The 72089-nt window shown below is 42.0% G+C and overlaps 2 protein-coding genes across 4 annotated transcripts in view; both read right to left on the bottom strand.

Moving 5' to 3' along the window:
- Positions 1-8670, bottom strand: part of SNRNP48 (small nuclear ribonucleoprotein U11/U12 subunit 48) — a 20755-nt gene extending 12085 nt beyond the window's left edge. The window contains exons 1-4 of the mRNA XM_003272245.2: positions 8484-8670; positions 5146-5259; positions 4818-4878; positions 3562-3636 (exon numbers count right to left, since the gene is read on the bottom strand). Of these exons, the coding sequence (XP_003272293.1) occupies positions 3562-3636; positions 4818-4878; positions 5146-5259; positions 8484-8639 (406 nt within the window). The 5' untranslated portion in view covers positions 8640-8670. The remainder of the gene's footprint in view (positions 1-3561; positions 3637-4817; positions 4879-5145; positions 5260-8483) is intronic.
- Positions 8671-12375: 3705 nt separating this feature from the next.
- DSP (desmoplakin) lies at positions 12376-57864 on the bottom strand. Of its 3 annotated transcripts, none has more exons than XM_030817271.1 (24): positions 57401-57864; positions 43679-43781; positions 41256-41404; positions 40104-40278; positions 36714-36842; positions 35715-35765; positions 34039-34200; positions 32776-32880; positions 31804-31899; positions 31347-31472; positions 30665-30817; positions 29912-30066; positions 28677-28803; positions 27666-27867; positions 27187-27413; positions 24697-24863; positions 24155-24293; positions 23459-23652; positions 22493-22655; positions 21908-21991; positions 21063-21170; positions 20412-20510; positions 19201-19698; positions 12376-16315 (listed from the first exon to the last, which is right to left on the bottom strand). In XM_030817271.1, the coding sequence occupies exons 1-24, from the start codon at positions 57568-57570 to the stop codon at positions 13079-13081; spliced, it is 6819 nt and encodes a 2272-aa protein (XP_030673131.1). In that variant the 5' UTR covers positions 57571-57864; the 3' UTR covers positions 12376-13078. The 3 variants fall into 3 exon arrangements, with proteins under 3 accessions (XP_030673131.1, XP_030673129.1, XP_030673130.1); XM_030817269.1 differs by having other exon boundaries at positions 17404-19698; positions 57401-57844; XM_030817270.1 differs by having other exon boundaries at positions 18733-19698; positions 57401-57844.
- Positions 57865-72089: the final 14225 nt, after the last annotated feature.

Genomic DNA, 72089 nt, shown 5'->3' with positions numbered 1-72089 from the left:
TCATTCTCCCTTCAAAGTAAATACATCAATAAGATATTTAAAGAAAGTCCTGTCCTGAGGGAAAAGATCTTAAAATGTCTAAGACATAAGTGAGCCACAAAAATAATCTGTTGAGAAATTGCGTAACTCTACAGAGGCTATAAAAAATTTTTTTTTTTTTTTTTGAGACAGAGTCTCACTCTGTCGCCCAGGCTGGAGTGCAGTGGCGCCATCTTGGCTCACTGCAACCTCCACCTCCCAGGTTCAGGTGATTCTCCTTCCTCAGCCTCCTGAGTAGCTGGGATTACAGGCACGCACCATAGCGCCTGGCTAATTTTGGTATTTTTAGTAGAGACAGGGTTTCACCATGTTGGCCAGGCTGGTCTTGAACTCCTGACCTCAGGTGATCTGCCCACCTTGGCCTCCCAAAGTGCTGGGATTACAGGCGGGAGCCACTGCACCCGGCCAAAAAAAAATTTTTAAAGAAGGTTAAAGATCATATAAAGTTACTGTTGGCCAGGCGCGGTGGCTCCCGCCTGTAATCCCAGTACTTTGGGAGGCCATGGTGGGCAGATCACAAGGTCAGGAGATCAAGACCATCCTGGCTAACACGGTGAAACCCTGTCTCTACTAAAAAAATACAAAAAAATTAGCCGGGTGTGGTGGCAGGTGCCTGTAGTCCCAGCTACTCGGGAGGCTGAGGCAGAAGAATGGTGTGAACCCAGGTGGCAGAGCTTGCAGTGAGCCGAGATTGTGCCACTAAACTCCAGCCTGGGCGAGAGAGTGAGACTCCACCTCAAAAAAAAAAAGTTACGGTTAACAATTAAATCTTAATTTAAGATAGTGTAAGAATTCAAAATCAAAGTTCCTCTTACCTATCAAAAGAACTATTCATTCAAAGTAATTCTTTGCTTTTGAAAAGAACTAAGCTCAATGTCCAAATCTCCCTTATTACCATTATAAAAATTAAAAAGCAGAACATTTTCTAAATTATTCATATATATGAAACTCATCCATTTCATTATCTTAATATTACTTTCTGTACATTAATTTTCACTTAGACCATAGAAGCTACCAATTTTTGGAGCTAGGGCTTGTTTAGCATCCATTATCTCTGTCCCTCTCAACAACTCTATGAGAGTTTTGTATTACAGATAAGGAAACAAAAACTCAGTTATCATTATTAATACATGGCCAAGCAGCTACTTTTATTTCTTTAAAACAGGTTTACAAAAAGCAGAATAAACAATGAACAGCACTGATAGTCACAATTAGTATGCAGAGATACGAAGTTTGTGATATTTTTCCACTTAATCATGAAAGACATCATAAATAAATTTGAGCAATATCTAGAATCCTAGTCCACAAATTTTACTAAATGTAGGGTTTCTAACAGAAAATCAAACAACTCAGTTCAGAGTTTGTATCAAAATTCAGAACTTAGTTCTGGATCCACTTTGCTATTATCTAGCAGAGGCGAGTTACTTCACTTTTCTGTGCCTGTTTCCTCACCTATTATGGAGGGGAAAATATCTTTCAACTTATCACAAGTTTGTTGTGAAAGAGAAATGCAATTCATAAAAGAGCTTTTAAAAAAATAACCTTTTAAAAAAAAATACGGAGGACCTTTAGAACAAACACACTAGAACTTTATCATGTCTCTATCAGATAGAGTTTTTCTTATCTGTAAAATGCAGACACTGGATTAGATGATCTCCAAGTTCTCTTTCAGCTCTAAAATAAATTCAGTAAATCTAACCACTTAAGACTCAAATAAAGTCCTTTAAGTATTATTAACCCCTTCAAAAACCAAAAACCTCAACTTTTTTATGGGTACACTACCAGGGGATATGAGTAGAACCAATAGCAGAGGTCAAAAAAGGCTTGACTAGTCATAGCTCAGTAATCTCTCCGAATAAATAAAATGAGAGTCAACTCTCTCCCTCAAAGAAAAAAACCTGGAATTTCGCTGACAGGAACAAAAGTGGGAACTTCAAAACAAAAAATACAAGAAATGTGCTTCTGGCTGTTGTAGAGAACCCATGTAACATAGACAGCTAAGGATAAGATGGTCTTCCTTCTGAAGCCACAGTGCAACTCTGAGAAATCAAGTCCAGATACTGGCTTAGAACAGTATTTGGTAAAGATCCTCAATTTCAATGAGGGAGAAAAACAGCCATGACTACAGCCTGGTAAATATAATTCAGCTAGAATAAAGAATGAGGAAAAAAAGGTAAGCTGTCCAGAGAAAGCTACCTACAGAAGGTTCAAAGAAGACAATGCAGAAATCCTTATAAGAGAAGCTGTTCAGGTTTTGGCTAGATGTCATATCTACATTCATCAGAAATTTAAACTTTTATTAACTCGTTTGTCTATGTGTGTATGTGTGTTTTGTTTTTTTTGTTTTTTTTTTTTTGAGATGGAGTCTCACTCTGTTGCCCCGGCTGGAGTGCAATGGCGCAATCTTGGCTCACTGAAACCTCCGCCTCCTGGGTTCAAGCAATTCTTCCTGCCTCGGTCTCCTGAGTAGCTGGGATTACAGGTGCTTGCCACCATGCCCGGCCAATTTTTGTATTTTTTAGTAAAGACAGGGTTTTGCCATGTTGGCCAGGGTGGTCTTGAACTCCTGACCTCAGATGATCCAACCGCCTTGGCCTCCCAAAGTGCTGGGATGACAGGCGTGAGCCACTGTGTCTGGCCTATGTCTATGCTTTTGATGGATTAAGTTTTCTTTCAATTTCCTAAAAGCTTATGCTTAAAACTTTTAACCTACTCTCTGCTGAGGTTCCCAGGGAGAAACTCTTTAACCCAGCTCTAAAGCTGGGCATGAAAGGATCTATTAACATGAATCCTCTGAAATTATATGTAAAACTTTTGTGTTTGTACTTTTTTTCTGAGAAGGGGATCCCAAGCATTCATCATCTCAAACCAACTCACTTACTGGGTAGCAATCTGAGGGTAGCTGTGGAGACTAATCTCTTTTAGCCTAAGCCTTTTCTTTACACTGCATTTCAACACTCTAAAGAGAGGAAATCTCAGGGTAAAAGAGCCTCACTCAGTGGCATTTATAGATGTTCCTTGACTTACATGGGGTTACATCCCGATAAACCCATCATAAACTGAAAATACCGTTAAGTTGAAAATGCAGCCCAATGTCTGATAAAAGAATCACTAGTACTTAAAGTCTAAAACCTTGTGATTGTGTATTGTTTTTACAACACCACAAAATTGAAAAAATCCTAAATTAAATAAATCATCATTAAGTTGGGACCACCTGTATTTACTAAATAATAATTTTTTTAATTAGCCACAAGACAATCTCACCTATAAATTGCCAGGTAATTCCAAAGGATGAACCCCTAGCTAAGATAGTGTCCTAGTGAGACTCTGGTGTATCTCAACAGGAAATATCTAACAAATGAAGTTGAAACGAAACAAATTAGCCCAATGTTAAATGTAAAACTTTACCTTTCCCAGGTAACAGTTTTCACAGGTTTTTCTTGAAGAAAATTAGTAACATGCTTATGAGAAAAATAATAATAATTTGATTCTTTAATTCACTTAAACTGTAATGCCACTTACTTTGATTGTAACAATCACTGTCTTTCCCAACTGCAGTTCTAGCTTGTTTAATTATCTGGAATTGTGAGTCCTTATCTGTCAAAAAAAAAAAAATCCATAAATACAATATGACTCATCAGTGACCACAATTAAATTATTAACTGGTTTCTGATCCAAGCCCTTTGGGCACGTGGACAAACCTTCCAGAATCTTTTTTTTTTTTTTTTTTTTTTTTTGAGACGGAGTCTCACTCCGTCGCCCAGGCTGGAGTGCAGTGGCGCAATCTCGGCTCACTGCAAGCTCCGCCTCCCGGGTTCACGCCTTTCTCCTGCCTCAGCCTCTCCGAGTAGCTGGGACTACAGGCGCCCGCCACCACGCCCGGCTAATTTTTTGTATTTTTAGTAGAGACGGGGTTTCACCGTGGTCTCGATCTCCTGACCTCGTGATCCGCCCGCCTCGGCCTCCCAAAGTGCTGGGATTACAAGCGTGAGCCACCGCGCCCGGCCCAGAATCTTAAGAAACATCCACATCCCTGTCTATGAAATCTGAACACAGAATCCTTTCAGATTTATCTACAGCCCAGCAAGTAATCAGACTTCAAGCAGTTCATGCCTATAATTAGGCACGCCGCAGTGGCAGTGACAAACTTTACTGACCAATAATAGCTGACATTCTTGAAGCCTGTGCTGTAATGGTCACAACTCTGTGACCCTCTAGCTAAGTGCCTGACTCCAGCTAAGTGCCTGACACTATTCTAAGAATATTATCTATATATATCACTCAATCTTTGCAAAGTGCTATTATAACCATCTCCATTTTATAAAGAAATTTAGGCAACAAACAGGTTAATTACCTCGCTGAAAGTCACATCTTTCATTTTAAAAACAGGAGTTGAATCAGGACATTCTTTTTCCAGAGCCCAAGACTGTAACCTCTATATATGCTATGAATCCCTGGAACACATGTCCATCTTCAGTCTCATCCTTCAATCTGTGTCACATGCTCAAATTTTTGTTGTAACTGAGAAAGAAGGTGTCTGCTGTACTATACAAAGCTTTGTAAGGTTTTCACTGCCTATTAATACAAGCCTGGTCTCTAAACTTCAGATTATGTGAATTAGTTGCCTTGTACATTAATTAATTCTACATTCTCTTAAGGTACTAAACGTTCTTCTTTGTCATAAGCATGCTTATACAATCCATTCTTTTGATAATGCAAAAATGAAAAATCAATATCTACACTAAGATATTTTTAAATTATAATAACTTAATACTTACTCAAAGTAATCGAAGGTATCTTCACATTTTCATAGAAAAACTCAGGATTATACATTTCATCCTGAAAAAAAAAATCTTAGTGTTCTTAAGTATCAGATAATTGACTATTTTAAGACTTGACATAAAAAATAGATTAGTATCACTTAATGATTTCTCACAATAATTTGTGCAATTAGGCAAGTACCATTCTACCCTTCAGGTAGGGGCTATTATTTTATGTCAGTGAACCTCACATTGTAACTTCCAAAAATTGTGAATTAATGCGTAAGATGCATGACACATATATATATTTTATATATATATAAAAAATATGGTAAATATATGGTACCTCTTCTTCTTTGGTATAGCCCATTTTCCTCAATCTACAAGATGCCATGTGCTTTGCTAAAGATGATTTAGGCATGTGATGATTGGAATCGTATGGACATATCACAACTTCATCCTATAAAAATCAAACAGAAACAAAGAAAATAGGTACATAATATTTAAATAAATAATTATTACCATTAAATGTTTACCATTTAATTATGTACCAGTACTGTATAGTGCATCCTCTTCTACAGGCCTCTCTCAACCTCCATGTGGTTGTGCATTAAAGAAAAATAAAACTCCTTCAACCCCTAACTCCCTAAATGCCCCATCCTCTCTCCACTCCTTCAAAGCCTAACTCTTTGAAAGATGTATTTACACTCAGTGTCTAAACAACCTCACCTCACCTATAACGATTCCTCACTTGTTGCCACCATCACCCCACTGAAACCAGTCAATAGGTCACTAATAACCTTGCTACTAAAGCCAAAGAACATGTCGCTGTCTTGTCTTATCTGAACTCTTGGAAGGTCACACTCCAATTGTCCATCGGTGATTCTGACACACCCCTCATGTTCTTTCTACCGCTCTGGCTTCTACTTTGTCTCCTCTAAATATTCTAAATATCTGTCTTCCTTGCTCTATTTGTCCCCCTTTAGATGTTGGTTTTCATGTAAGTATTAATATAACCACTGACCTTTTGCTATTTAATATATGCTTACTGAAAGATCTCAAAGCTACAACTCTCACTATACAGTGAGGACTCCCAAAATTTAGATCTTTATACCTTGTTTCTCTCCAGTACCGTATACTAAAGACACCAAAAGTTCAACACAAACAAAAATAAATTCATTATATTCATTGTCTCCCAACCCTCAAACCTATTCCTCTTGTACTTTTCTATTTCAGTGAAAGGTCCCCCTTGCTCAAGCAAGAAACTACTTCTTCTCCCTCATCACCCATATCCAATCAATCACCTAGTCCTGCCAATTTAACTCCTAAATATTTCTGAAAATCCCTCAACATCCTCCATCCCCACTGCCACTTCCCCAACTCAGGGTATCATCAACTCTCTCCTGGAATACAACACCATCTCCTGACTATGCTCGCTTGCTCTCTCTCACTCTTGCTCTCTCTCTCTGCTTCCAGTCTTGCTGCCCTCCACTTCAGTTTCCATCCTGTGGCTGGTTTGAATTCCAGCTCTGCCACTTACTGGCTGCATGAAACTGGGTGAGGTACTTAATCTCTCTTTGCCTCATTTTCTATTATATAAAATGAAAATAACAGCAGGACCTCTCTCACAAAGTGATTGTGAAGATTTAAAAAAGTATACCAAAGTTTATACACATAAAGGAATTCAAATAGGGCCTGGTACATAGCAAGCATTCAATAAATGTATGCTATTATTTTATTAAAAGGTAAATGTGATTATAATATGCCCTGCCTTAAAATAATTCCATACCTCCCCACTGCCTTCATTAAAAAAAAAAAAAATCTAGACTTTCTAATATGGCTGACAAGGACCTTTAAGATCTGACCTCTACCCACTATCATCATTCTACTCTAACTCTACACCCTGTGCTCTAGCTATCCTTAACTACTTGAGGCTTCCTGATCTGGTCACTCCCTCGTCTCCGAACTTCTACACATGCTGTTGATGCTTCTTCCCCTCACCCCCAAACCCCCTAGCTAATTCGACTCTTATTTATCAGCTTAGAATTCACTTTGTCCAGGAAGCCTTTGTTGACCACCACTTTGTCCACCACAGCCTATAATAAACTGTACTATAGCAATTCCAACCCCACCCATCATAGACCCATGATAATATAATGGTTGAGTTATCCGTATTCCCCCTCACCACCACCAAACAATAAGCTCTGTGAGGACCAGGAACTGTAACTGTTGTTCACTAAATTTCAGTACTAAAACACCGGTGGAAATCCTAACTGCCATTTACTAGCAGTGTATCCTTCAACAAATTATCACCTCTGTGTCCCTTTCCTCGTCTATAAAATGTGGCCAAAAATACCCACCTCATAGGGTTATTTTGAGTATTAAATGAAGTAATGTAAGTGGCACAAACAAAGTGCTATTTAAATGTTAATACAAGGAATCCAATGTTACTGCAATGCTGAGTAAACAACGTATGGAAGGGTCTGGTAAGCCCCACTCAATGGAATTCCCAGCTTCAAATACCCCTCTAAATGAACATTAAAGATTTCTCAATTTCCTCTGTGCTTTTAATACAATAAATAATGAATGGTATATACAGAAATCAAATATATTTTAAATGTCTCTGAGGAATCAGTCATGTAACTTAAACCCAGGAGAAATTATCACAGCATGGTAAACCCAGAAGTAATTTTAAAGATAATGAATTACCCCACATTGGAGCACTTCCCTTCCTCTCATTCCACCAAAAATACCCCACAAAGAAACAAAAATCACGACTGTTCACTCTAAATACACTTGCCTACATTTTTAAAAAAGCAATTCTAATGTCCACGGGAGTTGCCAGTTACCATCTCTTGGTGACAACCTTTAATAATCCTAGAATTGGTGCTGTCCCAGTCAGAAGTGTCCAATTTTAAGGCATAGAAAGGCGAACTGGCAAACTCCCAGCTCTCCTGACACCGAATCTGGTGCAACTGCGGAATCCATATGACAGATGACAATGCAAACCGCCAATCCCTCTGCAGCGCTCTGAGACACATTCACTTACTTTCTAAATAAATACCAAATCTGCCATTCCCTCCTCACTCAACACATCTTCCTGCAGTTTGTTTGTTTTTTGAGACAGGGTCTTGCTTTGTCACCCAGGCTGGAATGCAGTGGAGGGATCTCGGCTCACTGCAGCCTCGACCTCCTGGGCTCAAGCGATCCTCCCACCTCAGCCTCCCAAATAGCTGGGGCCACAGGCTCGCACCACCACACCCGGCTAATTTTTGTACTTTTGGTAGAGAAGAGGTTTCACCATGTTGCCCAGGCTAGTCTCGAACTCCTGGGCTCAAGGGATCCTCCCGCCTTGGCCTCTCAAAGTGCTAGGATTACAGGCGTGCGCCACCGCGCCCAACCCCCCGTTTTCTTTAAACTCGAAGTTTTGCGGGAGGAGGGCCGCACTGGAGGTCGATGTGGAGCCTTCGGGAGTCCCTCGCGCACCCCAGCCCGGGACCCAGGGACATCAGGGTTACTCCAGGGCCCGCGGCGCCCGTCGGGTCCCGGGCGCCCATCGCCGCTCTGCACAAGGACGAGGACTCCTCGCCCTTCCCTCCGCGGCTGCCAAAGCGGATCTCCCTTCTTCCAGAGAAGACTGCGGGCCGACAGTCCCCGAAACGGCCCCGCGGCCGCGCCCCTCACCTCCGCCGCCTCCTCTTCCCCGGGATCCAGACTATCTAGGTCCCAGCCCAGGGACGCCGTCACCTCCTCCAGCGTCCGGCAGCAGCTTTCCACGAACTCGTTCAGCTCCTCCTGCAGCCGCCGCCGCTCCTCCACAGGTGGAGGCTCGCCCTCCATAGCTGCAGCCCACCCGCCAAGAGGAAGCAGCCGAACTGCAGACGGCGCGCGCGGGCCTCTGGGAGCTGTGGGCGGGGTCATAGCCACCACGTGACTTGAACAGCCTATAGGGAAGAGTCCCGGGAAGGGCGGGACTGTTATTTTGAGAGGCGTTTTCCAATCTTTTCTCTGCTCTTGCGTGCATTTGCTCTGGCCTTTCCTGAAAGACATTCCCTTTCCTCGACTTCCTCAGTAAAAACGGCTTATAGCTACAGAAAAGTTTTAAAAATAGTACAGTGAGCTTTCGTTTAGCCGTCCTTCAGCTCATTGTTAACATTTTGCCGGGTTTGATTTCTCTCCGTCTCTTCTCTCCACATTCACAGCCCCACCCAATGATTTTTGCTGAATTCTTTGAAAGTTGCAGATTCTTCACCCCCAAATATGTTAGCATGCATGTTCTAAGAATAAGAACATTTTCCTGTGTTCTCATTTGCATGTTCTAAGAATAAGAACATTTTCCTGTGTTCTAAGAATAAGAACATTTTCCGCAATACATGCTTAAACCCAAGAAAATTAGTAAGTCCATAAAATCATTTATTATACAGTTCATATTCAAATTTCCCCATTGTCCCCAAAATTATTTCTATAGCAGTTTTATTTTTTCAACCCATAAGCTATAATTAGTTATTGTCTCTTTTAATCCAGACCAGCCTCCTTCACCCTCCTTTTTAAATTAAATCATTACATGTTGTGATGAGCCTAGGCCAGTTGTCTTGTAGAATATCCCTCATCCTGGATTTGTCAGATTTTGTTTCCCTCATGATTAGATTCAGTTTGAGCACTTTTGCAAGAATACTACCGAAGAGATGTTGCCAACTCACAGGGACACATAACTCAATTATATTAGTAATGCTAAATTTGATCATTTAGTAAAGGTGGTGGCTACATCTCTTCATTCTAATAGTACATTTTCCTCTTAGGAATTGGTAAGCAATCTGTGGATTATACCTTGAGTCCATGAGAATACCCTGTTCCCCAACTACTTGATAACAGTCCTTCACTGAATCTGTTGTTACATTAGGAGTTACAAATGATTCCGTAATAGTATCATGCCTTTTATGTTTATTAACTGGCATTCTTTCCACACCTCCATTTTAGTGTTTGCTTCACTATGGAAATCAAGGTGTTTTTAAAGTTATTGATTTAAGGTTTTTTTTTAATTCAATCTAATACACTCCTTTAACATCATAATTCTTGTTGATGCTCAAATTGTCCCAAATGTGGCCAGTGGAAGCCACATTAAGCCATCTGTGTCTTTCATGTATCCCTAATAGTCTTTGAATGCTTTCTTGCTTTGATAACACAAGCTTAACTTTGTACATTTCCTACCCAACACCTGGCATTAGCCCTTGTAGTTTCCCCAAATGGTTTTAACTCCCAGAATCTAACCCATTTTATATTACTTTTTTAAACTTTTTCAAGCCCGAGTGTCAAACCTTGGTTTCCTTTTGCACTTTGTTTACCCCTGTGAAGGAACTGTGGGGGAATTTTTTGGTGAACAATTATTTCTAAAGGCAAATAGCACGGTTCTCACTTAAAAAAATGGTCATAAGACTATAAATAGGCAGCACCATAAAATACAGAAGTGGCTAGAAGCTGGTAAGAGAGGAGTATGAAGTCAATGTATTCATACTCTGCCTATGGTATCCTTTTTTTTTTTTTTTTTTTTTTCTGAGACGGAGTCTGGCTCTGTCGCCCAGGCTGGAGTGCAGTAGCACAATCTCAGCTCACTGCAACCTCCATTTCCTGGGTTCAAGCAATTCTTCTGCCACAGCCTCCCGAGTAGCTGGGACTACAGGCACATGCCACCGCACCCTGCTAATTTTTATATTTTTAATAGAGATGGGGGTTTCACCATATTGGCCAGGCTGGTCTTGAACTCCTGACCTTGTGATCCGCCCGCCTCGGCCTCCCAAAGTGCTGGGATTACAGACGTGAGCCACCGCGCCCAGCCTGGCATCCTTACTTTTTATTTGCATTTCCATAGTTAGCTGGTTGGTCTGGAAAAATGTGAGACTATTTCTGATGTGACATGACTCCTGATAAAAAGTTCTAGTGTATATTTCCCTGTTTGTATATGTGAACCAAATTAAAACAGCCCACGTCAAACATATCCTCTCTTCAGGATACAGCCCCATGTCATCTCAGAGCTTCATGACAACATTGGCAGAAGCCTGGAGGGAGTAGAAAAAATTTGTCAATTGACTGTACTCTCTAGTTAGTGTTTCAGCCCGAGGAACTGCTCTACACTGATGCTGCTGACCTGTTTTGATATCACTTTCCTGGAGTGGTCTCCAGACTCCTGTTCTAGGTTAGGCCTCTGTTATGGATTGGATTGGGTCCCTCAAAAATGCCTATGTTTAAGTACTAACCCACAATATGACTGTATAAGGAGACAGGGCCGTAAGAGGTAATTAAGGTTAAATGAGGTCATAAAGGAGGGGGGTACTCTAATCAGATAAGACTGATAGCCACCCATGAGCCAGGTCTCACTAGAAACCAGCCCTGCCTGCATCTTGAGCTTGTACTTTTAGCTTCCAGAACTGTGAGAAAATACACTTCCGTTTAAGCCGCTCACAGTCTGTGGCACCTTGTTATGGCAGGGTAAGGTGACTAATACAGTCTCCCAGCTCTAGCGTAAGGAATTTCCTTCACTTTTCCCAATACAGCATTTACCACATTTTCTTCTTCCTTTTGGATTATGAGGGCTATTTTTGCACCATGTATTTCTAGCACAGACTCCATGGCTTCTGGCACAATGCACGGCACACGAACTCAGTATTTAATGCACAAAATTAATTTCAACTCCTCCAAATTAGGAGAGGGAGTAAGAGGAAGAAGAGGTGAAATAAGGAAGAAGAGTGCTGTGGAGGAAAAATAGCCCATGCAATGAGAATGGAAGTGACTTTCACTCTAAGTACTAAAAGCCCCCAATAATTTATCTAATCTTAATGATTTTTGTTCTGTACAATTAGCATGTTTTCCTATTTTCAATCTGTACTATAAAATTTGTATTTATACTGTTGACATTTGAAAGTTGTCCCACTGATTGCTTTATCTGTTTCTGTCCCCACCCACATTGCCAATGCTTTGTTGTCAGGGGGCTTGTAAATTCTACTCAGTCTTCATAGTACCTAACCCAATACTAGACATGGTAGGTATTCAGTGAAGTCATGTTAATCTAACGACAAATGTGTGAATTTCAGTAGTTTCTCTTTGATCCAAAGGAACAGGCTTATACTTCCTTGTCCTTCAACAGGGAGCCAAGAACTCTTCAGAAATCATTTTCATGGGTTCCAGGACAATTCTTTCCTCTTACGGGACAAAGTGAAACACTATTTTGAGGATACCCAAAAAGCATCTTAGCAACTTCATGTTTTTTCAGTGCTATGATGGTGACTTTTGCCAATGCTACTTGGTACTCAATGTCCAGAATAGACTAGAACAGGGTATTGACCTCCAGGCTGGCCTCTTTACACAGGCCTTCTTTCCAAGGACTCCATCGGGTACATGACGGGCATCTGAGAAGTACTGAAAGGACTAACTTCAAAAGACTACCTTCTAATAAGAATTCAGAATCAAATAGTTTTTTAATGGTATTTCTTCATAGGTATTCAGTAAACAAATATTTTTAGACCTATGATAAAAATATGCTAAATGTTTATACATGCTTATAAACATATTAAAACACAAAAACTTCAAAAGTCTCAAAGTTTATTGCCAGAATAGCAAACTTCATAAAGACACCTTTTTAAAGTACATCGAAAATTACAAGCAAAATAAACAGAAAACTTTGACCAAAGAAAAGCAAAGATTGCTGCTGTCATGCACATACAGTCAAATTAATACCAAACCAAACAAGTACATCAAAGAGTATATGGGTTATACAATCCACACTCTAAAACTAAAGGAGAGTCATTCCAAAATGCTTGGTTTTGGGTTGGGGGCTTGAGACGGGGGCTGGTGCTGGGAGGGTAATTTTCTCCTAATACAGAATATGGAAATATTTAGATGAGAAGCAGAATGACTAAAATATCAGTGATACATTTAATTTTTATCTCCAAGAATAGAAAACTGTATTATAGGCTTCCAAAATTAAAGAATTGATCAGAAATCGAAGCACAGAAGAAACAAATCCTAAGTTCGATTTGTGCTATTGTTACAACTGATTAGCACTTCAGACGCACTGCATCCAAGTGTACTACTTACTTAAGATGAGCTAAGAAGACAAAAAGCCAGAACAGCCTTTACTATTTGATTTCAATCATGGCTATATTTCCTGTAAGCACAGAATGTCCTATCACCCTACTGCAAGCACCGGGATTTTCTTTTTTATTATTTAATAAAGTGGAAATTCATATAAATGAAGTCAAGGTATAGCAACCATTCCCAACTGACTACTAGTGCCCAATAGAACTACTGCTAAATGAGTAGGAATAAGAGTAGGAAGAATTCCCTGTGGCGTCAAAGCTTCCTCTCCGGGACCCACTGCGGGACCCGGAGCGAGATCCTGAGCGAGATCCCGAGCGGGAGCCGGAGCGGGAGCCCGGAGCGGAAGACATGTTGTAAGGGCTGGGTAAGCCCTTGGACGACACGGAGGCGGCTTCCAGAAGGCGCAGCCCAGTGATATCTTCTACCATGGAGCGATTTATGGCATCCTTATAGGATATTTTTAATTTGGTTTTGGGGCAGGTCAGGATTTTGGCATAGGTGCTGGTGTCTTGCAGCCTCTGCGCCGCGCGGCCATCGATGAACCCCTTCCGGATGGCTTCTTCGGTGCTTATCCTCCCATGCACTTCCGGGTCAACGAGACCTCCCGTGAGGTACTGGAACTCCAGGAAGCGCTGGCCAGCCTCATACGGGAGCCATTTTTCTTTCACTGCCTCTGCCGCTGACATCTTCTTCTTTCCCTTCACACCCTCGAAGCCTATGAAGGCTTTCTGAGCAGGCTTCAGCCTGGTGGCCATGTCTTGGTCAATCACACCCTGGGAGACTGCGTCCTGAAGTGACAGCTTCTGGCCCGTGGTTGGGTGGATGATGCCACCTGTGCAGGCCTGAGCCTCCAAAAGCCTCTGACCGGTGATGCTGTCAACGATGCCCCGCTCTATACCTTCTGTAATGGAGATTTTCTCCAGGTTTTCTGTGTCAAAGATGGCTGCAATGGGGCTCGATTCTTCCAGGGTGTCTGAAAAAGAGCTGCTCCTTATGGTTAAATTTCTGACGCTGGATATAGTGGAAATCTTACTTACTGATTCATGTCGGGAGCTGCTAAAAACATCATCGCTGACACCACCGCCCATGCTGCTGCTGGTGCCGACAGCATTTTTCAAGGAGATCATGTCAGCAAATTGAGTGAGGCTGAGGCTGCCGGATCGGTACTGATCAAAGAACTTCCTGTCAACAAGGCCCTTGTCAATAGCATCTTGAATGTCATACTGACTGCCTGTCTTTCTATCTACCAGGACCACCCTAGTGGAGCCATCTGATCCCGTGATGGTTATTTCTTCCCATTCACATTCCTGCTCACACAGTTCTTTGAAGGTTTCATAATCAATTAGGCCCTTCTTGTAGGCCTCCTGAACAGACATTTCTTTATTGGTTTCTGGGTCAACTATGACCACTCTACGCTTCCTGAGGGTATTCTTTTGTGATGTCTGCACCTGTTTCTTCTTTTCTTTCAGAGGCAGAAGACAAAGCCCTGTTTCCTCATCCTTAATGCATCTTTCTTTTAGTTGCAGATAGGTAAGATTTTCTTCAGTGTTGGGGTCAAAAAATCCTTTGGTATCATCGCTTGGATCTGAGAGAATCTCACTGAGTTCCTCATTGAAATAGCCCCTCTTATATGCTATGTCAACTGGTAAACGATGGCTCTCCTTTGGGTCAATGATGCCCCCGGTTGCGATCTGTGCTTCTAATAAGCGAATACCATGGCCCTTTTCGATGAGTTCCTTATTCATGGCTTGGAACAAAGAGATGATGTTTCCTGTTTCAGGATCATTATACCCAGTGACAGCTCGTTCTGCAGACAGGAGCTTCTCTTTGAACTCAATGCCCACCAGACCTCTCTTGTAGGCTTCCTCCACTGGTAACCTCAAGTTGCTAACAGGATCCACTATAAAGCCAGTAGCTGCTTGGGCTTCCAGCAACTCCAGAGCAGTACCAGGTCGGACTAAGCCAATTTTCATGGCCTCATAAATGCCAAGCTTCTGTTTTGTGGTCTCATTGTATATGCCTGCTATGCAGCTTGAACCCTGGAGGAAGTCCTTAATTCTCTCACCAACCTCATCATAAGAAATCTGACCAGATTCCAGTTCATTGACAGTGGACGGTCTCAATATACCAGAATCTACTAGCTCAGTGACGGTCACAGGTTGTCTGATTCCTTGGAAGGACATGCTTCTCTTCTGTACTGAAAGCAAGAGCAGACCAGTATGTGGTTCGATTCTGCACCGTTCCTTCAGCTGCACGTAACTGACCTTCTTTTTGGTGACTGGATCTACAAAGTTTTTCTGACTATCTCGGGGATCATTCAGGGATCGATACAAATCTCTATCAATCAGCCCCCGGGCCAAGGCGACATCTTTTGGCAAAAAGACACTGTTCACAGGGTCTACTACACCCCCTGAAGCAATCTGGGCTTCCAGCAGGCGCATTCCGGTTTCTCTATCAATCAAATTTTTCTTGATGGCTTCTGAAACAGATACTGTCTTGCCTGAAAATGGATCATCAAAACCAGTGATAGCCTTTTCTGCTGTATATATCTGCTGACGGTCATCGAAGTCAATGAGGTCCCGAGCTATGGCACTGTCGACAGTCAGCTTCTCATTCCGATGGGGATCAATTATACCACCTGTAGCTGCCTGGGCCTCCAGAAGCATGACTGTGGATTCTGGGCTGATTAATTTCTTTCTCTTGGCCTCTACCAAAGAGTATTTTTCCTTAGGAGAAGCAGATGCTCCAGCGATAGATCCTGCACCCCGAAGGAATGGCTGGATTTCAGAAGCAACTTCTTCCACTGACTTCTTCCCCTTCAATAGTTTATCCAAGGTTGTTTTGTCGATCAGCTGACACTCATAGAGCTGCATTGCTGTCACCTTCTTCCTCAGCCCATCAAACACCAGCTTGGAGGTGTCAACAGTCCACTCACACTCAGTCTGGGTCTCCCGATGGGACCCATATGGGCGCTGTCTGAGTTTATCGATCTCCCTCTGATATCGGGAGCGTTCTGTTTCTAACTGTGACTGTGTCTCCCTGGTAGAATCCTCCAGCTTACGCCTGCACCTCTCTTCAATTCTCTTGATCTCTGCTTGGAGTCTTTCGATCTCACTCCTAAGACTGTTCTTCTCTCTCTCACTCTTTTCTCTTTCTGATTCTATCTTCCTAATAGCCTCCTCCTTGCGGGAATATTGAGTCTTCCACTGATTCAGGTCATTCTGAATTTGCTGTTTCTCACACTCCAGGCGCTGTTTCACCCTGGTTTCTGCCTCTAGAGTTGCTTTTGCACGATTCAGCTCATCCTCCAGCCTCTGCAGCCTTGCCTTGTCTTGCTCCAGGACTTTGATTTTCACCAGAAGGCTCTCTCTTTCCTGCACCACCTGAGTGCACTGATTCTTTGATTCCTGAATCCTATTAGATGCCTGGAATTGAAAAAGAAAGAAATGGGAAAAAATAATGTTTTGAATCATATCATATTACTATCACGACTTAACTTCCTTTCGTGTATCTATCTTTAAAAAAAAAAAAAAGCCTTGCTTATTTTTTCTTTCTATATTGTCCCTGGATACACTGTGAGCTTGTTATTTTACAAATTTGTGGGAAAAATGCTGTAGATGTACGTTGCCCTTCAATAAATGGCTTCATACTTACTATTTTTTTCTATAGAAGGAACTGTAAGTTGCAGACCTGTCTTACTTGTAACAATAATTATGCTTTGAAAAAACGTGGGGAGTTTTGTTTCAGGTTATCATACCTGCTACACCTACATCTCACCTGTTACAGCTAGATGAACATACTTAATGAAGCAATACAAATATATGAAGGTATATATAATATATATAAAATATATATTATAGATAAATATATATTATGTAATTATATAATTTTATATATAATATATAGATATATATGTACACACACACATACACACCAACCCAGCCACACACAAATATCGCCTGTAGAAGTTAAATGTATTAGAAGTTAAAGAAGTTATTTTTAAGGGTTAGGAGAAGGAAAGTCAAACAAAAGGAAACACACTAGGGCCATGATCAAAAGCGAACACCAAATAATCCATGCAAAAAAATCATCTAAGCAGGCAAAAGAAAGTGTTTTAAAAATTGCATAGGGAAACACTTTAGTATGGCTTCTATTTAAGAAAATTGTCATTACAAATGTATGTCATAGCTCACTAAATAAGAGCTAACTTCTAAGAAGTAGAATGGAACATTCGGAGGAAGTTATACATGTATTAGTGTTCTTAAAAGCAGGGCCAAACACAGGCTACCCAGAGATCAGCATTTGATGCAATTAAAGAATAGCAGGGCACACAGCGCTGAAATTATTTTAAAGCAGTTCTCTGGATTATGACAGGAAGTAGTACAGCGATAAAGAGAAAAATTAGATTTTCTATAAGTATCTATTTAAGCAGCAAGAGCACAGTTCAGATGAGATAATAATGTGATGAATAATTTGAGAAACAGTGAAGCTGTGATCAAATATTTGTGAATACCTCTAAAGCCTGCTTTTGGAATTTCTCAATTTCCTGTCTCAAATTTTCCCTCTCTCTCTGTAAATCATTAATCAGCCCCTGCAGTTCCAGGGTCCGGTTGTTGCTGATCTGCAGCTGGCTCCTTAGTTCCAAGATAGTTGCATTTTTATCACTGTCCGCTTCGCTTCGTCCTCTCCTCAGGTCGTCGTACTCCAGCCTCAGGTTCCGCAGTTCTTCTTCTAACATCAAGTGCTCCTTGGTCAGGTTCTCTGTGAGAGACTGCAGCCTCTCAATTTCTATTTTGCTTTCATTTAAGCTTCTGCTTTTATCTTCTATCGCCTTCTGGAAATGCTCATTCCTCAAGTGAGCTTGTTTGACACTTTCCTGTTCCTGAAGTAACTGCCGCCTCAGGGCCTCGACCTCAGAAGAGAGCCTCCTCAGCTCTTCCTGGGTCCTCTGCTTTTCCCTCAGGTGGCCATCCAGCACGTCCCTCTGCTGCCGGAGGTCATCCTCACTCCTCTTCTTAACAATGGATGCCTGCTCCAGCTGCTGGGTCAGGTTGGTGATTTTGATGGCTTGCTCCTTCAGCGACCTCCTCATGCCTTCCAGCTCTTCCTCCAGCTTCTTCCTCTTGCAGGAGTCTTCTGACGCCGTCCTCTTCAGCCGATTCAGCTCCTCTTCCACCTTCTGCTTCTGCAGCTGCAGCTCTTTCAGAGAGCTCTGGAATCGCGTGATATCCTGGTCCTTCACAGTCCTCTCCTGGGAAACCCTTTCATAGTCGATTCTCAGGCGTGTCAGTTCTTGCTCCTGAACCTTCAGTTTGTTTATTGTCTCTGTCGCACTACTGTTTGCTTTCTGCAGGTCATACTGGACCCTTTGTAATCTCGCGTTTTCATCTTCCAGGCATTTCCGGTCATTTGTTTCTTTGTCGATCAGTTGTTTTAACCTTTCTATCTCCTTGTTTTTATCCTGGATGGTTTTGGCAGCATCATCAAGAGATTGCTTGTATCTTACGCTCTCCTCTGTTCGCATCTGAGTGACTTGTCTCAGCTCAACCTCCAGCTGCTGTTTCCTCTGAGACACCTCAGAGCCAGTGGCCTTTTGCTGTTGGACGTCTTCTTCCACCCTCCTGAGGTTCTCTGTGGTCTGGGTTAGAGTGTTCTTCAGCCTCTTTATTTCTTCAGATAAGCTCCTGTTTTCTCGGGTGAGATTGTCTATCTCAGCCCGGTAGCCACTGGTATCCTCTTCCTTCTGCATGGTGAGCTGGTGGATGGTGGTCTTGGTGATGTTGATCTCGGTCTCAAACTGATTTTTTAAGCTAATGATCTCCTCATCATAATTGTTTCTTACCTTACTCAGTTCATTTTCATATTCCCAGCGGCGCTTGGCCTCCTCCTGAAACTCAGCTTTGAGTCTCTCGATCTCCTTGTTTTTGTCCTGAATGGTCTTGGCAGCCTCCTCCAGGGACTGCTTGTGCCGGGCATTGTCCTCAGAGCGCTGCTGCATGACCTGCTTCAGTTCTATCTCCAGATGCTGCTTCTTCTGCATTATCTCAGAGCCACAGGCCTTTTGCTGAAGGGCATTTTCTTCAGCTCGCCTTCGCTGCTCAGTGGCCTGCAAGATGCTGTCATTGAGCCTGACAATTTCATCCTTCAGATCTCGATTTTCCCTTGAGAGTCTATCAAGCTGGTTTCTAAGATTTTTGGAATCATCCTCTTTTTGCATGGATATCTCCTTGATGGTGGTCTTCGTAATGTTAATCTCTGTTTCATACTTGTTCCTTAAATTACTCATCTCCTCATTATAGTGGTTTCTTACCTTTGCCAGCTCATTTTCATATTCTCTCTTCCGGGCACCTTCTTCCTGCAGAAGAACCCTCAACCTTTCAATCTCGTACTCCTTCTCCTTGATGGCTTTCTCAGACTCTAATTTCTGCCAACCAAGGTTCTCCTTTTCACATTGCCTTGCTTTCTGCAGTTGGTCATAGTCATTCTTCTGTTGGTCAAATCTGTCTTCCACAGATTTTCTTCTTCTCTTTTCATCTTCAATCTCATAAGTCAGTCGGGTGATCTTCTCGTTGAGTTCTTTTATTTGGCCATAGCACTTGTCTAGATTTTGCTTAGCCGACTTCCCATCCAGCTCAGCCTGTCTCTTCAGCTCCTCCAGGCTCGCAAGCTTCGCTTTGAACTGGGAACACTCTGCCTGGTATTTCTGCAGGTTCTGATCCAGGAATTTGTTCTTATTACAGTTTTCCGAGTTGGCATCTCGGGCCAGTCTGAGCTCCTCTTCCAAAACTTCGATCTTGGTATTTTTCAGCTGTGGAATGAAATCAGAAATTATGTCAAAAGAAAAACACCTCACATTCCAAGAAAGAAGCAGTACTTTTCCCCCCCCAGACCAATGTGCATTCTCATTTCTCTTTACACACACGGACACACATGTAAAGAGTGACTAGGCAAAAATTCAAGAAATCTGGATTCTCATCATAATTCTTGCACCAGCTGCTCATATGATCTTAGCAAATGATATATTCTCTTTGAGTCTGAGCTACCTCATCTGTAAAATGAGGGAATTTCTTTCAAGATCAAAAGCTCATGATTTCGTAAATTATGTTCCCTTTATTTCAAGTTTACATTAAAGTAAGTTTACATATAAACTCAATTTAAGTATCATAAATGAGGAATAAAGGGAACAATCACTGAATATAAAAAATTCAAATATACCTAGTCCAACATGTTATCTTTAACACACAGAAATAAAGCAAATTCCTTAACCAAACATTAAATCAAATGACTTTTGTTTGGCAAAGTTGTTGCAATATTACGACTATTACTTAAGTTTATTTAAAGCAGTGTATTGGAGCATGGAAGTAACCCCAGACTTACAAACAAGCAGTATTACACTAAACCTTTAGAGGAAATACAGGTTCACCAGGATGTGTCCAAATCCACGTTGTAATGTGGAAGTAATAATAAGGTTCTATTCTATTTTCTTTTTTGATGCTCCAAGGAAAGATAGTAGTAAATTACCTTCAGATCTTCCAAACTCTTCAGCATCTCACTTAAGAACCTGTAATAGTCTCCAGATCTTGTAAGTAGTTCTATGTACCGAGCATGAACATCTGCAGCCTTGGAGAAAAGGAAGGAAAGAAAGAAAAAGATATTGTATCAAAAAAAAAAAGTCCTATGTAATTTGACCAATTCTGTTTTCTAAAATAGTGAAATTATAGAGTGAATTCTCTTCTTTAGTGTGTTCATTCCAAAATCAGCAAAAGAAAGTACAGCAAAACAAAGGGCCAAAAATGTATCCCATTCTCATCTCTCCAGGCTGTTTCCCCTAAACCATCTGACAGGTACGATAGTTTCTGACATCTTTGAGAAGAAGCTGTCTTTTAGACATTTCTGTATTTTCCACTTTTTAGAAGTCTCTCTCATCAAACCCAGAAATTTAAGCCCGATTTCTACAAAGACTGTAAATAACAGATTCCTGATCATTTCTGAAAATGTATCATACATCAATGACTCACACTGGAGGGCACATAACCTGCTATTAAACCTCTTAAAGTGGTACCCTATAACGGGACGAAATCAGCGATGGTAAGGAAGACAGGCAGGAGACAGGGAAAAGGGAAGAAGCAGAAGGAGGAGCAGGTTTTAAGAGATATGTGATGACATATATACCTCTTGCAGAATCACCCCAGAAGGGGACTGAATCATGGTCCTCTTGATAGGTATGTTCAGCAGAGTTTCCAGTCCTGAGGTGTATGAGGCCAGCTGGAGCTCATAATCCTGCAGCATAATGAAGTTTAAGAAAAGTGTCCTTCATAGACTTAAAAAGCATCACTAGCAGCTACAGTTCCACAGTTTTAAATCATTGGGCTGCATGTCTAATTGCCCACTCCAAAGACAATGTGCCACTAGTGGCCAAGCAGCTAATACTACATTAGCGCAGTGGCTCACGCCCGTAATCCCAGCACTTTGGGAGGCCAAGGTGGGCAGATCCCCTGAGATCGGGAGTTCAAAACCAGCCTGACCAACATGGAGAAACCCTGTCTCTACTAAAAATACAAAATTAGCCGGGCATGGTGGTGCATGCCTGTAATCCCAGCTACTCAGGAAGCTGAGGCGGGAGAACCACTTGAACCCAGGAGGCAGAGGTTGCGGTGAGCCGAGATCACACCACTGCACTCCAGCCTGGGCAACAAGAGCGAAACTCTGTCAAAACAAACAAACAAACAAACAAACAACCATTATTAAACCAAGCAGTACATCTTTGTATGCTAAATGGAGAATGCAGCACCTACCACCAGTCAAAGAATAGAAACCAGCCATTCAAATGGATACTGCCAATGTGGAATGAATTCAAGCTAATAGATTTTTAGTTTTTATGGTTTGTTCTGAAAAGAATATATACAGACCATAATTGCTATCCTCAGGAAGTGTATACTCTTTACAACAAATCAGCAAGTCATGCAGTTAATAATAATCTTGGTGAAACACCAACATTCTTTATGAAACCAACATACCTTAATTGAATTTGCGCAAAGTTCAGCAATTTTTTGTACTTCCTCTGATTTGTCTCGTTTGCCAGATATTTCATTATGCAAGTTCTATACAAAAAGTGAAATATTTACCAATGTTAATGCATACAAATATTTTTAAATAAATGTGATTTCATTCTTTTACCACTGTTATTTGTACCTTTTTTTCAGTTTATTATGACATGTACTTGTCTCATATTCTTATAGTTACAACTTAGGAGATAAGCATTTTTTCCATTCAGAAAAGAGAAGCAAGCTTTTAACTTACTATCTTTAAGAGGTTACTTTCTAGTCAGCCTGTTTTCTGGGCCTATCCCCTCAATTTATAAAGATAATTTACGATAACATGAAGAGAACAATATTATGTTATTTCTATGTTCATAATTTGCATTTCCTTGTAAACATCTCAGTTGCTTTTCCTCTGGGCATTCTTTAAGCCTTCACAAAATGGATTAGTAATATTAAATATTCATCATTTCAAACCTAGGCACTGATGCAAAAACCAGAGGAAAACATGAATTACACCCAATTAATCTCAAAACAGCTACGGAACAAAAAGTTGGCTTATACCTTCTGCTCATTCAAAAACCGCATGACTGTGTTGGAATCTCCAAATTTCATGGATTCTAAGGAATCCTGGCGGCGTTTAGCATCATAGAGCCACTTGCAGAAAGCCTGATAGTTATCACGATAATTCCTCAATTGCTTGATTTGTTTCTCCAGGTCCCATAATCTGGGGGGAAATAGATACAATAAATATCTTAGTAGTTCCTAAAATATGTAACATAGAGTCACCCAGAAATTCACTAGGTATATACCCAAGAAAACTGATCATATTCCCACATAAAAACTTATACATGAATGTTCATAGCAGCACTTTTTATCACAGCCAAAAACTGGAAACAACTCAGGTATCAACTGATGAAAGGATCAACAAAATGTGGTACTGCCAAACGAAGGAATATTATTCAGTCGTAAAAACACATGAAAAAAATGGAAAATGATGTACTGAAACATGCTACAACACAGATGAACTTTGAAAGCACGGTACTAAGTGAAAGAATCCAGTCACAATGGACTACCTATTGTATGAATCCAGTTATATAAAATTTCCAGAATAGGCAAATTCATATTCCAGAGATTTTTTAAACTCTTATTTGCAGAAAGGCATTTTTTTTTCCTAAGATTTAATTTTCATAAACTTTTGGAGAATGTTAACTCAAGGCAGCTACTCCTTCCAAGAGTCATAACAAGAGTTTATAGGACACAAAAGAGCTGGCTAAAGGGCTTCTGCCATTTCTTTAAGACCCTGGATGGTACCTGGCCTGCACGGGGTTGGCTATTGTGATGCATTCTCCTTCCATTTCTAACAAAGCTGCATACAGGCAGTCCGTGAAAAGAGCATCTGTTATGCTTAACTTACATTTTTAAAAAACAAAACCTCTGTTTTCTACAGTGGCTCCCTTCAAGTGACATTATCTTGTGAACAACCAAAAGGGGAGAAGATGGGGAAGGAGCAGGAGGAGGCTAGCATACCTAAAGTCGATCTGTTTATCTATCCTTTGCCAGCGGTCTGTCAGCTGTGTGACTTTTTCACCGAACTTGCCCAAGTCCAGATCATAAAGCGGATACTGCTGTGAAGTCTGAGAGTGGATCTGCTGGGCTTTCTGTAGTTCTGTCTTCATAGTGGCCAACAATGACTTCTTCAAGTTCAAGTCATTTTTTATTTTCTGCAAGATGAAAAAAAAAAGATTGCAAATTAATCCCTTCTCCCATTGTATGCTACACTACAAGTCACCAAATCAGGGGGCAAAGTTTATAAAACACTTTAGAATATTCGTAATTTAAAGTGCTAACAGTCAATCCAGGGAAATATATTTACTGAATTGCATTTCCCAGTATTTGTTCCAATAATCTAGTTCCTTGTGCTATCCTGTTATAATAATAAAGTATATGAACATATTAAAGTTTCTAAGAAGTCCCACAGTAAAGAAACCAGTTTAACTCAGCATTCCCCAAACTAATCCCATCACGAATTACTTTCTTATATAGTTGCTGCTAACACACTCTGGAAAACAGAGTTACAGAGATGACAACTGATGTCAACCTGTGTGGCCACTGAAACCCAATAATCCTCAAAACTCATGAAAACCTAGTGAGGCTTTATAATTGGGAGCTCAGTTCTGAATTAGTTCCTGTAGATTGGGCCACTGTTACAAGCTTTCAAGTTACCTTCAGTCCACAGCGGTAAGCTTCCACTTTATCCAGGTCCAGGCAGACAGTTTCCTCCTCAGTGAGCCTGGCTTCATAAACCTTCAACATGTCTTCTGTTTGGAGAATAGCCTGGAGCAGTGCCCTTACTGTGCATAAGCTGGAAAGAGCAAAAGAAGCAGATAAAATTGCCAGTGACATAATTAGTCTGTGAAGATTTGCCTCTCACAGCTAGTAATGAAAGAGAACAATGTCAAAGCAGATAAAAATTTATTTTGTCTATTTTTTATCTATTGTGATTCAGACCAACATTTTGTATTCACTGAAGAATTCTCAAGTTCTGGCCCTTAGAGCATAACTCAGTTCTAAGATAACATTACAGTTCAGAATAGTGGAATTAACAAGCGAGGCTAGCGGAATTAACATGCTCTCCAAACCACAGAAGGATGTAAGTAAATCTCTAGTAACAGAGAAACTGTAAGGCAAGCATCTGAAGCAAATGAAGTCTGACCAAAAGAACCTTGAGAAAAGGAAAATATGAGGTTAGTGTTAGCTGAGTTTACCTATTTAAGTAGCCATCTGTAACACCATTGATATTTTCCAGTTTCTGAAATAGTCCAAACACTTCATTCTGTAAATAGCAGTACTTTTCAGACCCTCTGAAGCTGGCAAGCATATCTTTAAGCTGGTTGAGAACCTCGGCAATCGCTTGCGAATCATTCTGCACACTCTGCCAAAAATGAAGGAAAGCTCTTTTGATTTAGCTGATTCTTTTTACTACCGTATATATTTAAGGTATACAATATGCTGTTTTAATACACATAGACACAGTGAAATAATTACATCAGGAAAGTAAATTAACATATCAGTCAACTTCCATGGTTATCTTTTTTTTTTTTTTTTTTTTTGGAGACGGAGTTTCGCTGTTGTTGCCCAGGCTGGAGTGCAATGGCGCGATCTCGGCTCACCGCAACCTCCGCCTCCCAGGTTCAAGCAATTCTCCTACCTCAGCCTCCCGAGTAGCTGGGATTACAGGCATGCGCCACCACGCCCGGCTAATTTTGTATTTTTAGTAGAGACGGGGTTTCTCCATGTTGAGGCTGGTCTCGAACTCCTGACCTCAGGTGATCCGCCCACCTCGGCCTCCCAAAGTGCTGGCATTACAGGCGTGAGCCACCGCGCCCAGCCCTTATCTTTTTTTGTATGTGTGGTAAGAGCACCTAAAATCTACTCTCAGCAAAATTTCAATATACACTATAAGATTACTACCTGTAGTCTTCCGCTGAATTTAGATCTCTAGATTTATTCATCCCACACAAATGCAAGTTTGTATCCTTTACATCTGCCCATTTCCTCCTCCCTCCCCACCCCTGGTAACCACCATCCTACTCTCTGTTTCCATGCATTCAACTTTTTTCTTAGAATTTACACATAAGTGAAATCAAGCAGTATTTGTGTCTGGTGTATTTCACTTAGCATAATGTCCTCCACGTTCATCCATGCTTTCGCAAATGGCAAGATCTCTTTTTTTTTTTGAGACAGATTTCTCGCTCTGTCACCCAGGCTGGAGTGCAATGGTGTGATCTTGGTTCACTGCAACCTCCACCTCCTGGGTTCAAGCGATTCTCCTGCCTCAGCCTCCTGAGTAGCTGAGATTACAGGCACATGCCACCACACCCGGCTAATTTTTGTATTTTTAGTAGAGATGGGGTTTCACCATGTTGGTCATGCTGGTCTTGAACTCCTGACCTTGTGATCCACCCACCTCGGCCTCCCAAAGTGCTGGGATTACAGGCGTGAGCCACTGCACCTGGCCCCAGGATCTCTTTCTTTTTTAAAGGTAAATAGTACTCCACTGTGTGTGTGTATAGTCATGTGTCTAATAATGATGCTTTGGTCAATGATGAACTGCATACACAATGGTGGTCCCTTAAGATATACACACACACACATATATACATACATATAAACACACACACACACACGCATACACACACACACATTTTTTTTTAAAGAGAAGGGTCTTGCTGTCTTGCCCAGACTGGAGTACAGTGGTACAATCATAGCTCCCTGCAGCCTCCAACTCCTGAGCTCAAGCAAGTAGCTGGGATTACAGGCATGTGCCACTGCATCCAGCCCCCATAAGATTATAATAATATATTTTTATTGTATCTTTTCGACGTTTAGATATATTTAGATACACAAATACCATTGTGTCACAATTGCCTACAGTATTTAGTACAGTAACATGCCGTACAGGTTTGTAGCCTAGGTGTATAGTAGGCTATACCATCTAGGTTTGTGTAAGTATGCTCTATGACGCTTGCATGACAAAATCGCCTAACCATGCATTTCTTAGAATGTACCCCTGTCATTAAGCAACACAACTACATTCCACAGTTTTGGCATACTGATCACACAGAGGTTAGGACTCTGCATTGTAGCTGTGTCAATCTTATGATCATTTTTGCCCTTAGAAAGTCCACTAAAAGTAAAGGATTCAAGAAAGAGCGAGGAGTTGACCTTCTATGTCTTTCTTGAGTATGGCCTCATTAACACTGTAAATGTGATCCTCTTAGAATATCTGTATTTTGGCCTTCCAATGCAGTGTGCCCAGGCTTGGTTGAGCAGAAAACATCACTGAGTTAGAAGCTGACACACCTGGGCCATAGTCACACTCTGTCTATGGCTTTGAGATCGTATCTCACCAACCAAATCTCTTCATGTCAGTGTCGTGTCTACAAATAAAGATCATTCCCCCTGTCTAATCCATATCATAGGCTGTTCTCTAGAAGAAGCCAAATTAATGCTTGTGAAAACTTTTGAGATGGACTGTAGCCTGATTCAACAACACACAAATGAACAGTTTAACCCCCAGCCTGATAACCGTCTACAAATTTGGAAACATAAGACATAAGGAAATCCTGCCAGAAGCCTGTTTTCTTGAAAATTAATATTTTTGCTTACAAACATTTAAACCAGGATTTTTTTTATTCATTTGCAGGTAATAAAAATATACAGGGAAATCAGGCAAAATACTAGCAGATACCTACCTTAAGCTCATTAATTTTCACTGTGATGTGGTGTGAAGACCCCTGGTCTGCTAGAGGGAGGTTTTTGAGAGTCATCCTGCCCTCGCAGTGTTCTATCTGCCTGCGAATCTTCTGCAGCTCCATCAGCATCCATGTTTCTTGCTTGTCATTTTCTCTGTTGGTTTCAATTACTTTATTATGGTTGACATCTTGGCAGGTTCCATGATGAGTGATTTCAGTTGTGGTCACTGTAAAAAGAAGTTAGGGCCACAAAAATCAGAGAATACCTAGGTATCAAGGTGCTAGGCCTCAAAAAACATCCATACTATCTAAAAGTATACCTTCTTCCTTTGAATTTCAGATTCAATTCTGAAAATTTAGTGCATGAAGAACACTGGCTATATAGCATTCAGAGAAATGGTTCTGAAACCAGTTTCATGCAAACTCCTTTCTTTTTAAAATGGATGGTTGATATAAAGAGAAAGATGTTCCAAGCTGACCTGTCTGGTGCTGGGGATAGCCAGGGAGCTGAATGACCAGGGTCTGGTAATGCTTCTGGGCATCGGTGAACTGAGACTGTATTTTCCGCTTGTCATCATCTCCAAACATCTCTGAGCCTTGGCTATTTCTGATGAACTCTTGGTAATGTAACTCAAGGTCGGCTATCGTCTTCGTGTAATCTTCCTGCCGCATTGTTTTCAGCTGAAAGGAAACAGGCAGAAGTGATTTGGGATTTATGACTGCCCCACAATGCAATCAAGAAGAGTTGGCCAAAAAATGCCACCCACTAGATGGGACTCAAAGCAACACTCATCACAGGCTCATTAAGATATAAAAGGTCTTTTAGGGTTTAGACATTGTTCCCAAGAACCCCAGGAATGGGTTGCTAATTTTTTTTTTTTTTTTTGCCTACAGAATATTTTTCTTCAAATGAAATATTATTCAGAAGCCCTAAATGTAAAGCAGAGCCCAGCAAAGCTGCTCCAACTAAAAAGAGAAAAAGGGCTCGGGGGACCCAAAAAGGTACTTTCTGTGCCCCTCTCCTCACTTCCATCCCTGTCACTGCTAAAGGATCTCCCTCCCCTGCTAGGATTCTTCAGACCACGATCTGATTTAGAGTAACTAACACTTTGGGTGCTCTTCCAAGAATTCTATCCCACCTTTTACTTCTGTGATACCCAGTTAATCCTTTATGACCTAACTTTCCATTACATCAAAGGAGCATAGGGTCCAGAATCTTACAGGAGTGCGTGGCTTTTCCACAGGCACCTCTGGCTTGCTTGTCAGGCCACCTGAATTAGTATTGCTTCTTTCTCTCATAATCAGCCATATGCTAATCCTTCCCATTCTCTATTGGACAGACCAGAACCTCTAAGGAGGGCTGAGCTGACTGGCTTGACGAGACACAAAAGCACCGCTACACAGCAAGAAGGTTGAACTGTTGGACACAGGCACTGCGGGGGGCAGCACGGCCCTCCCTCCAGGCAGCCTAAGTGGCCCTGAGGACATACCTTGGCGATCGTCATGGCCCTGATCTTCTCTATGTCAATCATGCAGTAGTGCCAGGACACCAGGCTCTTCATGTTGATGTAAAGCTGGTTCCACAGAGCTAAGATGGCTTCGTAGTACTGCTCAATCCTAAGAGGCACAAAGGGAAAACATGCTAGAGGCAGGCTCTCACACTTCATCCCAAATGGGAAACCTGGACACGCTCACACCACTGCACAAACACCTACAACAGTCACTGATAAAGTAACAGGTAGAGGTATAACTTTGAAAACAGTCCATGGATTTGGATTCATTTACTCCCCAAAAGTACATTCTGAATTATCTACATTATTGGCTGACAAATATGCTACAACTTTTTGTTGTTGTCTTGTTTTTCGGCAACTTTGTAATTGACAGAGGTCTAAGGCAGGATGGCAAGGTGCATTGGATGCCAGTGACCCAAAGCTTGGTCATGAGCATACGGCAGCTTACTACACTACTCTCTCTATTCTGTGTGTGGTTGAAGATTTCCATACTAAATGGTTTAAAGGAATCTGCCATGGACAATCTGTTAAATGAATGTTCTTCCTACAATGAGTGAATATTGGTATTAAAGGCATTTTATGTTTGTGGCTACATGTAAAACGACTAATTTTCTAAGAAAAGGAGAACCTTAAAATGATGCCTTTGAAGTGCATGACTAGTATTATTCACTCTGACCCCCCTACAGTCGGACATTCCTTTTTTTTTTTTTTTTTTTTTTTGAGATGGAGTTTTGCACTTGTTGCCCAGGCTGCAGTGCAATGGCACGATCTCAGCTCACTGCAACCTCCCCCTCCTGGGTTCAAGCAATTCTTCTGCCTCAACCTCCTGAGTAGTTGGGCTTACAGGCATGTGCCACCACACCTGGCTAATTTCATATTTTTAGTAGAGATAGGGTTTCTCCATGTTGGTCAGGCTGGTCTCAAACTCCTGACCTCAGGTGATCCACCTACCTCGGTCTCCCCAAGTGCTGGGATTACAGGCGTTAAGCCACCACACCCGGCCGGATATTCCCTTTTATCCTTCAATAACGACTGTCTATTCAACATAAAATTGTAAGACAAAGTGAAGGTGACCTTCACAAGGTTCCTTTTTTTAAAGGTGGTTATTATGGCAAGGCATCATGTGTCTAAGCTTCAGGTATAAGCACCTGCCCTCTTCCTCTGCCCTCGCATTCATGCGTGCATGCGTGGCTTTGGGAACGTGGATGACTTACTTGCAAGAGAGGTCCACGGCCAGTGGGTTCGGAGGAGGGATGATCAGCCCCACGGAGGGAACGAGCATGTCAACACCTCCCGGGCCCGTCACGTACCACTTGCTGCGCTCATTGTTGTCCTTCAGGATACACTCATCCCCCTTATGCACGATTTTCTGTAAGGCAAGCAGCCCCAGGGTTTGGCCTTATTCACGAGTATGTGTTTTTATTTTTTTTTTCTCAAAGATAGAAACAGAGATGAATACATGCAAATTATTAAAGCTTTTACCTTACTTTTTTCCCCTCAAATGAAGCTGATCATCATACAACCCAACGATACTGATGCTTTAAATAATACATGTGAGCCTAAAAGGTATACATGAAGTGAGCTACATTTTATTTATTTATTTGGTCTCACTGTGTCACCCATAGTGAGTGACATTCACTTTATATGCAACATAAAAGCATCATTTCTCATTTCTTTTATCAGAAATTTAAAGATGAGAGTGATCACAGACAAGTTTTACATACTAGAAGTATTAAGCCTTACGAATTTTTCAAAGTTCTAAAAATAACTATTGTCCTTATTATTGACAACTACCATATGAATCAGAACAGAGCTGCTGCTTTTGTTCCATAGCTGCTGCTTTCATAGATCAAAGGCATTGACTATGGTGATTATTGAACTCTAGATTAAATGTTGCTTTCTTGATGGACAAAAATTTGTGTGTAAAGACAGGGAAAATTTTTGTATCACTCTAAATGAGTACACACCTGGTCTTGTTTGTAGTCACAGAGAGCTCTGAGAATAATGGGTTTATTGCTTCTGTAGTCTGGGTTACGAGGCTTCAGCTGTACAATCTTCTTAGACTTGTTTACCAAGTTCTGCACCTGACGCTTGTATTCAAGGATTTTCTCTCGTTCTTTCTGCAATTGTGAATAAAATCATACTTTAACATAGATATCCTGTGAGTTTTACAGGAGATTTTCAAACTGCATTTATGTAGCTACATGACACAATGAGTATCACTGCAGTTGCATTAACTGTAAAAAATCACAAATTCGTCAGCAGGAAACATGAGAACCTTTCATGATAACACTCTCCAGAAGCTACACAGGCAGGAATTAAGTGGGCAGGGAAGAACATCCTTGTGTGAAAGGGCTATGTTGATAAAATTTGAAGTATGCGTTCCCAAAGGAATTGTATGTGAAGTAATGTTCTCTCTGTTCTTATTTTCAACAAATTGCCCAGACTGAAGCAAAAGTAACTGTCAAGAGTAGCTGGGCATGTAAAGAAGTTAGTTTTCAGAAAAGCCACTGGAAGCTGAAGAAAATGCTTGCTTGGCTGTGGGCATGCATTGTACAATAATACTAGTCAGAGCCAGCTGCATCCAAGGCGTGTGTTTTATCTCCCTGACCAGGCACAGCTGCTGAGGTTCTGGGTCTGAGACGATACCTCCAGCTCCTTGATCTGTTCCAGCAGGTGCTGCAGGGGCATGTTCTTGTCGCAGGGGTACTTCTTCCTGATGGAATCCTGAAGCCCCTTCAGGTATGCTTCAGTCGACTGCGCCTCTTCAAAAAACTGTGAAGGATGAGAGTGATCAGTGAATGAACAGCAACTCAATAAGCAATTTCATCTAGTAGTTCTGTTTCAAGGACTGTCATCCCTAAGCCTCTCTTTGACAGGTGGCTAAAGGAAAAAATTCGAGCAGAAAGTATTTAGGTATGTGACAGCGGGAAACTATTTGTGGGACTGATGGCAAGGTTACAAATCTATGCTCCTCTGCACTCAAAATCAATGAAGAGGATTTATGCAACATTTTGAAGATTATTTTCAGTGCTTTATAAAACACACTCAAAAGATTAGGTATTAAGACCTAAATAACAACGAAATTATCACTAAATATAAAAACCTGAAAGTAGGCAGCATTTTCTTTCAGATGAACATCAATGCACTTGGTGATCTGAAGAATCCAACTCCACTGCGTCTGCAGAGTGTCCATATAGGCCTGAAACAAGAAAATGTCAGCTGTCTTAGCCTAGCTCAGTTGTACAGATGCATGAACACCAAGAGATATGTGAACCTGCATGAAAGCTAGTAAGCAGTTTTTATCTCATTCTAAGTCAAGCAGATATTTTTCTAAAAGTTGGAAGGAGAATTTCTCACCATATATCTCTTGGTATGGTCAAAACTAAACTAAATTTTAAAATCAGCTTTCACAAATAGACACCATGAGGAGTCTTAGTCAAAATATGTATCGCCCAAATAGCAGAGATACGGACCAATCAGAACCATAGCTGGGGCTAGCACTGGAGTGGCGTCCCTTTGCCACACCAAGCCTTGTTCCTGGAGGATTGCTGAATCATGGGGAGGTTCGAGGCATCCAAGCAAAGGGCTTAGGGGGCTCAAGACAGGGATTCTTACCAACTGATATGGAAGTTTCTGTGTTTTTTAACAAGCAGTGTGGCCATACCAGTGGTACCAGCTAATGTCAGCCTTGAGGGTGGCCCAAAGATGGCAGTCTAGGGCAGCGGTCAGCAAACTATAGCTCAAGGGCCACATCTGGCCCACTTGTATTTGTAAATAAAGTTTTATTGGAATACAGCCACACTCATTCATTTACACAGTGTCTATGCCTCCTTCTGCACTATAATAGCAGAGTTAAGTAATTGTAACAGAGACCAAACGGCCTGAAAGTCTAAAATACTGATTGTCTGGTCCTTTCCTGAAAGAGTTTGCCAACCCCTGGCATAGGGTATTGATCCCAAAATAGAAAATAAAGTTGGCATGGCTTTAAGTTGTATAAGAATTACTCATTTGGTTAGTCTTACTTTATGAAAAGTTTTTTTTTTTCTAACAAAAATATAAACCTCATGAAACCTACCTCAATTTTGTCTGAAGCTGGATGCTGATTGAGGACAAGTTGGTCACTTTCTTGTTTCAGCTTATTGAGCTCTTTTTCTTTAACTTCTAGTTGACTCATGCGTATCTGTGAATGAAGAAATAAGAAATCCTTTGCATCAAGTCATCATCAAATGTCCATCACCCCCACAGTACTTTTTTAAAGTGAAATACAAAACTGCATTTTGGAAATGAACAATGCCAAAGAATCATGCTGTTTTCCTCAAGAATCACAGCATTTTTAAGGCTGAAAAGGATGTTTGCTACAGGAGAGGATGTGGCGGAGGCTTACTCAAGATGACACAGGAGGAAAGAAGAGCTACAATCATCCTGAAGTTTTCTAATCCCAGGCTTCCACCCACCCTCCTGCAGTGCCACCACACACCCTGGGTTATCTGAACGTACCAGTTCTTACCCTCTTTAAACAAACTACGGTCTTCTGGGATATTAAACAAGGTATTGCCCCTCTTTTTCTTTTTAAGTTCAGGGATACATGTGCAGGTTTGTTACATAGGTAAACTTGTATCATAGGGATTTGTTGTACAGGTTATTTCATCACCTACGGATTAAGCCTAGTACCCATTAGTTATCTTGCCTGATCCTCTCCCTCCTTCCACCTCAACCCTCTGCCCTCCAAAAGGCCCCAGTGTGTGTTGTTGCCCTCGACGTATCCATGTGTTCTCATCATTTAGTTCCCACTCTTAAGTGAGAACATATAGTATTTGGTTTTCTGTTCCTGCATAAGTTTGCTAAGGATAATGGCCTCCACACGGAGAAATTTTCAGGAAGGAAGGATTTTTCATGACCATTTCAAAGGAGGCTGAATTGCAAGTGGCTGATTAAATTATTATTATTATTATTATTTTTTGAGACGGAGTCTCGCTCTTTCACCCAGGCTGGAGTGCAGTGGCGCAATCTCGGCTCACTGCAGGCTCCGCCCCCCGGGGTTCGCGCCATTCTCCTGCCTCAGCCTCTGGCGTAGCTGGGACTACAGGCGCCCGCCACCTCGCCCAGCTAATTTTTTGTATTTTTAGTAGAGACGGGGTTTCACCGTGTTAGCCAGGATGGTCTCGATCTCCTGACCTCGTGATCTGCCCGCCTCGGCCTCCCAAAGTGCTGGGATTACAGGCGTGAGCCACCGCGCCTGGCGATTAAATTATTAATAGACCATTCATTCCCTGAGCCCCCAGCTCTTCAAGGCAACAGGCTCAAGACAAGCGTGTACAGCCGCGTGGGGTGAGCTTACGGAGAAGGCCTCCTGTTTCTGGGCGATGTTGGTGTTCCTGTCGCTCCAGTCGTACAGCAGCTCCTCCTCCTCGCAGTCATTGATCCACATGATCTCCCGGGACGTGGCCTGGATGATGTTCTGCAGCTGTCGCAGGTGATCCATCCTCTCAAAGGATGCTTTCTGCACAGGAAGTTCAAAGGCAGCATTAAAATAACAATATGCAGTGACTGGTCTTCTCTGCAGGTTTAAAGATTAACCCCGTGGTCCCTTAAAAAAAAAAAAAAATCACACGGATAGGAAAAATGTTAACCTTGTGCATTCACTGACCACCTGGTATGGGAAAAGACCCATCCAAATTTGCAATGAACGAGAAGGCAGTAACTTTTTCTTCTTTTTTTGAGACAGAGTGTTGCTTTGTCTCCTAGGCTGGAGTACAGTGGCACGAGCGATCTCGGTTCACTGCCCCCTCCAGGGTTTGAACGATTCTCCTGCCTCAGCTTCCCGAGTAGCTGGGATTACAGACATGCACCACCACGTCCAGCTAATTTTTGTATTTTTAGTAGAGATGGGGTTTCACCAGTTGGCCAGGCTGGTCTCGAACCCCCAACCTCAGATGATCCACCCGCCTCGGCCTCCCAAAGTGCTGGAATTATGGGCGTGAGCCACCGCGCCTGGCCTTAAATTTTTTTTATTCTTCGAAATAAGGTATTTTTTTTGGTATTTTTTACTGATATAGTTGTACATATTTGGGGGTACACATGATATCTGGACACATGTATACAATGTATAATGATCAAATCAGGATAACTGGGATATCCATCACCTCGAACATTTATCTTTTCTCTGTGTTGGGAACATTACAAATATTTTCTTCCAGCTATTTTGAAATATACAATAAATTATCATTAACTATAATATCCATATTGTACTATCAAATATTAGAACTTATTCCATCTAACTGTATTTTTGTACCCATCAATAATTAGTTTTGGACTATAAGGGGGAAAATGGACTCTTAGAGAAATCAAGCTTTTCCTGCCTTCTCCCCAAAAATTCAAAGTGCCATAAGTCACACCCCAGCCCAATAGGAAAATCACTGTGTCACCACGAGTGACATTATTTAAAAAGTATCACTGTCAATAAGGAAACATTAAAAAGATACGATGACACAAATAGGCAGAAGAATGGAAATCTCTCCTCTTATGAATCAAGTAACTGACATGAGAAAAATAACTTTTATTTTTGCTTACACTTCATAAAAAAGACAATTCACAAGTGGCAACGTTTTCTTGCTTCAACTGCAAGTATTTAACAAGTGCCATTTATGTGACACAACTTGAAAACAGAACAGCAGTAGGCACTGACTTCTGAAAACAACTTTTAGGCTGGGCGCAGTGGCTCACACCTGTAATCCCAGCACTTTGGAAGGCCGAGGCGGGCAGATCACTTGAGGGCAGGAGTCTGAGACCACCCTGGCTAACATGGTGAACATGGTGAAACCCTGTCTCTACTTAACAGAAAAAAAGAAAAGAAAACAACTTTTAAAATTCACTTCTAAAGGAAACTCGGCAGCAGCAACAACATCAGCATCGATGAGCAGGCGCCTCCCCGCCAGGATGTGCTTGGTATTTCTCAAACTGAATTGAATTGGAAACAACAGAAAGTCTATGCACTTGAGAAATAAATCAGCTTACCAGCAGGTTTTCATACTCCTCCTCCAACTGGTAGATCGCAGATTTCTCACGCTAGAAGACAACAAAAAGCAGGTAGATACAAATCCCCTTGTGGATTGTATAGAAAAGAGTGGCCCTTCTAAGCCTCCTTTTCATCAGATACCGGCCTCAGATCCCTCCATAGAAAGAAAGAAGTACTAGCTCTATGAAATATTTCACCCATGGGGACTTTTTCCTAGGCGGTTGGAAAGCAAACCCTTGCTGGCCTGGCAGCACCATCTCCACAAAGGAAAGCCCAGATCAGGGTCACTTAAAGACTCACTTGTTAGAAAATTGTCTTAAAGTTTAAAGACATCGTTTAGGGTTCCCTAGGTCTTAGAGAAATGAAGGAGAAAGTTGGTCAGGTGCTCAGGTGGACAAAAGTAAGCCCTCAAAAAGCCAGAAGAAGAAATGAGGATGAGAAGTTTTGGTCTCAGGTAAAAAAAAAAGTTTAGTGACTTACAAGGGTAGAGACCTGGGGGAAACTAAGCACTTAAGATCAGTTACGATTTTATGCTGTAATTCTCAACCCAGTTTCAAGTCTGACTTTTTTCAGCACGGGAGTGGGTGTCGGGATGAGATAGGGCTTTGCTCAGGAGAAATAATGTTTTAATTACCACCTAAGAAAGGATTCACCAATGACACAAACCACTGTATATGATTGTTGCATTCCTCTATTCAAAAAGATGTTCTACTTACTGCAGAAACAAACTGCCACCCCTAAAGAGACTTATTCACAAACTGCAAATGAGTGTTTGCACACCCTCAGTCTCTGGTTTAACTCCTCCTCAAGTGTTAACATAATCTCTAATAGGGCTACTGATTCCACTTCCCCATTTAAGAAGTGGGATTTCTAAAAATTTCCAGTCTTTTGGGAAAGAAATAATAGCAATGTTTCAGAAGAAACTCTCTGGGATCGAGTAATTACACGATCCTTCGGTAGATATTTTGAAGACTCTAAAACGAAACACAGAAAAGTACCAGGTCGGCTTTAATTTTGTCCAGCTGCCAGCGATAGTCGCCGATGGAGTTGTGGATGCTCCGGTGGCTGTTGATGTGCTGCTCCACTGAGGCGAGGTCTACTCCCCAGGCCACCATGTCCATCTCCGCCTGCGACAGAAACACAGAGAGGCACCCTTTGTTTTTGCACCTTTGCACCTGTTTCACTTATGTATAGCATCACGGCTTTACTTCAGATAGAACCAAAGATGTAAATATGGAGTATTTTTGAAGCCAGAATATTTTTTAAAGATTCCCAAATGGCTAATGCAGGATTGCCAAATACTTCTCTCAACTTGCTTGACCCCAGCTTAAGATGGGCAGAGGAGGAAATTTAGAAATGGGAACCTGAAAACCAAGATCATGTCTTCTGAAAAAAAAAAAAAAAAAAAAAAAAAAAAAAAACTACCCGTGCACAGGCAGGCAAGCATGTGCACAGAACATATGTGTGCATATATATGTATGATATGTTATAAAATAATCATTCTTAAATGTGCATCAAAAATCATTAAATAAATGCAATCATACACTGTTCCCCAAACTAAATAGTCGACCTAAAAGCATCTTTCATTGTTTCTTTATATTGTCTTGATGGATGTAATTATTGGCTTTTTGAAATCCAGGAAATACCCTTCTCTTTTAGGATGCAAAACTCCCTATGGCCCATTTCAAAGGGAAGTCACTATATCTACTCAAGGATTTATTTCCATAAGTGTTGGCAATATTAGGATTGTGGACCTGTTATCTTTTTTAAAAAATTAAATCTGACTAAATTTATTATTTGAGCCTCAAATTTAAGAATGTTTCACAATAAGAATCACACACATTGTTCCACCAGTTTCACACTGGGGCAAGTCCATTATCTCACCCTTCTTTTGCATGAGTACATGTAAATTTCCAAATCACCTGTGTCATCTCTTGGACATGCCAAGGGCAAACATTCCAATCTGGGATTGCAGCAAGAACATAAAACACATTGTTCTAAGCCACATCCATGTTCTAATACACTTGGCAAGGCTTCAGAAAGGGGAGCCATTTCAGAGTCAGACAACAGAAGGTTACCTGGGACTTTGACCCTTCTCTCCCACAGCTGTCTCGGCTTTAAACCAGAGACAGCCAGGTGCATGCAGTGGGACATTAGCAATGTGACCAGGCTCCAGCTCACGCCTCTCATTACCAGCCGGGTGTATAGTATCTGACCTGTCCATCAGCAAACACAAATCGGAAAGCAAAACAAAAACCTGGCTCAGGAATGCCTGCCTCCTGATTGGCTGCTGGGGCAACAGTTCCCTTATCAGCTGGGCCCTGCAGCTCAGTCTCCTGGGAACGAGGTAAAGCATGCAGGGGAACAAGGGATAAGAGGAAAGGAGCCACAGCAAATCCCAGAGCGAACCCGCAGTAAGCAATCAAACAGCTTTTAGTTTGTTTGCGACCATGAGGGCTGCCTGCCTAATCTGGAAAGCATCGCTTATCAATTGCTTCTGTTAGAAAACGACATAAAACTGGCCGGGCACAGTGGCTCACACCTCTAAACCCAATACTTTGGGAGGCCAAGGCGAGCGGATCACAAGGTCAGGAGTTCGAGATCAGCCTGACCAATATGGTGAAACCCCCATCTCTACTAAAAATACAAAAAATTAGCCGGGCATGGTGGCACACGCCTGTAGTCCCAGATACTCGGGAGGCTGAAGCAGGAGAATTGCTTGAACCCAGGAGACTGAGGTTGCAGTGAGCCGAGATCATGCCACTGCACTCCAGCCTGGGCAACAGAGTGAGACTCCCTCTCAAAAAAAAAAAAAAAAAAAAAAAAAAAAAGCTGAATTCATGTGGTAATACTTTTCCAAAATTTAAAAACATTGAGCATTTACTACATTCTTAAGCTACACCCAACATAAATACAAAACAATGACAAATTACAGGTTGTCTTTTTTAATAACTGTCATACTAAGAAAACGTTAGGAGATATGACGTTTCATAACTAATTTAATTGGAAGGCTGTTTTGCCCATCATTGTGGATCCTTAAGATGTAGTTAAGCCCCATCAGCTCCGCCATGTTTTCCTTTGACTGCTCCACTCCAGAGGAGCTGGCCACCCTCCCCTCTATTCCCGACTAAGCAAGAATGTATTATAGCTGATCTAGACAGAAATTTGGCATTTGAGTGTATGCATCTTGTTTTCTTCAATAACATTCATTTTCAGGACTAGGGACCATAATCTTTGTACCCTTGGGTGCCAATACATATAAAATCCTCAAGAAATGTGCTCAAAGATTAGAAGAAAATTTGAAAAACGTACAAATAGATTTGTATTTATTTAGGTTTCTGATATTTTAACTGACTTTTGTTCTTTCTAAGCCTTACCTTCTATAATAGCTTATATTCTTTATAATAAATGGGAGAAAAAGGTAACTGAATGAATGAATGAATGAATGTTTAGTCACTGAAGTCCTCACTCCTTAGGAAAGAATACACAAAAATTTTAAAGGAGTTGAGAAATTTTAGAACCACTGCTGAATTAGTCTAACAACTAATCAAACCAAGCTTTCTTACAACCACATCTACATTGCATAACAATCTCTCCACAACTTATCACTCTAACACATCCATGTTCTCAAGGGAAGGGTTGGGAGTCGGTTTTCATTATAAAATTCCCATCGACATGATTGTGGCGTATTTCTACCACCACCTGTTCATTATAGGACATAATGACTACATGAAACAACACAACAATCATTAGTCTTGAAAAATACTTTGCAGAAACTCCAGTTCTAGGGAAAGGATCGGCATATCCTTCCAACATTATGTTACTTCACTCCCACACTGGTGACGTGACAGTTGCACAGTGAGATAACTGAGACTTCAAAAGTCTAAGGTAAGCAACCAGTGAGCCCAAACCAGAATGGCTAGTTTCACTGTTTCCAGCTCCTCCAACCTGTGAACATTTTAAATGAACCACCACAATGGGCTTTTTTTCAAGTACCTATGAGTAAAACGGATGAGGTCAGTTGCCACTCACATAGAACAATGAAGTTATTTAGCACATAAACTCCCACAACAGATTTTTCCGGTGGTCAATATAAGAACTGGATGTTCAAAGTCTACTAACTAAATTACACATGTTAAATATGACCTGTGTGATAAAGGATGACTATAAAGCAATAAGGCTGATTCCCCAAGCCACACTGAAATCTCATTCATTCCAAAATAGAAGACCACTTTTTAAATTGGATAGGAGGAAAGTCCTGCAAACAGCAAGCTGCTGCCGCCACCTGAGGTCTAGAAGACTCTTTGTCACACAAACACATGGTTCTGACCCCATCGTGCTGGAACGTCTGGCCTGCACAGGTTTGGGCCGTTCAAGAGGCTGCTTACCCTTTGCTGCCTCATCCACCCCAAACATTCACTGGTGACATGCTTGGTGAACTCATCCCAGCCAGAGCCACTCTGACAAGTGTAGCCTCCACCACCCTTGGAGCTGGCCCTGCGGACTCGAGGGACACTGATGGCTTTATAAAGGGCTCGCATTTGCTCTTGGAGCTGAAGAAGCCTGAAAAGAAAAAAACCTTTAAACCACTGCAGGAAAACAGCCTATGAAAACCCATTGTGGACAAATTTCCCCTTTTCTGAGTCTTTTGTGTCAATAGAGAGGCTATAAATGTTTTATGGTATTTGAAGATTTTTTTTTCTTTACCCAAGGACTTAAGTCTTAATCACATACAAAAAATTAAATCTTAGGAAGAGGTTCAAAGCGCGAAACAGCATAGAAAGGGTCACTGCCTTTGCCTGACCTGGGAGCAACTTTCATTTTCTCATGCATTTTGTCCTGGGAGTTTTCCTAGTACCCTGGGCCCCAAGTAGTAGTAGAACAAATTCAGATTACATTTTTCTGCCTTATAGTCTTTGTTTCCAACTCTAAGGGTCTCATTTTTGTATTTATTAAACTAAGCCTGACTTGATATTAGACTCTTAAGTGACTCACACCTGTAATCCCACACTTTGGAAAGCGCAAGACGGAGGATTGCTTGAGCCTAGGAGTTTGAGATCAGCCTAAGCAACATGGCAAAACCCTGTCTCCAAAAAAATTTTTTTTTACTTTGCCAGGTGTGGCACATGCCTATAGCCCAGCTACTTGATAGGCTGAAATGGGAGGATTGCTTGAGCCCAGGAGGTTGAGGCTGCGGCGAGCCACATTTGTGCCACTGCATTCCAGCCTGGGTGACAGAGCGAGACCCCGTCTCAAAAAAAAAAAAAAAAGGAGACCCTGTCTCCAAAAAAAAAAAAGTCAAATGCCATGCCAAAGGCCTTTCTGTCCTCTAAAGGGAGGTACAGTTAACATCCATAATGAAATGGTCACTTTGTATTAGAGATACATAATAAAGCTGCAAAATACCAAGTAAGCAAGCCTTTCCTTGGGAACATTTGTGCTGCCTTCAAAGGAAGACCTGGGTCATGGAATTGAGTGTAACTGGGTATGTGGTGTTCTTTTTCACGGGGACTGCCTGATCCATGCTCTGTGGACAATACCTTTTCTGGTAGGCATCGCAGGGCTGGCCCATCTGCCGCATCTCTCTGATCAAGCTGTCGAGGATTTCCATCTGGTCATTGGCCTGGGCAAAACACTCATCCAATTCTCGACTCCGAGTCAGCTGTATTCCATCTCCATACTTCAATTCCTGAAAGAAAGCATTCACATGAAGGAAAACACATACTACCAGGAAGAAAACCTTCATGTGCATTAATGGAAGCGAGAGCTTCCACTGTAAACATGACAAAAACTTTAAGTTTCCCCAGTGAAAATTATCTTATTGAGATAAGAAGGTAAACAGAGGGTGATTCATGAACCAAAGTTTGCGGACTGTCTTTTAAATTTGCACTTGGCTTTTAAAGTCACATTTGCAGAATGCTAACCTTCCCCTTGCTTCAATATGTTAAATGCTGATCTTTCATATTTACACACAACTCTTATCTAATGGGAATTTCACTGTGATAAGGACACTGTACCGTTATGCCAGACGGGGCCTCTTACCCACAGAGTTTTTCCTATACCTTATGAGAACATAACGTTTTAGTTCTTTTTTTTTTTTTTTTTTTTTTTTCTGAGTCACAGCCTTGCTCTGTTGCCCAGGCTGGAGTGCAGTGGCACGATCTCAGCTCACTGCAACCTCTGCCTCCTGGGTTCAAGCGATTCTCCTGCCTCAGGCTCCCGAGTAGCTGGGACTGTAGGCATGTGCCACCACGCCAGGCTAATGTTTGTATTTTTCATAGAGACAGGGTTTCACCATGTTGGCCAGGCTGGTCTTGAACTCCTGACCTCAAGTGATACACCCGCCTCAGCCTCCCAAAGTGCTGGGATTACAGGCATGAGCCACCACACCTGGCCAACATTTTGGTTCTGAAAAAGAAGGCTTCTGCCTGGTTAACTGTATTGGGCCAATCAATGTCCTGGTTTTGATGATGCACTATAATCATATAAGATGTCACTTCTGGGCAAAGCTGGGTGCTGGGTAGAGACCCCTCTGTACTATTTTTGCAACTTCTTGTGAGTCTATAACTACTTCAAAATTTAAAAAGGGTTTTGTATTTAGTAAAACAAAAACAGAAAGCTTCCTCCTCTGCTTCAGTGCCACCTACTGATCTATCTCTGGAATTTTATATTTGCTGCTTTTACTTGGCTTTAGTCAAATGAACCTCATTTCTCTAAACAGAAATGTTAGCAAATATGACACCATTTCCCTAACCTGTTTTTATTGCACGTTGATGCATATAAGTAAAAATAAACTGAGAACATGAAGCCATGCAAATTTTCAGAGCGACATGTAAAACGTATCCATAGTCACTACAAATGACTGGTGTGTGCGTATGTTCACTATTAAGTCACTGGTGTCTGCTATTTTGTTTTGTGTAAAGGAATCGGGCCACTGTGAGGAACATTTCAAGGAGTATGTTTCAAATCAGACACTCGAAACAACTAGAACTGGCGCCAAGCTAGTTTGCTGAGCGCCTAATATATCTGAACATGGACTAAAGTGATTTTTTTTTAATTGGATGAAGAAACTCGGAACTAGAACCCACACAATATCTAAATTAAGAAATTAGAACATGAAAATATTATCTAAGCAGAGCCTGTAAATTCATTTGGTTAAAATCTGTTTCAAATATAGGCTATTTAAAAGGGGTACTTTGTGAAGAGGCAGATTCCAGATGTAACCTTGATACCAATGTCAGCATTAGGGAGACTTTGCTGAAAAAATTCAGTAACTCAGGAAAGGGATAGAAAAGATGGTTACGGCCCCACCATTCTCTATTCTGTTTTTAGCAAACCCAGAGCAAACGTGAATGCTAGTGTTTTAAAATGAAGACTTCACACAGCAAATACCATGAACTCCATGACTTCTAATCCGGATTCGATGAGATCCTAGGATGTCTCAGTTATCTTAAGAAACATCGCAAGGTTCTCACAAATGTTACCATTTCTCCTCAATTTTCCATTGCCTATTTTTCCCCATTTTTCTGTTTCTCAGATAGAATTGTTATCTCAATATAGTCATTTTCCCTGAAAAAAAATCATACTAAATTGATGGTGCACATGAAGATCCATCCCAACCCAGGAACAGAAACATGCCAGGTTGCGTTTCTCAGAAGGGAAAGTATCAAAAAGTCATGTAAATCATAAATTGCTTTATTTCCAAAAAGGTGGCAATCTGTAGTGTAAACATTTGTTGGGAGGGGGACAGGGAACCGTTTGAAAGCTGGTTCCCATTGTTAAACCAACATTACAAATAGGTTAAGAAGACACACATTTCTCCGTAGTCTGTTCTGAAAAAGAGCATCTCTAAATACTACGTGAGAGAGGTCAGTGAATAGGCCCCGGCCAGCAGAAGCTAACCAGAGCACAGCTGGGCGTGGCCAAGGCTTTGGGAGAAGCGATGGGAACAGAGAAAGCTTACAGGCTGCACGATGAGCTCTGCTCGCATCAAGCAGTCGGAGCAGTTCTGCAGCAGCTCCTGGATGGTGTTTTGGTTCTGGTGCCTGGACATCGTGCCGGTTTGACTAAGGAGGCAAACACAGAGAAACCAGACATCAAATAACTTATTTCAATTCTGAAATAATTTCAAACTTGCAAAAGTTGCAAAAACGGGACAAAACCACTCTTGTGAGACCCTTTACCTGGAATCCCAATTGTTAATATTTTGTTGTGTTTCCTTTATCCCCCTTCTCCCCTCTCCATAGATGTGTGTGTATTTATCTATGTGTATATATTATTTTTTTCTGAATCATTTGAGAATAACCATGCCCTTCCACCCCCAAATATTTCAGCATATATTTATCTATGTATACATATTATTTTTTTCTGAATCATTTGAGAATAAACACGGCTTTTTAACCCCCAAATATCTCAGCATATCATTCCTAAGAATAAAAACATTCACTTACATATAACCACAATACAATGATCAAAATCAGAAAATTTACAATTGACACAAACGATTTTCTAATTTATAGAACTTGTTCAGATTTCACCAGCCCAATAATGTCCTTCACAGCAAGTTTTCCCCTCCCAGGTCCAGGATCCAATCCAGAAATATATCTCTCTGAGTTATAAAAACACACTTCTGGCAATGACAATGACACAGAGCTATTTCAGCTTCACTCCTGCTTCATCCCACAGCAGTCCCTAATGACAGTCGCCAACACCACAAGTCCCTCTGCAGGAAGACCTCACGGTGTCAGACACAGAGCATGAAGATTTCACTGGCAAGTCTGGCTGAAGGAAAGGTAGGAGAGGAGAAAAAAGCTTACTCTACAAAAGTATTGGCCGGACACAGTGGTTCATGCCTGTAATCCCAGTGCTTTGGGAAGCCAAGGCAGGAGGACTGATTAAGTCCAGGAGCTGGAGACCAGCCTGAGCAACATAGCAAGACCCTGTCTTACAAAAAAAAACAGATTGTTTTTAAATTAGCCAAACATGGTGATGCGTGCCTGTAGCTCTAGCTACTCAGGCAGCTGAGCTGAGAGGATCACTTGAGCCCACGAGTTGGAGGCTGCAATGAGCTATGATCACACCACTGCACTCTTGCCTAGGTGACAGAGTGAGACCCTGTCTGTAAAACATACATATATATTTTCTGTAATTCCTGTAAAAGACAACGTTTTTTTAAAAATCATGGTGTGAAGAAAGTGACGGAAAATTTAAATACATTATCTTTATTGCAAAACAAACCCATTCTCCTTCCAAGATGTTCCTAGAATACCTATTTTTCTCTACAATGAAGCTCATTCAATGCACATTTCAAATGAGGCACTTTTCTGGAAGACGCCTAGCAGAAACCTTAAAACAACGGTGGTGTTGGCGGAAAATGTTGCAGATGGTCCGTACCTTAAAGAAAGAGATGACAGAGTTTCATTTGCTCTTCAAGCAAGGTATAACCAAAGTCTGGCTTTTAAATTTACCAAGATACATTATGCCACAGCATAGCCTACTGTAGTCTGGTTTCAGAGAGATTTAAAGCAGACCAAGTGATTATTTAACGTCTGTGAAAAGTCCTCACAGATGTGCTACAAGAGTTGGCTCTTCCTACCTTCAGCCAGGGCCAGCTTGAGCCTGCTTTTATCTGATACCTGTCTAACCAACTGGATATTTGTGTGTGTGTGTTTTAAAGAAAGAATTTCACTGTTTAAAAAAAAAATGTTTGACAAACAATGGTTGCATTATGCATAGATGGGATAAGATCACAGTAATGTGGGAATTCTCCCGTGGCACCTGGCTGCACTGTCTCACCATAGGAAAGCACTTTCTTGTTTGGCCACCCATTTGGGGTTCCTCCCTGCAGGCAAGGCTCCCCAACAAGCCAGGACTAGATGAATGTGGGTGAGGAGCCCAGACCTCCCTGGGAACTACTCCCAGAAGAAGACACAGGCTCCTCCAGGCAGGCTCAGGGGAGGTGGTGCCAGAGCCATCCAGCTCTCAAAACCAGGACTGCCCCCACCCACCACCAATGCAACCAGTCTCTGTCTTCCACTCCGAATTATACAGGAAATGAGGTCCGTTTCTCATACTGCTGAGATATAAGCAAGATCATATTTGTTGTCCTAACTTGTGCAGAATTCCAACTGACTTAGAACACCTTCCAAAACGTACCTGTTATAAAACAGAATAAAGAAATTCAAGAGACAAAGGAAAACATTAAGAAACCCAGCAACCTCACTTAGAACCCTAGGATGAATTAAAAAATTAGGAAGGTCCTGTGTAATTATTTTTATTTTCTTTATTGAAGGGATATAGGAATACCTTTATTCTGAAACATTAAGAAATTCTGTTCAGCAGTTTGGCTCCAGTCAAAGAATGCCAGTCCCAAGCAGATAAATGAAAAGAGTTGTCTCTTAGCACAATGGAAAGACAGTTTCCTAAATGATTTAATAATGTGTGCCGCTGTAAAAATGATCACAAACTGAGCTATAAGATAAGGATGGGGCACGCCTGTAATCCCAGCACTTTGGGAGGCCAAGGCAAAAGGGTTGCTTGAGCTCAGGAGTTCAAGACTAGCCTGGGCAACACAGCATAAAACCCAGCTGTTAAAAAAAAATAAAATGACGGAGGCATGGGAAACTGGGTGAGGGTATACACAAACTTTGTACTATTTTGTAACTTTTCTGCAAATCTAAAACTATTCTAGAATTAAAATGTATTAAAAACAGAGACAGGGAGGACAAACACAATTGTGAATGAACGCACCAAAGTGTACATACACATTTTTTAAAGTGAATTTATGAGACCAAATTCATTTGACCACAAAATATAAAACTTGCCAATTTCTTTTTACCCAAGAACTAGACTGGTTAGTTATACCACAGTTAGAAACGAATTACATCCAGGATAAAGGAGGTAAGGCAACCACACATTGCCTTAAAACGTTGGTGGGTTTGCTCTATTTTTTAATTCCCTCCCCCTAGTTTCAGAAGACATTCCTATTTCTCTAGAGATCAGTTGACATCCTATAAAGAGAAGACATCTTACCTGCCTCTCCTTGCCTACCCATATTTGAACTTAAAAAAAAAACAAAACAGCTAACTTCATATGCTGCTAATAATACCAAATAAATTCTTCGTGCTTTTCTAAAGGATTTCCATATGTTCTTCTTCTTTTTTTTTTTTTTCCGAGATGGAGTCTTGCTCTGTCGCCCAGGCTGGAGTGCAGTGGCACGATCTCGGCTCACTGCAACCTCTGCTTCCCAGGTTCAAGTGATTCTCCTGCCTCAGCCTCCCAAGTAGCTGGGATTACAGGCATGCGCCATCACGTCCAGCTATTTTTTTTTGTATTTTTAGTAGAGATAGGGTTTCACCATGTTGGTCAGGCTGGTCTCAAACTCCTGACCTCAAATGATCTGCCCACCTCGGCCTCCCAAAGTGTTAGGATTACAGGCGTGAGCCACCGCGCCCTGTCTCATATGTTCCTGATATCCACTAAAACACTTATATGCTTTGCATGGCATGTTAGTAAATAAATTAACAACTGTATAGGAATGGGGAATGCACAGAAATCTAATCCTTTAAAGGGCTGAAAAAATAAAAAGCTTAAGTGTTGGAACAATGAAATAAAGAATCTTTTATATCATTATTTGTCTATTGGGAAGTGTGATCTGATTAACCAAATTTCATCACACACACAACTTTTCAAGACCATGTCTGATCCTTAAAACAGGGTCTACTTCTATCTTTCATCTGTAAGAATCCAACTTCAGTCTTAGGTGTGGCCAAGAATTCCCTTTGGAAACAGACTAAGGCGAGAAAAGGAACTAGGTATATACCTTGTGAATGGCTCAGTCCATCAAAACAAGACAGAGGGACACTCAGGCCAACTAAGGTATAGGGAACCCACCTTGGCAGGTCAGTTTGCTTGTCTCAGCCCAATGAAGAATCCACACAGAACTCGCTGTACTTAATCAGGGAGGAAGTTCAGCAGAAAGGATTCTGACCCATCGGGTCAGTCTGATGTCAAGACATACACCAGCTGTATGTGTAGCACTGGATTCTTCAGCACGACAGCCAGGAAAGCTTGCTTCAGGAAACATGCTTTTTTCTTTTTCTTCTTTTTTTTTGAGAAGGAGTCTCACTCTGTCGCCCAGGCTGGAGTGCAGTGGCACAATCTCAGCTCATTCCAATCTCCACCTCCTGGGTTCAAGTGATTCTTCTGCCTCAGCCTCCCAAGTAGCTGGGATTACAGGCACACCGCCACCACGCAAAGCTAATTTTTGTATTTTTAGTAGAGACAGGGGTTCACCAAATTTTGGCCAGCCTGGTCTCAAACTCCTGACCTCAAGTGATCCACCCACCTTGGCCTCCCAAAGTGCTGGGATTACAGATGTGAGCCACCACTCCCGGCCAGGAAACACGCATTTTTTTAAAAGCTGTAATTCAAACCTTTCTAAGTCAGATTATATATATGTATATATATATTTTATTCACCACATAATTTTAGATTTTTTTTTTTAATCTCAGAAATTTCTATTTCCATCTGTTGGGCTAAATGGTATGTAAGATTCACCTCATTCATTCTGTAACTCAATTTTAGGAAACCACCAAACTCATTCTTCCTTACTGAAAATAATATAAATGTCTATGTTAAGTTCATGGTAAATAAATTTATTAATGGTAATTGAATTAAATTTAATTCATATAGTACAGTTTGGGAAAACGCAAAATTCTATAATGTATAAAGAAATAATTTTAAAATGATGTACTTACTAACAAGTTTATACAAATTTTTTTAAATCCCTAGCCTCAAAGAAATTTTTAATACTGCTACATATGGGTGTTAGGGGTTGAGAGATTTTCAAATCATGTTAGGAATTAAATTAACAAGCCATGAAGTTCAATTTTTAAATCCCATTTCAGTGGCAGAGAAGATGGCAGATGTGATGTGCTTTTTAAAAAAAAAAAAGAAAAAGAAAAAGAAAACAACTCATTTGGGTCAAATTTATCAAAAGAATATTGACTTCTAAACCAAAATTAATAGGTGCCCTTGAAAAAAATAACTCATCCTTAAAAGTTTTTAACTCTTCTGAGAGATAAATGAGTCATACTACAAAGAACCTACCTGCACATACTTTTTTTTAAGTTCATCCTAAAACTTGTTTAAACAAGTAAGAGTTCCAAATATTTGCACAGAGAGCCCTTCATCGGTGGTTAAAAAAAAAAAAAAACAAGTTCTGGATTCTAATCCAAAGATAGACCACATGAATTTGTGAACAATATTACCAAGATTTCAAGGTTTTATTTTACTGCCTTCAAAAAAACATTTTTCTTTAAAAATAGGACTCCAAAACTAGCTGTCCTAAGGCATTAGCTTTACATGTGTTGCCAAAAATATTCTTTTTAAAAATACAAGACAAGGTTGGGCGCCGTGGCTCATGTCTGTATTTGTAATCCCAGCTGGGAGGCAGAGGCCGCCAGATTGCTCGAACCCAGGAGTTTAAGATCAGCCTGGGTAACGTGGTGAAACCCCGTCTCTACAGAAAAAAAATACAAAACTTAGCTGGGTGTGATGGCACATGCCTGTAAGTCCCAGCTACTTGGGAGGCTGAGACGGGAGGTTGAGATGAGATGGTTGAACCTGGGAGGCAGAGGTGCAGTGAGCCGAGATTGCACCACTGCACTCCAGCCTGGGCAAAAGAACAAGACTTTGTCTTAAAAAAATAAAAATATTCAGAAAGATAAAGGAAAAAAAGTTCACACTTTCAGAAAGATAAAGAAAAAAACAAAAAAATACAAGACAAATATTTCAAAGAGGGACATTATAGGCAAAAAAAAAGTTTTTAAATGAAGAGTTACTCTTTGTTTTATAAAAATACTTTTATAATAACCTATACTGCTCATTAGACACTTGGACCATGGCCCCTAACTTTGCATTTCTTTCGGTTCATATATTTTCTCTCCAACTGGACTCCTTTCCTTCCTTCCTCTTTCCATCTCTCCCTTCCTCCCTCTCCTCTTCTTTTGTTCATTCAGTCAACACAGGCTCTTGTACATATGCCAGAAAGACTCATATGTCTCTCTGTTTTCAGGTTCACAGAATAATTGCCTAGAAAAAACTCAGGAAATGTGTATTAGGAATTATGATAGTTATGTAATGCATTAATATTGACCGTAAGGCCTATTTGCTTAGCTCTTTATAGTTTTCAAAGCATTTTTCACACATACTATTTTGTTTGAGTTTCTTGAAAGGATCTTGCATAAAAAGAAAAATATATTTTTAATACTTCATTTAAGGATGATACTTTACCTCTAAGATTCACTAGCCGGGTGCGGTGGCTCACGCCTGTAATCCCAACACTTCAGGAGGCTGAGGCGGGAGGATCACCTGAGGTCGGGAATTCGAGACCAGCCTGACCAACGCGGAGAAACCCTGTCTCTACTAAAAATACAAAATTAGCCAGGCGTGGCGGCGCATGCCTGTAATCCCAGCTACTCAGGACGCTGAAGCAGGAGAATCGCTTGAACCTGGGAGGTGGAGGTTGCAGTGAGCCGAGATCCTGCCACTGCCCTCCAGCCTAGGCAACAAGAACGAAACTCCGTCTCAAAAAAAAAAAAAAGAGAAAAAAATTCATTAAACACCCTCTATATACATCAGCTGAAATGCCGTGTTAGCCATCCTTCAAAAGTTCAAAACTTCAAAAGTTACAGCCTTCTGCAAGGAGCTTTCCATATCACACCTCTGCATCCTCTCCTCTCTTGCATTAGTTTAAACACACCTGGCTACCTGCTCCTGGAGAGCAAAGTCCCATGTCTTAGTCATCTTGGACTCCTACAAACACTTAACCTAACAACATAAATAAGGTTCTGCACACAGAAGATACTTAATGCGTGTTTGTTTGGCTTAGTAAAGTGGAAGAAAAACAAAGGCAAACAAAAGACTGATCTGAGGATATTATGGCTCATCTCATTACTCTGATTTCAAAAGCTCAACCAGAGAGCACAGCTGTCCCCTCCCCATTCCCACTCCAGCAGTGAGCAAACATGATGGATTTTTTTTCTCTACAGATTTTAGAAAAACAGCCTCCTTTGATCCTGCGTTTTGTCTTCGCCCAGGAGCTACAGAAACACTACTCTAATAAAAGTTCTGCTTCTTTTCCATGCAGTTTTCTCGATTTTCACACTGTGTGTTTGGCAGATTGTGTTTGCGGGATAGTGGAAAACTGATCACATATCATTAACTTCAGAAGGACTTTGAAGTAGGGCACAGTTGGAGTCCACGCCCAGCTCAGCCACTTCCAGTTATACAGCCTGTGACCTTGAGCAACTTAAAGTGACATCCACTGGCAGTGCCTGAAGCTTCTGCCTCTATGACAGGTAGAACACCCCCTCCTGGGGCTGAGGTGAGGCTCAGAGGGGCACTGCAGAGGCAGAGACCTCACTTAGTGATAGCTCTTACTTGTGGAGGCTGCTGCTGTTGTTACGGTTCTGAAATTTTTCTTTTTTTTTTTTCATGGAGTCTCACTCTGTTGCCCAGGCTGGAGTGCAGTGGCATGATCTCAGCTTGCTGCAACCTCTGCCTCCCGGGTTCAAGCGATTCTTCTGCCTCAGCCTCCTGAGCAGTTGGGACTACAGGCACCCGCCACCATGCCCAGCTAATTTTTGTATTTTTAGTAGAGACGGGGTTTCACCATATTGGCTAGGCTGGTCTGGAACTCCTGACCTCGTGATCCGCCCACCTTGGCCTCACAAAGTGCTGGATTACAGGCATAAGCCACCATGCCCGGCTGAAATTTCATTTTTGTGTTTTGTCTTTGCCCTAGTCCATAACTTTAAGGATGTCCTGCAGCAAAATGGAGTTGGGGTGATAAGAAAAAAAAGAGAAAGAGAAGGAAGAAATGGATTGGGTATTAAGTGTGAGGCATTTCAGGAGTTCCTAAGGTTCCCTACAAGACTCAAAAATAACTGAGACAATTCATAGAGAGTGATACACTTTAACAGCATGAAAGAAACTTATTGAGGGTAAGAAAATTCAAAGGCCAGGTGCACTGGCTCTTGCCTGTAATTCTAGCACTTTGGAAGGCCAAGGTGGGAGGATCACTTGAGCCCAAGAGTTCAAGACCAGCCTGGGCAAGATAGCGAGACCTTGTCTCTACAAGAAAAATTTTTTTTAATTAGTTGGGTATGGTGGCACACGCCTGTGGTCCCAGCTACTCCAGAGGCTGAGGTGGGAGAGTCACTTAAGCCTGAGTGGTCAAGACTGCAGTGAGCTATGATCATGCCACTGCACTCCAGCCTGAGCCACAGAGCAAGACCCCATCTCAAAACAAACAAACAAACAAACAAACAAAATGTAATTCCAAGCAGAACCTTAGATCTGTTTGCTGCAGCTTCTCACTAAACTGTCTTCATTTTCATGAAATGTAGATTTCACATTCATGAGCTCTTCCAGCCCAAGGTGTCTGTGGTGAGGCATAAATTATTGGACTGCACTAGTATTTTACAAGATGTCACCTCAAATGAGCAGCTCATGTCTGAGTCTTAGGATCTGTGGGGCCATGACTTCAAAATCAGAACCACACCTGAACGTTTTCAAGCGGCAGGGCCACTAGGACCAGCCCAGCGGGAGGGAGATGGAGAAAATCAAGGGGTGGGGCACTGCTCCCAGCTGCAGCAACAAGGCCTCCGGACTGAAACCACTCCTTCTAGAACCTCCTGGTCTGGAAAGACTGGTTAGCTGAGAGTCAAGACACACTCTCCAAGTCTCACACCCAAGCCCTCCTTGCTCCACCCTAAGAAGTCAGCACTGAGGCATGAGGGGCATCAGCAGTTTCTCCCTTTCCAAGACATTTCCATTACCTGAACAATGAAATTATGCCCATATTTAGAGAAAAAAATGACTGTTGAAAGCCGTACTGTCCCATTAAATAGATCTGACTAACAATTAGTTGGCTTAATGCAGAATCAAATTGAGTTTCTTTTTTCCTAAGCAGATAGAAACTCTACAAGAGTATTAATGAAAGAATACAATGATTATGAAATATTTCACAGGAATGCAGACTGAGGAATTCAACAGACTAAAAATAAGTAATAACTCAGAGAGAAAAGGGTTTACAAGTAGAAAAGGTGAATTCTCACACTACAGGTTTAATCTTCTCTTGGGTCATTGTGGTATACTGGATTCAAATCTAGCTTAACCACTTAACTAGCTGTGTGACCTTAGGCAAGCCATTTAAATATTTTAACCTCAGATTCCCATCTGTAAACTGGGAAGTTTGTTATGAGGCTTGAGATAACAAACATCCTATACAAGGCACATCGCAGGTGTTTGCCGGGTAATGGTAACTATTATTAACCACAGACCTGATATTTTTATAAAATATACAAGTTAAATTTAATAACCATGTAAATGTTACCTGCCATATATTAAGCTAAACTAAATCTTGCTTTGCAATCGTTTCCCAGAAAAGTGTTTAGACTATCTACGCCATGAGTCACTTGAGCTCTGGGCCTGTTTTCTCAGACTCTCCCCTGCCTCTCACATCCAATTCTTAGCTGAAGCTGTCACTCCACCTTGGCAATACCTACTTTCCCATCCACCGCCCTCACCCTGGTTCAGACTTTCATTCCCTCCCTCCTTCACTGGTGCAATGGCTTCCTTAAGCCAACGCCTAAACAGGCCAGAAGCTCAGTTACGATCGTCTCACTTCCCCGCTCCTCCAGTGGAGGAGACTTTCAATGGCTTCAGTGAAAACCTGCACCGGCTTCCCTCTGCCTATCCAAATCCCTCTCTAGGGCATTCAAGGTCTCCAACGCCTTGGTCAAAAAAGGATGCTTCCTCCTTTCATCTTACTGCCTCTCTGCTCAGAGGGAATGCTCAAAAAGGAGATCACTCGATAGGCTTCGCAGACTTTTCTCATGCTCTTCTCACCCCCTGGAAGGCTCTCTGCCCACCCATCTTGACACAGCTGAAATACTCCAAAGTCTAGTTCGACACCACTTCCTTTATAAAGTCTTCCCAGTGCCCCCACGACAGATATTCTCTCACCTCCTTGTGACGTCTCTGAAGTCACGTACACCCCTCCCGCGCATTCCGCTTTTGCGTGCTAGTCTTCGTGTACTTATCTTCCTTGGAAGGGCCTACACTCCTTTCAAGGCTATAGATTTCTGCCTGGATCTCCCCTGACACTTAACACAGAATGCAGCCGATGCTCGGTAAATACTTGCTGAATGAAGGAATTAATGGAATTTGACATACTTTCATGGTGTAATTACAGGCCTGTCCCTTCTAAAAGTCAGGCTGTGAAGGCACAGGGAAAACCAAGGTGAGGATCCTTGGGTCCTCAGGCCAACCCAGCCATAAGTGGATTCTGGGATCTTGGGCACGTCCTCAGCTTCCTATCTCTGAAGTATGCATGTGGGGTTTCTGCCTATAGGCTAAACTGATCCTTAGGGATCCCCCCTGCTCTAAAATTCAGGCAAACGGACCTGTTTGTCTCATGGTAAGAAATAAGCTTCTCTTAAAACCTAATTTAAGACTAACTTTAAAATGTATATGAAATAATGATCACATGTATCTCAGTTTTGAAATCACAAGATCTGAAGAAAAATAAGCATTAATATTATAAACACATATTTCTGAAGCTTAATGACTATTTTCTGCTTTTAATCCTCCTACAAATTCACCCTTTGATGGGTGAAAGATCTAACTGTGGGACTTTGTTACTTTGGTAACAAATTTCACTACAGATTTGTAATTTGTTTTAATGACAGGAATAAGACTAGAGTAATTTTGCTGTAATTGAAAACAGTATTAATATAACATCCTATCCAAGAAGAATCCAAAATTTACATTTCAAGACATGTACATGTCTATTATTTCATTATCAAGGTTGTAACATTTACCAAACGTTAACAAAATTAAGTAGTTGCAGATTCTATTGAATCTAAAATAAAGACACAAAGAACAGGCAGGTGGTAGGGGAAAAGGAGGGGATTACGATACAATGAGATCTAGTACTGTCCTAAAAATAGTGTCCTAAAAATGGTAAGTGCTGTTCGTGGAAAGGACACAGAGAGAGATGTTTTAAAGTCATTTTCAAAGGAAAACTAAGAGTTGGGCCCTCCACACATTCAAATTACTTTATTTAGGGAAGGGCTAAATACAAAACACTCAGCTCAAAAATCACCAGTCTATTAATAATTCAGCCATAAAGTAGCAGTTTTTGAAATAAATGAGTTTAAAGTCAACCAATAGTTTTTATACTAGTTTTTGTGCTAAAAAAAAAAAAAGAAGAAGAAGAAAGAAAAGAAAACCACAAAAACGTTTATTTAGAAAACCTTTGGGTCAGAAAAATACTTATGAAATTCTTAATCATCATTCACTTAGCAGAGAGCATGGCTCCCTTGGGCACAGAGGGCACCCTGCTTCTACAAAGTGCATGCCACAGCCAAACATCTCCCTCCACACAAAACCAGAATGCCACCAGAAAAACTGCTACATGCCCTGTCTTCAGTCAGTCGCTATTATTTGAAAACGCAGAAGTCAGCATTTGTGGGTTATTTTGTAGTCAGTAGCACCACTGCAGGCTGGGACAGGCTAGGGAGGAACCTCCATTGCCAGGGACCCCGGAAAGAATGACCGCCTCGCGACTCAAGCCCTGAGCTTGACGCCCTGCTGCCGGGCAGAGCAACATTAGTGAGGAGAAAACACATCCTTCCTCAAAGTCAGGTAATTTTTCACTTGGGTCTCTTTCCCCTTCCCAGAGAGATGTGAGACTTGACAAGTTTATAAGTAGGCTTTAAGTTGGAAAAACAGAACACAAGAAATGATACTACACAATGAAAAAACATGGAGCCTGCCCAAAATTAAATGTTTCAGTGGGGAATCCTAATAAAACATGTATCTTGATGCAGTTCATTAACCAATTAATTTATTAAAGTTTTACTTCTCTACAAAAGGTATAAGAAGCCAAGGGAGTGAAATATTCGATTAATAGTACTGACTATTGTCTATTTAGAAGATAAGAAATCCAGGCTAGCAAAAGCATAGTTATAAATAATAATCAAAATAAATACTTGGTTCATGAAAACGCCAAAAAGAGCTACTAAAGAGTCCTTCACATTCTATTCTGACTTGGATTTAAACTGTGTGTAACCCACACATTTAAAGGATGTGCATCTCAAATCCTGGAGGACTGCGACAGAAAATTTAAATTTCAGATTTAAATGGCTGGCAAAATTTTAAAACAAATGTAATGAAAACCCAAGTTTTCATTCCTCCTGTTGCTTGGCACATTTTCCCTGGAAATCCCCAGACACATTTTGTTCAGGAAACAAAGAACTCCAAGATTGAGACAATTCTTTGCTGACTCAAAAAAAAAAAAAAAAAAGCGAAAATAGATTTTCAAGATGCTCCAGAAATAAATAAATGAATCTAAGCAGGAAACAGGTTGCAACTCGAGTAGTCCCTGCCTTCAAAACTGCTTGCAAAACAAAACTCCCTGGAGCTCCTTCAGGTTGCTCCTCCCAGGCCTAGGGCCACAACGCCTGGTAAATAACGTCCCGGCGCTCAGGGCCTCTTTCCCAAAAGCCCGACGTGGGAAGAACTAGCAAGGAGCGGGGAGGTGGGGCGGGCTGCAAAACGCGCACGGCTCACGTTGGCATCTAGAGTCCAGCTCCCGAGACCCGGTCAAAGCAGGGACAGGGTCTCTCCCCACCCACCCAAATGACGCCCTCGGTCTGTTTCCGCGAGGATCCGGAGAAGCTGACCCTCTCACCGGGGGGGTCTTCCCGGGGCACCTAGGCCAGGGCGGGCCCCCAGCGTCGTCCTCCCCCACCCCCCCACTCCCCTGCCCACACATTCTGGATCAAAGCAGACACGCGGCCGGCGCTCTGCGATCCAAGGCACACAGGGGTCTTTCATCCGGTGTTTTTAAAAAGGAGGAAACAAAAGGCTCAGAGGCAGGGCCCCAGGTGCGCTCGCCCGCTGGGGCTGCAGCGCGGACGACCGAGGGGAACAGGCACGTCCCGGCCGAACTTCGAGCCCGGGGCCGGGCAGCCACCCCGGCGGGGAAGTTTCGTTTGCCGGACAGGGGAAGCCGAAGCGCCTCCTCGGGACAGGACCCCGCGCCGCCGGGACGCGCAGCCTTGATACAAACGTCCTCAGGTGGCCGAGGAGTCCAGGAGTCGCTGCAGTCGTGGTCTCGGGGTTACTGGGGATCGGGGGTGAGCCGGTAGAGACTGCGAAGCCCCGAGCACCACTCGGCCACCAGACAGGACCGGGGCCCCGCTCCTTTCCTCTTTTACTTTGATTACGGTTGGAGAGGTTGGGTTTTGTGGTCGCAGCCCCACCTCGCCTGACCTCCCATTCGCGGGCTGGGACAAAGGCGACTGCAGCCGTGTCCAGCAGGAAGGGGACAGCCCCGCGTTGGCCCGACGCCCCCTCTGACCACCCGCCCAGGCTCGCGGGAGGGGAGAAAGGTAGGACCGAGTCCCTGCTCGCAGGACAGGGGCCAACCTGTCCCCACACGCGTCAGGACACCCGGGTCCTGCTCCCAGCGCGGCCGGGAAGTTCTTTCGGGACCTGAGGCAAAAAACCTTTCTACCTTCGGGACTCGAGTCTCCCAGTCGCCCAGAGGAGGACGGTCCCTCCCTGTCCCGCGAGCCCCGCAGCCTGCGCTCTCCCGGCAGGTACCTACCAGTAGCCGTCCGAGTTCTGGTCGGTGATCACGCCGCGCCGCGAGTAGTACATCCTGCTGGTGCCCCCGCCGCCGCTGGTCACCTCGTAGCGCAGATCTGGGCCAGACTCGGCGCGGGTCATGCGGCCCAGAGTGTTGATCCGCGGGTGGGAGCCTCCGTTGCAGCTCATGTCGGCGGGCAATCGGGAGAGCGGCTCAGCGCCGAGGCATAAGCGAGGCGGGCCGGCGCGGAGAAAGCGGAGGGGGCCAAGGATTGGCGGACGGCCGGGGAACCGGGCGGGAGTGCGGAGGGCTCGCGAGGTCGCTGCTCGCCACCTGGGCCCTCCCGAGGCCGCGGCGAGCGCGGAGACGGCGACGGGCCGGGGGCAGGAGCGGGAGGAAGAGCTGCGGCTCGAAGGGCGGCAAGGGCGCAGAGGAGCTGCGTCGGAGCTGGGTGTTGGTGTTGGTCGGCGGCGGAGCGAGTCTCCTCCCCGCTGGCACCGGGCGCCGAGGCCACACCTGGCCGGTTTCTTCCCAGGGCGGGGTGCGGCCGCCGCGCCTTCCCCGCCCCCCCGCGGGTGTCACCGACGCGCTCCGGCCGCCCCTCCCCACCTGCGCCCGCCGCCCGCCGCCCGCGGCTCCGCCCTGCGCCACCGAGGCCTGAGTAACACCGGGCGGGGCGGGGTCCCCGAGACCCGAGCGCCCTGGGCGAAGCCACCGCGGGGAGGACGTGCGCTCGCGGGGGCCGCTGCGCTCTGCGCTGGGGCCTCTCGGGCTGGGAATGCGTGGCCCGGCTTTTGAGGATTTCCTCGGTCCCCGGGCGGAAATAGCTGGCATGGAGGGGCCTCTCGATTGGAGAGTTACTGGTCAAATATTTACTTCTGTTGATCACTGGAAACGCTACCTACCACGCATTGACTAGAACCACAGTGAGGAGGGAACGCTTTAGATGATAGAGTTTTGTTTGGGGACTTGTTTTGTTTTGTTTTATTCCAGGAATTCAGGAAATTGCCTCAGAAGTCCGATTTCTGATGTGTAAAACCTTTTTTTTACAGAAAACCACGACTTCCTGGAAAAGTCTTCACCGTAAATATTAATCTCTTTGGCATAAAGAGGAAAACACTACAGCTAATTTTTCATGGGATAACATAAAAATATAAGTTGCAATTTCATTTTTTCCCTTTCGATGGTCTTTTTAAACGAGGAGTAAAGATTTCAACGCCAAGTCCAGTTTCCAAATTTTGTACCAGAACCTTGCGGATGCTTGTCTCTCGCGCCCTTCTCCGCAGACCCAACCCTCTCCGGAACTCAGAGCTGTTCACCCAAGTCAGCGGAGGAGGCCTCCTGGGACTTGAGCCTGAGGGTGACAAAGAACCCTAGGCAGAGATCATCTACTTGGTAGGGATGAGTGACGCGGAGCTTGAACATTCCAGCTACTTGCTCCAGGGCCACTCCCAGTTCAGAGGCTGAGTGTTAACTACACCTTAGGCTCCAGGAACAGAACCGGGTTTGGATACAGACCCAGTCACACCATCCATGAAAAGCCGTTTCTATAATATGGAAAATTGTTAAATGACGCTTTAGTAAAAGCCATTTAAAGATGTAATAAATTTTTCATCTTTCCAAACAATGCCGCTAATTACCTTCTGATACAGTGCGTTTCCAAAATGTTTATGAACTGAAAACAAAAATAAAAAACTACATTTTTATGTTGTAAAGAGAGTGAGGGGGACTTTCTAAAATTTGTCATATTATAGCACTTCTCATGACAACTTGACCCTTTAGGCCTACTTTTTGACAAAATGTCTCGTTCTTTTTCTTTTTACAGCTGAACGTCTTAAATTCAAGCAGTAAACACATATAATGAGATAAAAGTTTATCACTGTTAGCACAACCAATAATTTGCATCGTAGTCTCAATTTCCTCGAATCTTTAGTAAAACCAAAGTGGTCAAGTGTTTAAATGATTATACAGATTGAGTACCCCTTATCCAAAATGCTTGGGACCAGAAATATTTTGGATTCTGGATTTTCTTGGATTTTGCAATATTTGCTTAGACGTAACGAGAGATCTTTGGGGATGGAATTCAAGCCTAAACATGAAATTGATTTATGTTTTCTATATGCCTTGTACACATAGCCTGAAGGTAATTTTATACAATATTTTGGATAATTTTGTGCATGAAACAAAGTTTTGACTGCATTTTGACTGCAAGTCATCACATGAGGTCAGGTGTGGAATTCGCCACTTGTGGTCATCATGTCAGTGCTCAGAAGGTTTGGATTTGGGAGCATTTTGGATTTCAGATTTTCAGATTAGGGATGCTCAACCTGTACAAACACTGATGTATAGACAAGACAGTGGTTTTTCTCAAACAGAATCAATGGCTGGAAGTCAGCCTCTGCACAAACAGCCCATAATATCCATTGGTGGAGGAGAGAAAGACATGCATGTAGGGAAGATGTCAGTGCATAATGTACAAAATTTCATTTAGGATGTTTTCCCTCTATGCATCTCATTTGTTCAGCAAATAATTATAACCTAGGATATGGAAATACTCTGCAACATACAAAGATAAATAGGGTCCAGTCGCTGCCCTTAAATATAGTAAAACTTTGATTTAAGAAATTCAGGGGTCTGTGCAGTGGCTCACGCCTGTAATCCCAGCACTTTGGGAGGCCGAGGCGGGTGGATCACTTGAGGTCAGGAGTTCAAGACCAGCCTGGCCAACATGTTGAAACCCCATCTCTACTAAAAATACAAAAATTAGCTGGGTGTGGTACAGGCGCCTGTAATTCTAGCTGTTTGGGAGGCAAAGGCACGAGTATTGCTTGAATCCAGGAGGTGGAGATTATATTGAGCAGAGATCGTGTCATTGCACTCCAGCCCGGGCAACGGAGCAAGACTCTGTCTCAAAAAAAAAAAGAAAAAAAAAATCAGGGATTATTCTTCTCTAATGTGTAATAAAAAGGCCACACAATTGCATGGTAGAATTATCCTTTAAAAAAAAAAAACCCACATATCTATTAACCCCCCCCGAGTGGTAACAAAAGCTCTTCTTAGCCAAGGGTCCCCTTAGGGTCATAGGAACCAGGCTCCACACAGACCCAAACACCACCCAGACTCACAAAACTGTTCAATCTGCAGGCAAAACAGGAGGAGGCGAAGAGCCATCAATCACACATCTGGCTGCGTTGCTTCCTCGCCCATCTTACTGCTTCCTGGGCTTCTCTAGGCATCCCCAAGAACACCAATGGCTTCCAGCTACCAAACATGCCTGCTCTAGGAAGACAGTGGCTTTCATTTATCTTTCTCCAAGGGTGATAAAGAAAGATAAGAGGATAAAACAAACAGATTGACATACCCGACAGATGGAACCCGCCCCACCTCAACACACACACACATACACACATACACATCAGTTGTCTAGGTTGGCTCATCACGCAATGAAGAGCGAGGATAACTTGCCCATAGTTATAATCTTAGTGCTACAATTTACTTAGGCAAGAGCTCAACTTCTTCGTGTATATAATGGAAATAACACTTGCTCTGCCAACCTTCCAAATCCACAGTGAGGGTCAAATGAGATAAAATACGTGAACATTCTTGAACACTGTGAAACATATAAAGCTTAAGGTACCGCCTGTTAAGCCAAAAGTTCTTTGCTGGATGTGAAATTTTAACCATTAATGTTCCTGTCTTTATACTACATGTAAATCAGTAAACCTCCCTCTTGGAGACATTTAAGATGCATTCATTTAGAAAGCAGTTATTGAACATCTACGATGTTACACAACAGATTCAATGCTAGACACATGAAGATGAATAAGGCATGACTCTTTTTCTGCAGGATATCAAAGTCTGCAGTAGTAAAACATAATTACAATACAACATTACGCTATAATGAAGGTATATTTATAGAATTTTGGAAGCACAGCAAAGAGGTTTAAAAGTAGCTTGTTTTCCTACAACTTGGTTTAAAAAATCAGAATCCAAAGTCTGGCAGAGTCTTCACTGGCTGACCTAAGGTCAGCTATTTTTTCCCTGCCACTCATAGATAGCTCCCCTTGTGCTGATAGAAACAGATCACTGACAGGCAACTTTCTCTCTCGCTGACCTTAGAAATGACCTTGCAGTTAGGAAAGAGGAATCAGTCATATTCAGAGCAGATTTTTAAAAGAAAACAGACACTTTGATTTCAGTGAGATTAAGAAGAATCATTTACTTGCTCAAAATCCCATGGGAACTCTCTATATCTTTGTGTTGGTAAATGATATCTCTTCGTCACGAGAAGATTTATAGCCCGTGAGTTAAAATAACTGTTCTGCCTAATAGAGGAGTAGTTTTGGGGTTTTTGTTTTGTTTTGTTTTGTTTTGTTTTGTTTTGTTTTGTTTTGTTTGAGACAGAGTCTCACTCTGTTGCCCAGGCTGGAGTGCAGTGGCACGATCTTGCCTCACTACAACCTCTGCCTTCTGAGCTCAAGTGATCCTCCTGCCTCAGCCTCCCCAGTAGCTGAGACTATAGGTGCACACCACCACACTGGACTAGTTTTTGTATTTTTTGTAGATATAGGATTTCACCTTGTTGCCCAAGCTGGTCTGGAACTCCTGGGCTCGAGCAATCCACCCACCTTGGCCTCCCAAAGTGCTGGGATTACAGGCATGAGCCACAGTGTCCGGCCAAGGAGTAGTATCTTAATAAATCAAAATTACAGGCAGAAGCTAGGATTGGAACCATAATGTGAAGGAAAAGAAAATGCCTATTAAAATGGCAGACAATTAAAATCTTAATAATAAAATGGATATGTATATTTTACTCTTTCTTTTCTCTTCCATTTGTCTGAATAAATTAGAATCCTCCAGAAATAATGAATCTAGGATATGAATTATCACAAAAATAAGATTGATCTCTCCTAGTTAAAATTGTTGAAATGATTTAAAGCTTTCATTGAAGAAAGCTGTTTGACAAAACCCATTTCAAAAATAGGAAAATGTTTGTAAAATATACATTAACCCCAAACTATCGTTGGTTTATTTGGTTTAAGTGTCCTTCAGGAACAGGGGAGATTTTCTGTTTGCAGTGATTTTTCATTTTTGCTGGGGGAGGGTACTTAACTTCGTGGAGATTAAATAGCTCAGAGGAACTTTTCATTTTTTTCTCACTGAAGTGATGAATTTTTATTGTTGTTGTTGTTGTTGCCATTTGGTTTGGGTTTTGCACAGGTGGTATCTTATAAATTGTGCTATCCATTGTGCTTTAAGAATATGTTTTTTCGGCCGGGCACAGTGGCTTATGCCTGTAAGCTCGGCACTTGGGGAAGCGGAGGCAGGAGGATAACTTGAGCCCAGGAGTTTGAGACCAGCCTGGGCAATATAGTTAGACCCCCTTCCTACAAAAATAGAAAATACAAAAATTAGCCTGGCATGGTAGTATACACCAGCTACTCGGGAGACCAGGGTGGGAAGATCGCTTGAGCCTAGGAGGTCGAGGCTGCGGTGAGCCAAGATTGAGCGATTGCACTCCAGCCTGGGTGACAGAGTGAAACCCCATCTCCAAAAAGAAAAAAAATAGAGTATGTTTTTGACTGCCTTTCATTGGATAGCATGGATATTGGGGATTCATCCATACTTTCCTGCCTGATCCTGTTTTCATGTAGCACCCAGATTTGCAAGATGCAAGGCTGGAGGTTAAAGTTCCCAGTGAGGGCAAGTACCGCTATGGACCACACAGGAGCCACCCACACCCATGGCCAAGTGACATCTAAAGCTAAACAATAACTCCCACTTACTTTAATGGGTAAGCCACACAGTCAATAAATATAATACAACAGCCAAGTAAGTTTACCTTTTGAAAATACTTCGGAAGTAATTTTCTAGGCTTATCATGATTGTGAGGGACTGTCAATCTATAGAACATGCTAGGATTGGAACACTTACTCAAACTTATATATATATAAAGGCAAGATGCAGATTATTGCTAGTAAACCCAGTTATCAGCAAACACCACATGGAGATATAATATGCTAATGGTTACGTGAAGAAACTTTTGAATAGCTAATCATCCTTTACTGAAGGCACTCAATATTTATATTCCGTAGAGAATTTCAGAAACAAAAGCTTGCTTAAAACATTTTTGCATCAGTTATTTAAAAACTTGTAAAGCCTCAGAACTCTTTCTCCAAATGAAACCCCCTGAGGACAGCCACTAGTGGAAACAGATCATGGTGGTGCCAGACTGGTTATAGGACACTTCCCACCCACTGCACCTGGACCACAGGTGCTCTGGCCAGGAAAGCACGTTCCCAACATAAGCACTATATAAACCAGAACCCACCTTTTAATAAGCAGAAAATAGTGAGTCCTGGAGAAGTTAAGAAACATCCGTGAGTTACTTGATACCTAAAATAGCGGAATTCCATCTGTTTCTAGTCTCATGCCCTTTCCATTATGTCAAAATTCCTGTCCCATCAGTCATGAAAGAACACATTTCTGAACAATGATTTGGTATCAACTTGAAACCAAGAAACTATCCCATCAATTGTTATTTTCTTTCTTTTTTTCTGGAGACAGGGTCTTGCTCTGTTGCCCAGGCTGGAGTTCAGTGGGGCAATCAGGATTCACCACACCCTAACTGTCTAGGCTCAAGTGATTCCCCCACCTAACCTCCTGAGTAGGTGGGACCACAGACATGTGCCACCACACCCAGCTAATTTTTTTATTATTGGTAGAGGTGAGGTCTCACTATGTTGCCCAAGTGGGTCTTGAACTCCTGGCCTCAAGTGATCCGCCTGCCTCAGCCTCCCAAAGTGCTGAGTTTACAAGCATGAGCCACTACACCCGACCTCAATTGTTATTTCCCTCCACTAGAGTAATAAGCCTGCTTTGCAGAAGTCACACCAAAATGTATTACACTTATTATTGAATTAATGAATTTATTTATTTATTATCTTTTTTTATAGATCTCACTATGTTGCCTACGCTGGCTTCAAACTCCTGGGCTCAAGTGATCTTCCCAAATCCAGCTACTCTTTTCTTTTTAAGTTGTATTTCTAAAGCTGTGGTGATTCTCTTGGTGTCCTCAAATCACAGTACATGTATTTGTTTTGTTTTGTTTTGTTTTGTTTTGTTTGACTGTAGCTTCCATTGTTTAGAAAAAATGAAACTGGAGATTCATATACTAAACAACATGAAATCAAAATGGACACTAAGCCATACTGACTTTGGATGATTGTAATGCCAGTGAAATATAACCTGATTTCCAAAGTGACCACCATTCAAAATCTTAGACATCAGCAACAACAAATTTCATAAACCATTTGCATCTTATCATCATGAACTAGTTATCGCACATACATTGTTTCCCTGCTACAGATAGAGGTGGAGGTATACGGGAGACTAAAGAATAAGAAAAACATCCAGATTTCTGTCTTCACTGATCTTAACATTTAAAGCAGGAGACAAAATATCAAACAACCCACTGGTCATAATAGCAACACACAGAAAATGAACATCTAGGCCAGGTGCGGTGGCTCACGCCTATAATCCCAACACTGGGAGGCCAAGGCAGGCAGATCACTTGAGAACAGGAGTTTGACAGCAACCTAGACAACAGAGCGAGACTTCATCTCTACAAAAAATACAAAAATTAGCTAGCATGGTGGGGCACACCTGTGGTCCCAGCTACTCAGGAGGATCACCTGAGCCTGGGAGGCAGCGGCTGCAGTGAGCTGAGCTCACCACTGCACTCCATCCTTGGCATCAGAGCAAGACCCTGTCTCAAAGAAAAGAAAAGAAAAAAGAAAGAAAGAAAGAAAGTGATCATTTAAATAGAGCAGGAGCTGGGGGAAGATCATCTTTAGTTTCAAGTTTCAACTGACTCGCCTCAGCTAGGGTCCCAAAAAGTTTGGGGTTTTTTGGTTTGTTTTTGTTTTTGTGGTTGTTTTGTTTTTTTGTTTGTTTTTGTTTTTTGTCAGAAGCTTGGTAAGATCACAGATCACAGAGAAGAAACCCTATTCAAACTCCTCATCTTGTCCTACACTGGCTAAGAAAAGTGAGGCCATGAGAAAGAACCTGCATTACTTGCCAAGGCCCAAGTCTGTACAGGGCAAAGCCCAGATTGGAGCTGAGAGCTCACTCAGCAAATCAGTTAAGAGGCTTGCTTAGAAGGATGTACCCGAAGTTAGGATTTTTTTTCCTCCTGCTTATAAAAGTCTATGTATTTGCTGTAAAATACTCAGAAAAGGCAGAAGGAAATGGAGAGAAGCAAAGAAAAGCAAAGAAAATTATCAACCAGACAAGGTGATCATTCTAGATATTTTTGGAAGGTTCCTTCCAGTTTTTTCCCCTAATGAACTTTTTAACCAACCAATGTCAGGTTATATACAAGTTTGTATTCAGCTTCTTTTTTTTTTTTTTTTTTTTGAGACAGAGTCCCACTCTGTCACCCTGGCTGGAGTACAGTGGTATGATCTTGGCTCACTGCAACTTCTGCCTCCCAGGTTCAAGCAATTCTTCTGCCTCAGCCTCCCTAGTGGCTGGGACTACAGGCTCCCGCCACCACGCCCGGCTAATTTTTGTATTTTTAGTAGAGACAGGGTTTCACTATGTTGGCCCGGCTGGTCTCGAACTCCTGACCTCAGGTGATCCACCTGCCTCAGCCTCCCAAAGTGCTGGGATTACAGGTGTGAGCCACCACGCCCGGCCTCAGCTTCTTAATTGATCATAATATCATGAGCATTTTCCAACCTCGTGTAAATGTCTTGTTAGCATTGCCTTTAAAGGTGCATAATATTTTCTGGTGGCATTTGATTTTTTAAAAAGGCTCTGAAAGTGACAAGGTACAGATCCTAGAGCTTTTTTGAGACAGGGTTTTGCCATGTTGTCCAGACTGGTCTCAAACTCCTGAGCTCAGGTTACCACCTAAGTGCTGGAACTACAGGCATGAGCCACCACACCCAGCCAGTCCTGGAGCTTTCCATGCGAGGGACCCATGCTTGTTCTAGAACTTTTCCCATCCATGGCAAATAGCATTCGCTATGGATGGGAAACAGAAGGGGTGAAGCAGTGGCAATCACTCAGTAGTGGGAGTTACAACCACCACCAAATGGTGTTTAGGAAAACAATCCAGCCCTGTAGGGTGCAGACAATTCCTTGTAGAATCTTCCCAGCCTCAGGGCGGGTTGCAAACGTCAGAAACAGGAGAGTTTACCCCCTTAAACTCTGAGAAACTCACCAGCCATTCATACTTAGGAAACTCTAAGAAAACCGCCATACTTCTACTTTCTTTAACCAGCTCCTCACCATTTAATAAATTAACCTCCAAATGAGAAAGCTTCCCTTCAGCAAGAGCTGGATTCAAGAAAAAGTCGTGCAAATCAGGAGAACAGCCCCAGGGATTGTTTCTTCTCCAATAATAAGTTAATATACATGACAGCAGATTTAACCTGATTCAATGTGTGCATTTTTTACTGATTTGCAGAATTTTAATCGGAAACATTTAAACCATGCTGGTTTGAGACAGAAACATTTCCAATATAGGAAGAAGTTACAGCACAGTTCCACAGCAGTTTCAACAAACCCATGAAGCAGTTCTGTCTTGCAAAGGTGGGTGTGGAGCGGCACACTTCACTCTCGTTAAACCTGTCCGACGGCTCCTTGAGTTTTAACTGCTTAGCAGTTTGGCTTCGGGTGGAAATGAACAAAGCAACTCGGAGTCCTTTCCCACCAAGGCAGCAGAAGAAACGTCACCTCATCTCTCAACAAGTTTTTATTTTGCTTTACTGAATAAGGAAAAAATAATCTCATGATCTAAAATTGGAATTTCTGTGTTTTTAAAACAAAAATCAGTATTTTTATTTCATGTGTCTCTGAGACAATAGAAAATATAAAAAGGAGGCTTTTGAAAACCTCTAACTACAGAGGGACTTGTCTTTAGAAGCGGGACTTACATTAATATAAAATATATCTTGATCCCAGAGTTATTAAAAATAAGTTACAAAAATGAGTGTGTTTGTATAAACATAGATGTGGAAAGAAGGCAAAATATATTGTAAAGTTGTTTAAAAAGCAATTTTTAAACCATATATGTAGCATAGTCAGACATTTTTTACACTGAAAATTATATGTTAGAAGACACAGATAAAGTGATCTTGGGGCATAGGGGTTATCACTGGAAGATGTATATACAGGATTATTTGTTAGGGTAAGCCTTTTGAATCATAGATTTTAAAAATAAAGATATGTGATTTTGTTGGGAAAAGGTAATTTCCTTTTCCTTACCAAAGTGAGGTATTGGGATCTCACTAATAACTGAGTCTTTAAAATCTGATATCACTATGAGAAAAATAATTGTAGTTCAATTCATTTGTACAGCACCTTACAGGGTGTTTTGGGGTTTTCTTCACAGATATTTTATTGCAGTAAAATATAAATAACATAAAATTTATCTTTTTAATCATTTTTAAGTTACAGTTCAGTGATCTTAAGTACATTCACATTGTTGTGTAATCATCACCACGATCCATTTCTAGAACTTTTTCATCATCTCAAATAGAAACTGTCCCCATTAAACACTAACTCCCAGCTAGGCGCGATGGCACACACCTGTAGTCTCCTGGTCTCCTTCACCATCATCCCCTCTGACTGCTGCATGTTGGTTGGATCCTCTCTTTTCTGGGTCCAATGTCTTTTGCTTTCTTGGTTTACTCCTTCATTGGGGTGGCACACATCTTCCACTGACATGGGAGGTAAAGTTTTCGAGAAACTGTGTGTTTGAAAGTGTCTTTATTCCACTACAAACTTCATTGATCATCTGGTCAGATATCAAATTTAAGTTTGGAAATAATGGCCCCTCAGAGCGTTGGAAGTATTGCTCCATTATCTGCTGTTTGCAGAGTTGCTCTTGAGAAGCCCAAAGCCACTCTGGTACTTTGTACATTTTATAAAACCTTCAGTGGTCAGGATGTTCCATCACTTTTAGAACATAAATTTGGAGGGGTTCAACCCAGATACCCCTCTTGTTCAGCCCCCAGTGCAGGAGAAATAGAGCATGTTATTATTCTCAGAGAGTTGCCGTGGCCAAGACAAAGGCTCCAAAGATGATAGTGCTTGTCCCTGTCATTTCCTCCACTGCCCTTTCCTCTTCTCATGTTGAAGGTATTTTTTTTTTCTCACTGGAGGAGGATAAATCAACTTTCTATTATGATGAAAGAGCAGGATTAAGCTTATTTTTGGGCTCTCAAATCCTCTGAGACGGGCTTCATTCTTCACATACTGGAAGTCACCCATCAGGCTGTCTTCAAATCACACATAACATAGCCCTTTCCACCTTCACAACCCTAGGATCCCTTCCGCTGTTTGGGTGTTTTTTGGAGTTCCCCATCTTTTAACTAAATGAACCTCACTGCCCCAAACCAGGCACATCATCTTGATAATAACTCACAACTCTCATTGAAGGCTGACTGTGTGCGAGACACTCTAAATGCTAATTGCACCACGTTTCCTCTTGGTTAATCCTCAAAACAAATCCCACTAGTGCCATGACCCAGCTGGGGTTTACGGAAGGCTATTGACTTGCTATGAGCTGGTGAGTGCAAAGCTGGCATTCAAATTCAGTTCTTCTCACTCCAAAGAACTAAGCTCTGAACAGTTTTGCTAGGTTGCCTCGGTCAGAAAATATACAACGGGCAGGTAGTTAGTGGTTCTTATCAATCACAGTCCACAGGAGGCAAACGCACCAAAAGGTTGACAGTGATGATCTCTGGGTATTGGAATAATATTTTCTTTTTTATCCTTTTCTTTATTTTCCAAATTTTTGTCTCTGCAATAACTTTCTTGACAGAAAAAATAAAATAAAGACATTTGAGTTACAATACCTTTATCATTAGAAAAATGAAAACAGGAGACTCCATGGCCGTGATGTTTAACTCAGACTCAATGTCTCCATGGTTGTTTTGTCTGGAATAAGCTGAAAACTCCTCCAGGCAGGAGTGCTGTCCTTCATGACACTGATTATCCTGCCAGGCCCTGGATGACAAACTCTAATAATATATCTACTCCATTCCTCTGCCTACTCAGCCTGCAATTCTATCTGAAAAGTCATCAGGTCTGTCTGTGTCCCACAAGACCTGTGACGGTTTCCCACAACCCCTACCCCACTCAGATGTGCAGAACTGGATTAATCATACGTCATGGCTCATGACACACTCATCACCAGTCCCTGCATTCCCCATCACTCTATTTGTAAAACAAGATAAAGAACATCTACCAGCTCACCACCCGAAATGAGTGTAATTTACATCCATCTGCTCACCTGAGCGAACTCTCCTGGATATTGAGTTTTTGGCTTTCTATTCCCTTCCTGTTAAGTATATGTGTGTTTTATAGTTTTATCATAAATATACCTATTCTGGAAAACTTTGTTTTGTTTTAGTTGTTTTTAACATTGTGAAGGGAGCCTAATGTCGTGTGTAATTCTTGGACTTAACTTGCTTTTTTTGTTTTGTTTTGTTTTTGTTTTGTTTTTGAGATAGGGTCTTGCTCTCTCACCCAGGCTGGAGTGTAATGGTGTGATCTCAGCTCACTGCAACCTCTACCTCCTGGGTTCAAGTGATTCTCATGCCTCAACCTCCTGAGTAGCTGGGATTACAGGTGCCTGCCACCACATTCAGCTAATTTCTGTATTTTTAGTAGAGTTGGGTTTAATTATATTGGCCAGGCTGGTCTCAAACTCCTGACCTCGAGTGATCTGCCTGCCTCGGCCTCCCAAAGTGGATTACAGGCATGAGCCACTGCACCCGGCTTTAACTTTCTCACTATTATGTTATTCAGATTTATCCACTTTGTTGAGTGTCACTATAAGACCATCTGCCATTTAATGATTTAATAACTTTCCATTGTATGAACGTATTACATTGGATTTATCTTTTCTGCTGTTGATGGACAGTTGGTTGATTTATACATTTTTGCTATTACAAAAAGCTCTGCTCTGAACATCTTTAGATATGTCTCCTGGTTTTTCTTGTTGGTATACCCAAGGATGGAAGGTTAGACTATAGGATATATGAATTTTCACATAGAGTATGTCAGTTTTCACACACAGAAAGGCCAAAGTGTCATCTCAGATGGTGGCAGCACTTTATATCTGCACCAGTTGTGTATAAGAAATCTAGAAAGCTGCCTGCTTTTCGGATCCACATACAGATTCCCCAATATAAACTGTTACATCCTTAACCAAGGTTTCAGACCAGATTTATGCTAAAGTTCTAGTTCCGAGCCAGAGCATCTTACCCTTTGTAAAGTTCTTTGGGGAAATACTACATGTGATTTTTCTCAGTCTTCTTGGATTGATCTAATTCTCCAAAGAGTTTTTAAGAACCCGAGAATACCTAGTCCTAACAGCATCTTTCTGTGTCACGGAAAAGCAGTACCGAGTTGGGTGTTCTTATCTCTTCCCTGGTGCTCCACAAACTCACAGACAGAGGATGTCATGTGGTTAACAGAGGACAACGTCAAGTAGTCACTGACAATAGTAGTTACTGGAAGAAGAAAGTGGCTATTTTTTCAATTCAATTAAATGTGGTAATGAATGAGTGAATTCCCCCCAAGGTAGGAGAAAGGAGAATCCTTATTTTTCTTTGTTCTTTATTTCTTTTTTTGGAATCATTTCCCCCCCCAGAGATAGTCCCTTTATCTAAGAAAAAATAACTTCCTCCAGAGAGACAGACAGCTTTCCCAAAAACATAAAAGAAGCAGGCCACCTGCGCTAGCTCCATTGTGTCTTCCTAGTCAAGTGAAATTGAAGGGGGCAGGGGAGGTCTCCGTGGGATGTGGAGGGGAAGGGAAGTATCCGTGGGATGTGGAGGAGGGAGGGGAGATCTCCGTGGAGGGTGGAGAGGGAAGGGAGGTGACCACAGCTCTGCTTCCTCCTCAGGGAAGGGGAGTGGCCCAGTCTGGCTACAACCACCAGGCTTCACCTGTGCCCTTGGCCTCACCACAAGCAGAGCCATCAGGCTCTGCCCCTGTTGCTGGACTTCCAGTTCACTTTTGTTCAGGCAAGTGAGTCTCCGTCATTGGCAGTTTAGCCCTGAGTTCAGTTCCACGTTTATAGATTACTCCCTCTCCATTGCCCATTCTGATACTCAACTGCTGTTGATCTTCCCAAGTCTCTAAAAAAAAAAAAAAAAACCAAAAAAAAGCCTACCCTTCAATCACCTTTCCTTGACTCAGTTTGTGCAGCAGGCTCCACACTCCTTGTCAATCCATCCCTCTCTAACTCAGTACTCACCCACAGTGCTTTTTAAAAACATGGTCTTTCTTTCTTTTTCTTTTTTTTTTGAAACGGAGTTTTGTTCTTGTTGCCCAGGCCAGAGTGTAATGACATGATCTCAGCTCACGGCAACCTCCAACTCCCAGGTTCAAGCAATTCTCCTGCCTCAGCCTCCTGAGTACATATTCCCGGGATTACAGGCATATGCCACTACGCCCAGCTAATTTTTGTATTTTTAGTAGAGACAAGCTTTCACCATGTTGGCCAGGCTGGTCTTGAACTCCTCACCTCAGGTGATCCGCCCACCTTGGCCTTCCAAAGTGCTGGGATTACAGGCATGCGCCACCGTGCCCAGCCAAAAATGTGGCCTTTCAAGAGTCAGCAGGCATGTTGGTAGATGGTTTAAGTGACCACCTTACCAATTCCAAAAGAATTGAGATGTGG

This window comes from Nomascus leucogenys, chromosome 8 (assembly GCF_006542625.1).
Source record: "Nomascus leucogenys isolate Asia chromosome 8, Asia_NLE_v1, whole genome shotgun sequence".
Classification (NCBI taxonomy): domain Eukaryota; kingdom Metazoa; phylum Chordata; class Mammalia; order Primates; family Hylobatidae; genus Nomascus; species Nomascus leucogenys.
This window is presented reverse-complemented; position numbering and strand designations above follow the sequence as displayed.

Excerpts from the sequence above, each read along its gene's own strand:
- DSP (XM_030817269.1), bottom strand. The coding sequence starts at position 57,570 with ATGAGCTGCAACGGAGGCTCCCACCCGCGGATCAACACTCTGGGCCGC. Across the intron at positions 31,900-32,775 it reads CAGCTTCAGACAAAATTGAG|GCCTATATGGACACTCTGCA; the intron begins GTAGGTTTCATG and ends TTCTTGTTTCAG. Across the intron at positions 20,511-21,062 it reads CTGGGGTGATTCTGCAAGAG|GCTGCAGATGTTCATGCTCG; the intron begins GTATATATGTCA and ends CTTTTCTCCAAG.